The 72,089-nt window shown below is 39.3% G+C and overlaps 2 protein-coding genes across 3 annotated transcripts in view; both read left to right on the top strand.

Annotated features, from left to right (window-relative positions):
- Positions 1–6,385, top strand: part of LOC106875593 (putative elongator complex protein 1) — a 64,198-nt gene extending 57,813 nt beyond the window's left edge. The window contains exons 29-34 of the mRNA XM_014923810.3: positions 1–49; positions 1,724–1,838; positions 3,242–3,369; positions 4,334–4,479; positions 5,613–5,697; positions 6,225–6,385. The exon at positions 1–49 is cut by the window's left edge and continues 126 nt beyond it. Coding sequence (XP_014779296.1) covers positions 1–49; positions 1,724–1,838; positions 3,242–3,369; positions 4,334–4,479; positions 5,613–5,697; positions 6,225–6,310 — 609 coding nt within the window. The 3' untranslated portion in view covers positions 6,311–6,385. The remainder of the gene's footprint in view (positions 50–1,723; positions 1,839–3,241; positions 3,370–4,333; positions 4,480–5,612; positions 5,698–6,224) is intronic.
- A 9,582-nt stretch (positions 6,386–15,967) lies between these two features.
- LOC106883865 (carbohydrate sulfotransferase 9) lies at positions 15,968–71,289 on the top strand. Of its 2 annotated transcripts, none has more exons than XM_089349634.1 (4): positions 15,968–16,169; positions 65,451–65,482; positions 67,095–67,880; positions 70,922–71,289. In XM_089349634.1, the coding sequence occupies exons 1-4, from the start codon at positions 16,088–16,090 to the stop codon at positions 71,267–71,269; spliced, it is 1,248 nt and encodes a 415-aa protein (XP_089205760.1). In that variant the 5' UTR covers positions 15,968–16,087; the 3' UTR covers positions 71,270–71,289. The 2 variants fall into 2 exon arrangements, with proteins under 2 accessions (XP_089205760.1, XP_089205759.1); XM_089349633.1 differs by lacking the exon at positions 15,968–16,169 and adding an exon at positions 17,794–18,008.
- The last annotated feature ends 800 nt before the right edge of the window (positions 71,290–72,089 follow it).

Genomic DNA, 72,089 nt, shown 5'->3' with positions numbered 1-72,089 from the left:
TTAGTTTTGGTGAGAAAGGAAAAACAAAAGGCTAAACTTGATATATACGGTAAGGGTCCAAACAGTAATTATTAATGTTTAATCTTCTGTGTAACAAGTAGCAAGCTGGTAGAATCATTAGCACGTTGGACGAAATGCTTAGCAGCATTTCTTCCAGCTCTTTATGTTCCAAGGTCAAATCCCTGTTGAGATCAACTTTGACTTTCATCCTTTTGGGGTTAATTGAATAAAATATCAATCAAATACTGGAACTGATGGAATCAACTCAGCCATTTTCTTCAAAAGTTGCTGACCATGAATTTTGCCCAACAACCCCCAGGTTTTAATTTAAATTTCTTGAAGCAAGATATCAGGTAATTGCTAAGTTTGGTTAGATTCATCATCATCAACGCTTAACGTCCGCTTTCCATGCTAGCATGGGTTGGACGATTTGACTGAGGACTGGCAAGCCAGAAGGCTGCACCAGGGTTCAATCTGATCTGGCAAAGTTTCTACAGCTGGATGCCCTTCCTAATGCCAACCACTCCAAGAGTGTAGTGGGTGCTTTTTATGTGCCACCAGCACGAGGGCCAGTCAGGCAGTATTGGCATTAACTATGCTCGAATTGTACCTTTTACGTGCCAGTAGCATGGGAGCCAGTCAGGCAGTACTGGCATTGATCGATTCTGTAGGATTTGAACATAAACTGTCATCATCATCATTTTAACATCCACTTTCCTATGTTTGCATGGGTTAGATAGAATTCTTTAAGGCAGACTTTCTACCCCCAGATGCTTTTCTTGTCACCACACCTCGTTCTAAGCAAGGTAATAATTCTCCATGGCTAGACATGTTTCCAGGGACATCATCATGATGTAAAAGCAAAGAGAGAGACACACACACATGCATACATGGCAAACTTGTTTCTGTTTCTGTCTATCAGATCCACTCACAAGGCTTTGCTTAGCCTTGGGCTATTGCAGAAAACCCTTGCTTTGCTTGCCACACAGTAGGACTAAACCTGAAATCACATAGCCATGCTTGCTCTTTACAATTCATGCAAGAACCTTAATCCTACATTACCCCTGTTCAATATGCTGTTAGGATTTTCTGATTGGGCATCAATATAGCAGATTGTTTACCCATTGATACATGCTTCTGATTGAGAAAGCTTAAGCCACTGACTATATAATCCCTGATCTCTGTTGTTGTTGCTGCTTCACCCAAGGTCAATGCTAATTTTGACCAGTGACCTAGGAATCTCAAACAGTTGTCTATAGTTATGTATGTAAGGCTTCGACCAGGGATGTGCTGCCTGGGTAGGTAAGGTAGGCAGTGCCTACCTTGAATAAAATAGATCAATAGCAATATTTTCCTTCTATGGCAAAATATGCACCTAATTCAATAAAATTATGAAGGTTACACTGATTATTAATGCATAAAAAGCAAAATATTTTATTTTTTTGTAGATTAGGCAGGCATAATTCAACCCGCCTTTCAATCTCAGTATTAAAACTATGCATAATACTGCTGTAGTACACGTGCTGCGTACAATACTACAATACTGGTTTCTTTACATGCTATAAAGGCAGAAGTAAATCTGCCTTCAACTCAGTCACACGCCTGTGTTTCGCTTAGTTTTTGTGTTTTACTGTATAAATGTCACCAACTGCCTATGTTGAGTAATTACTGATAGTACGTGCCTGGCTTCTACTGATAAATATTTGTTTACTTTTGCTTTCAGAAGATGAAGGTTTAATAACCAATGCTGACTTATATTCTGAATCCAGCAGCATTGCTGGAGACAGTGTCGTTTCATCGACAAGTAACAGAACATCGTTGCTCAGTCGATCTACAGGGTATGTAATGTGTAATTTCATTCTACTAATTATTTTGTATTTGTCTTGCTCGTTATGTAATGTGTTGTGAGTTGGCAGAATCATTAGAACCTCAGAATGCCTCAAACTATTTGTTTCCACTCAATGTATTTGGAGTCCAAATTTTTCCAGAGTTAACTTTGCCTCTTGTTTTTTACATCATCATCATCATTTCAGCATCTATTTTCTGTGCTTGCATCAGTCAGAGGAAAATACATTGGGAAAGAGTTTCCTACAACCAGATTCACTTCCTGATGTTTGTTTCCAAATGGGGCAAGATATCATCATGTTTTATATATATATATATATATATATATATATACACACAAACTAGCTGCTGCTAACTACCTAGAACCCACAAGAGTGAAAAAGCAAGACAGAGACAGACAGAAAAAGGGAAATGTTCCTTGCATTTGAAAACTATGGAAATATTTTTAATAAGCATTTTATTTAATTTTTTCACAATTTAATTGTTTTTCATGCTTTACTCTAAGTTGAAAAAGTTGTAAAGACTGAAACCAGTACTAAAATGTTCTTCATGGTAAAATTATTTTAGCATTTTCTACTTTGTCTTATTTTCCTTATATATATATATATATATATATATATATATATAGAGAGAGAGAGAGAGAGAGAGAGAGATTTACGTAGGTGCAGGTGTTGTTGCTTCCCAACCACATGGTTCTGTGTTCAGTCTCACTGTCCACTGGGACCCACCAAGGCCTCTGTGATGGACTTGGTAGATAGAAACTGAAAAAAAACACATGTGATATCATTTTTCATTCATTCATCATTTAGCATCTGCTTTCCATGCTGGCATGGGTTAGAAAGTTTGACTGAATCTGTTAAGCTGGAGAGTTGTACCAAGTACCAGTTTGATTTGGTATGGTTTCTACTGCTGGATGCCCTTCCTGATGCCAACCACTCCGAGAGTGTAGTGGCTGTTTTTTATGTGCCACCAACATGAGTGCCAGTTATGTGACACTGGTTTTGGCCACAACTACAGTTTCACTTGGCTTAAGTTTTCTCATATGTGTGTGTATTTTCGTATGTACCCTTACTGTAACAGCATGTGATGATTGTAAATGAACATCACCATCATACAAGTGAGGGGGTTCATTTCCTGTTTTCTGTGGAAAACATATATGGCCATGGGGAAATATTACCTTTCTTGGAAACAGGTGGGGGTTGGTGACAGGAAAGGCATCTAGCCATAGAAAATCAACCTCAACTAATTCCATCTGACTCGTGTAAACATGAAAAAATGGATATTGAAGTTTTGATAATGACGAGAACATTGCCAACCCTAACCAGTCTGTCTCTGAACTAAATTCTTCTCAGAGACATCTTGTACTGTAATTGTTTTCCTTTCCTTTTAATTGTAGAAGATCCTCCAGAAATCGACGGAAACTGGAAAAGAAGAAATGGAGTCTAAAAGAAGGAAGCCTTTTCGAAGAATTTGCATTAGTTGATGAATTGAGTAAAATTATCAAACAAGTAGATACGCTGCGAGGTAAATCTTTACTTATTGTTTCCTTGAATGTGGAACTGATTCTTGTCATTACTCGACCAAATGCTGCTACCAAGTAGTGCAAGCAACAGTTCCAAGTATCTTTCATTGAGTTGACCTATAATTAAGGGTACTCTAGCAAAGACCAGGCTACCCTTTTTATATATCTAAGGCTTGGTTGTTTAATCTGTCCTTCCTTCCTTAAGACAGTAACATATGATTTAAAGCAATTTGGCTGCTACTTCTCCAAGGTCAAGCCATTATACACAGACAAGTTCCTTTGTTGACTCAGATTGAACTGGTATAGGGTAGCAGCAGCATAAAGATGTGCAGTTTTTAAGTACAGTTACGAGAAAGTGTCAAAAGCAATTTGGGGTAAGGAGGGAAGCTGGTTTAACCCTTTTGATATTAGCCCAGCTGAAACTGCCTCTGGCTCTGTAGTACAAATGTCTTGTTTTCATAAGTTCTGAATTAAAATCTTCCATCAAATCTTAGTCACAATTTATGTTCCTAACACTAGCTGAATGATAACTAAGTTATTTTACTAAATTCTTTGTTAGATTTAAAGTTAATTGAAAGAAACACACAGTATCTCAACAGAAATATGGTAACAAAAGGGTTAAAATATATGATAGAGAAACAGTTCTTAACCCTTTTGAGACTAACCTGGCTCTGGCTCTGAGTACAAATGTCTTGTTTTCATAAGTTTTGAATTAAAACCTTCCACCAGGTCTTAGTCACAATTTATGTTCCTAACACTAGCTTAATAATAACTAAGTTATTTTACTAAATTCTTTGTTACACTTAAAATCAATTGAAAGAAACACAAAGCATCTTAACAGAAATATGCTAAGTAGGTTATCACCAATTGAACGTTTCTCAGTCAGTTGACTTGTACACAATATCTTTATAGTCTATTGTATTTGAGAAAGATCATACATAACCTATTATATTTTACTTTCTGTAGCTGACACCCATTCTCTGCTGCTTGTGCTGGTTCAGTTTGACTTTGAAAGTAAAGCTGAACAACTGCAGGAATTTTATGACAATTTCCTGAAGCATATTGAGAAAAATCTACCAACTTTACGTAAACCAAGTGATGAGAAACAACAGGTAGTATAAAAGTTTTTTTTTTACATCAGTGGTCAAGTAGTTTGCTTTCCAACTACATGGTTTTGGGTTCATTCTTGCTGTGTTGCACCTCGAGCAAATACATTCTATTATATCCTTGGATTGAGCAAAAGTAACCAAAGCCCACAGAAGAGACCATCAATATAGGTATATCTGTACATGTGGGTGTGTTTGTGTCTCCTTGAATTGACATCACATGACAGTTGTAAATCAGCTTCACCATCATAGAAAATGGTGTTGTTAATTTTCAATCTTCTGTGTAAACATGTCTGGCTATGGAGAAATATTTCCTTGTTTTGGAAACAGATGAAGGTTGGCAACAGGAATGGCACCTGGCTGTAGAAAATCTGGCCTCAGTGAATTCTGTCTGATCCAGTCATCATCATCATCATCGTAGTTTAACCTCCGTTTTCCATGCTGGGATGGGTTGGATGGTTTGTCTGGGGATTGGCAAGGCAGAAGGCTGCACCAGGCTCCAATCTCATCTGGCAATGTTTCCACAGCTAGATGCCCTTCCTAACGCCAACCACTCCGAGAGTGTAGTGCGTGCTTTTTACATGCCACCGGCATGGGAGCCAGTCAGGCGGGCCTGGCATCGATCACGTTCGGATAGTGCTTTTTACGTGCCACCAGCACAGGAGTCAGTCAAGGGATACAGACATCGGCCACATTCAGATGGTGCTTTTTATGTGATGATAATGATGACGATGACAGTTATTTTTGGAAGTGAAAGATATATACATTTGATGGATATTTGTCCTCATCTTGTTTGTTGTTAACAATGTTTCGGCCTTCATCAGATGTCTTGGGGAAATTTCGCGCCTGGGTTCTCATTCGTAAGGTATTTTTCGTAGTCGTCGTCGCTGTTGTTGTTGTTGTTCAGATCACTGCCTGGAATTGAACTCGGAATCTTGGGGTTAGTAGCAACCCATACATGAATGAATGGTGCTTCTCGCGTGCCACCAGCACTGGTAACGGCCACAACTACAATTCCCATTTGATTTTGATAAATATATTATTTTTTTAAGATATTTAGACTGGTTGTTTAATTTTCTGATTTTGTTGGATCCATTCTGTTTCTGTCATTATAAAATATATACTTTGCTTTATTCCAGCTTTCATTGGGACCTGGTCTAACAGCCAATGTTATTGCTGCAGCTGTTCAACAGGGCCAAAACTTCAACAGCGATGCAGAACCTGGTAACTAATTTATTATATCATTAAGTATGTATGTGTGTGTAATTATACATCATTTTATAAGGAGCTAGGGATTATTTTGGCTTGTCTTGCATGAAGTAGATGAGGGTTCCATACATAGTCTGTTTTTGGCTTAGTTTCTACAGCTAAATGCCCTTCTTAAAGATAAATAAAATAATCACCTGACAAAGGACTAGAATCAATGTAATCAACCCTTTGAAACCAGTCAATAACCAATTAATATAATCAAAATTCTTTAGGTGGCAAGCTGGCAGAATCATTACTGCACCAGACAAAATGCTTACCAGCATTTCTTATTTTACATTCTAAGATCAAATTCCACCAATGTCGACTTTACCTTTCATCCTTTCGGGGTCAATAAAATAATAACCAGTTGAGCACTGGGATCAATGTAATTAACTTTCCCCATCCCATGAAATTGCTGGCCTTGTGTCAAATTTGAAACCAATGTAATCAAAATTGTTGAAACCATTGAAAGACTAAAAATAATGTTTCTTTTTTGTTTGCAGACCCTTCTCAAATGGTACCAAGTAGTCTCAACAGCAGTCTTAAATGGAAATTACATGTAATTAGTAATAATCAGCAGACACAATAATTTCACCAGGAGTAATTCAATAAACTTATCTGTCTATATATATATATATATATATATATATATATATATATATATATATATATACATATATATTAAAAGCTGTTTGTGTTCTATTTGTAATATGTTTATTAAGCCATCAACTTACGTCTGCCATGAGTCCTAGGCCTCATAAGGGAAGGGCTTGACTCAGTTCCCATGGGTTGGAAGGCTTGACAGGTGCTGGCAAGGCCAGGGGCTGCATCAGATTCTATAGTCTGTTTTGGCTTGGCTTGTACTGCAGGATGCTCCTTCTAATGCCACCCACTTTAAAGTGTGTACTGGGTGCTTTTTGTGTGTCACCAGCTATGTGATACCAGTGCTTTTTGCATGGCCCCAATCATTTTTGTGTATGAGGGGCTGAAAAGTTCCTGGCTTTGAGGGTATCACAAAAGGGTAGAGCTGTTGCCTTTACTACAGGGGAGGCAGGACAACTATTTAGAAGAGATGCAAAAAGTCAAGGTGGTGTACAATGTATCTTTCTTTTTTTTTTTTGCACATTTAATGCATGATGGCAGCTCCTACATTGGATTTTGGTAAAATTGAAGAATGGGCAACCGTGAAGTTCTTTTTCCAAGGCAAAGGATTGGTGAGATGAAGGAAGTTTTGAAATTGGCTACCCATCTAACTCCACAGTGAAAATTTGGATGTCAAGGTTTCAGACTGGTCATTTCAAGGTCACAGATGAACCATGGTCAGGACGGCCAATTTCCGCAACTGCAATTGCAGGAGAAATACATAGCTAAAGATAGACCTCTGTACTTTGGCTTTTGTTGACTTGGAGAAAGCCTTTGATAGGGTCCCCCCACCCTATCTGGTGGTCAATGTGGAAACTAGGGATAGGTGAGTGGTTGCTGAGAGCTGTACAAGCTATGTACAGAGATGCTGTCAGTAAGGTGAGGGTTGGCAACAAATACAGCAAAAAATTATGGGTTGACTCTTGTCTTTGTGAATTTGTGGAGAAGATATTAGAAAGATAATTTATTTTATAAAATTTTAGAGTGCATTGCAAACTTTCGTTCTTGAATTTTTAAACTAATTAATGTTTGTTTTAAGCAATGTTTGGCACTATCATGCTATTAGCTGTCAGAAGTGAAAGTGCTCACTGCTAGTGAAGTATCTGTCTGTCTGCCTGCCTGTTGCTGGCCTGTCGATTCTTTGGCTACTGACAGCTAATACCATGACTGGCCGGAGCGAGCTATATGTCTGTCTGTCTGTCTCTCTCTCTATCTATCTATCTATTACTCGAAAGTTATTGGAACAAATTTGACACCTATATCCATGCGTTTGAAAACACAGAGTATAAGGGTACTCGCGTCCGCGCTAGCTAGTCGTGAGTGGTCGATCCTATTATTTTTAAACTTCAAACTTCATTTGTTTTCTATTTTGATAAATTCTCTCTGTTGAAAACTATATTTTTATATTTTAAATAATTTGCAATTTCGGGAAATATGTTTTTATATTAAATTTGTGTTTTCTACTCACGACTAGCTAGCGCGGACGCGCGAACTTTCGAGTAATAGATAGATAGATAGAGAGAGAGAGAGAGACAGACAGACATATAGCTCGCTCCGGCCAGTCATGGTATTAGCTGTCAGTAGCCAAAAGAATCGACAGGCAGGCAGACAGAGAGACAAACAGATACTTCACTAGCAGTGAGCACTTTCACTTCTGACAGCTAATAGCATGATAGTGCCTTTAAAAGCTACGAGCAAACCAACTGTGGTGCAGTCGTTGTTGTTGCTGTTAAAGCTGCTGGCGTTGTTGCTGTTGTTGTTGTTGTCGTCGCTGCTGCTGGCGTTGCCGCCGGTGTTACTGTTGTTGATAGAATCGGGGCTGCTGGTGCTGTTGCTGGTGCTGGTGATAGTAGAGGATGTGGTGGTGGTGACGGTAGTGCTATCGCCACTGCCGGTTCTGCTGCTGTTGCCGTTATAGCCAGCGATGGAACTGGAACCATTGTCTCTGCTACTACAACTATAATAGCCAAAAAGCCTGGCATCGTGACATCGAGAGAAGCTATTGGTAAGGCTGGTGGTGATGTCGCTGCTGTTGGCGATGCCGCTGCTGTTGTTAGCAAATCTGTCATCCATGACAGCGGTGGTGGCAATGATGGCTGTGTTACCGGCTCTGTTCTCATGTCTACAGCCGTTATTGTTTCTGCCAGTGTTAAATGCATGTCGTGTTAGAAGCTCGGCTTGATATACGACCCCTTTGGTTTCGCAGCAGCCTCCTGCCGGACAACTGCTTCGAATCCTGCGTGAACAACCCACATCTTCCTGTGCTCTAGGGGCGCTAACTAGGATGCTCTTAATGTTCGCGGCGCAGCTAACGTTGTACCTGTCGAATATGGGACCGTACATATGGGAGCAAGTGAAATGCTTATCTATTAATTTAAGGAAAAGTCTACCTACAGGTGTTGTACTAATGGAGTGGGGGGAGGACAAATCAAATCGTATTTCTACGGCGCTGTTTTCTGCGGCTGTTGAGTTCCCTTATGTAGGAGATGCGGTCCCTAAACCCGCTGGCAATATTCATTTTTGATAAGGTTTTTCAAAAAAAACGAAACATGTAAATCAATTAAAACACCCAAAAAATGTTTTTAAAAAGTAGCATTTTCATTTTTATTCATCTTCAATATATATATATATTTTTCTCGTCTGGCCGTAAAGCCTTTTCTGTTTGTTTTGCTGTCCTGTTTTTTGTCCGCCACGACATTCCTCCATGGCAAGATTTAATTTGTGTATACAAATTTAATTTGCGGTCCATGGGAAGAGCTGTTTTAACGATGTGTCCTGCCTAGCTCTTCGAAACGCCGGTGTTAAAACGGAGGTAGCTGATGAAGTAGAATGTTCTCTATGTGGCTTGTGTGTTTTCTCGTCTCTGTTTTGTTTGCAATGTCCTGTACCCAGATATGCACCTATACATACAGGTGGATGTCGGTATGCACATACCTGTACGTATATATGCATATACTCATTTACTATTTGTTTATATATATATATGTGTGTATACATGTATATATATTCTTTGTATTATTACATTATTGAACGCACACGTCCTTTTTTGCAAGTAAGTCTACTATTATTCTGACGTGACTATCTTTCTATCTATCTGTCTATCTATCTATCTATCTTTCTATCTATTTATCTATCTGTCTTCCTCCATCTTTCTATCTATACCTCTGTCCTGGCCTCTACTTCACTGCTATACCCTTCTGTCCCTTCCTCCTTGTTCCACTTCCTCCCTCCACCATCCTCTCTATCTATTTATCTATCTGTCTTCCTCTATCTTCCTATCTACCCCTTTGTCCTGGCCTCTACTTCACTGCTTCTGTCCCTTCCTCCTTGTTCCACTTCCTCCCTCCACCATCCTCTCTGCTCTCGTGTGACCTGTGGTCAACTTTCTTTTCACTCCAGCCGCTGTGAAGGCAAGACGAACTACTAGCGTTCTACCTCAGATTTGCATTTGGTCATACGGCTTTTGAATGTTGTTTTCACTGTCCATTTTTTCCTGTCTTGGTTTGTGTTTGCCACCTTGGAATCCTCTGTGTAGTGGGTTGATCCACTACTCAGGAAGAGACTATTCTAGAGTACGTTCTGTCTTGTCTTCGAAACGTCTAGATAGAATAGAGACAGCTGATGAAGGGATATTCCAAGTGGCTTTCCGTTTTCCTATGTGTTCGTTCCGTTGTCTGTAGTTTATTGTTCTAACGTCCTGTACCCTGATATGCATGTATATACACATGTAGATGTAAGTATGTACATATATGTGTGTATACATGTATATATATTCTTTGTATTATATATATATATATATATATATATATATATATATATATATATATATATAACTAGCAGAGATACCCGGCGTTGCCCGTGTTACATGCAATTGAAGAATGAGACTTTTCTCTTACATTTTCTGTAAGAAACTGGAATACATATGATTCGAATTTCATAAAAATTGCAGCTGAGGGTTCTTTCCCTCTTTACACACCCTAAAAAATTCTAATCATGAGACATGTATCCCATACTATTGATCTTTATGCGCATATTCCAAAATTTCAGTCTTCTGGAACCTGTAAAAAGGATTTTGCTCCTGAAAAATGGAGCTCATGGAGCTCTAAAATGTAGGAATGAAGGCCCCTATTGGGGGTGGGGGTGTTAATGTCAACCAGAGAAGTTGAATTGTTGGGAATGTTTTTAACTTGGGTGTTATAGTATGCTTGTATATATGTGAGAGTATAGTCTCACTTTAATAGTTTCAGTATGAAATTGAAAGTATTAAAGTGAAAGTATTTGAAATTACAGTAGCGACATGTTACTGTTTCACTTTTGACAGGTAATACTGAAATAGTGGAATAGTTTCAGTGTTAAAGTGAAAGTATCTGACATTACAGTAGAGTGATGTTATTGTTTCACTTTTGATACGTAATACTGAAATAGTGGAGGAGATATGATATTACTGTGGGCTCGAACTATGCAAGAAGTTAAAAAAATTTTTGGCCTAAGACACTACATGGACCCTAAAAGGATTTTGCTCATGGAGCTGAAAAATGTGGGAGTTAAGGCCCCTATTGGGGGTGGGTGTATTAATGTCAACCAGAGAAGTTGAATTGTAGGGAATCTTTTTAACTTGTGTGTAATATGTATTGTCTGAATTTCTTTGAAATAGGAAATATATGTATGTTCACTGGGTTTGTAAAAGAGAGCAAAGCTACAGGAAAGCAAAAGACGAATGATCATGATAATCAGTCAGCTACTCTAGCCTAGTTGTTACTACTCCCCAATGTAGGATTCCTCACCATACAGGTGACAGGCACAGCTGTAAGATGCATTACGGATCTATAGCAATTGGAAGGGCATGACCCAATTGAAATAACAACGTGTGACGCTTGGAGTAAAGGGAAATGAAAGTGTCGCTTCTGGAGTTTGCAAATGACCACTATACCGATAGGTAACTGTGCAGAAAAAATTTATAATCGATAAATGTCTTAGAACAACCAGTCACTCATCTGGGAAGGCCTTGAAATCAATGTTATCAGCTGGGGACTATGTGTGTCACAGTGATAATAAAAAGACTCAAAGGAGGTGTGCAACGAAATAATTTTACTCAACACTTTGCAAGTGAATCAGTGGAGGCAAAGATGCGTCTCGTTTACTTGACAATTTATGCACCACATTGCAGAAATCACAATGTTAGTATACCTGAAAGGATAGTCTTACGCTGTTGTACCGTTGAATTACAAATAATGCTCATCTGTTATGTTCGGGTGACCCTATAGCTTCCAATGGTACAACTGTATTCGTCTTTGCTTAGGAAAAATGACTAAATTGTGGGTGTGAAGTCCCCATGAAGGGGTCTTTGTAACTTGTAAGAAGAAGAAATTTTAGAAACATTACTTTATTTGTGTGTAATATGTATGGTTAAAATTTCATCAACATCAAAAATATATAAATTTTCATGGGGTTATTGCCGTTATGCATAGAATATAATTTCCAAATTTCATAAAGATCTGTAAGAACGACCGTGCGAACTCATAAAAGGAAAAATGGTGACGAATGGAAAAACAGAGGACTCCTTTTATTTAAACGTGTCACACGGTCGTACACAAAATAATATATCAAATGATGATATACAAAATAATGTTATACTATGATAACATTAGTGAATTCGTAAATACCAGTAATGAAGAGACGATAGAAAAGACAACCGTATGAGATGAATAACAGAGATATTTATTATGGCGTTAAAGGTGTATGTGTATGTGAGAGTGTGAATGCGACATATAAGAACATAATCAAAGACAGGCCGTCATACAAAGAAAAGTATGTATGTGAGATATTACAGCAGATAGAAAGAGTCAGTAACTCGTGAGCATTTATACCAGTTCTTGAGTACACAATAGTATGAGTCTGTATGTGAAAGTAGTTGAGGCTGTGAGTGGCAGTGCTGATCACTAGTTGTGATGTTGTGGCATCGATGCCGGGCCGTGATTCTTGTTATACAGATGTTCGTCGCTGGCTGAAATTCTTGTCTGTTTATTTATCGTGGTGAAGCTAGTCACCTAACAGAATCGAAGAGAGAGATGTGCCGCGGTGGTTTAGTTTGGTGTACATAGTAAGTCGTGTAGACGCTGGTGGCGATTGATGCTGGTTAGTAGTAATCGTAGAATCGTGTTGGTCATGACGATGATGCTGGTTAGTAGTCGTAGACTCGTGTTGCTGATGTGGCGACGGCGGTGGTCATCGTTGTACGAAGCTGTTGATGTGTCGCTGGAACTGCTGCTGCTGTTGCTGCTGTCGTGTGGTACACGGAACAGATCTCAAAGAGAAACTGAACCGAGACAAATTTGCTGGGTATGAGTTGATCTATTTATAGCGAATTATCGGCTCCCGAATGCTTCAGAAAAATACTCTATCACGTGACCTTATTAGGGGCCGTGATTGATCAGTTTGCGTTCTGGCGGGAACGGTTCGAAGAAGATGCCGCTTCGAATAATGATCAGTCACGTGATGACAAGGAGATGGGTTCTCCGCTACGCTCGCGCTTGTTTATATTTAAATGAGAAGAATGGTGATAGCAGTTTTGTATCTAATGGCGATAGGTAGTTTCACTACAGATCCATTCAGTACTTTTGACGTAGTTTTGGATAAGAAAACAAATGACTAATGTGTGTGTTTGTGTGCATGTGTATGTGTGTGTATGATGGGTGTATATATGTATAGATATCTGTATGCATGTATATATATATATGTATATATGTGTACATATTACATGTACATCTATATATATACATCTACACATATGTATACATATACATGTATGCATATAGATCTATATCTATATATATATCTATACATATACGTGTACATATACATCTCTCTCTCTCTCTTTTTCTCTCTCTCTCTCTCACTCTCTCTCTCTCTCTCTCTCTCTCTCTCTTTCTCTCTCTCTCTATATATATATATATATAAATATATATATATATACCATTAAAGTAAAAGTATCTGTCATTACTGTATCGAAATGTGATTGTTTCAGTTAGTGGAATAGTTTCATTTTTAAAGTGAAAGTATTGACATGAGTGTTTTTGTTTCACTTTTGACACGTAATACTTAAATAGTGGAGGAGATATTATGTTGCTATGGACTCGAACTATGCAGGAAGTTTAAATTTTTTTTTTTACTAAAACACAATCGGGACCCTAAGAAGGCATGTGTAAAATTTGAATGAAATTGGTTGTGTAGTTCTCGAGTTTTAGGGATTCACACAGACAGACAGACAGACAGACACACATTCTCATTTTTATATATATAGATTACATATACATGTGTGTGTGTGTGTGTGTGTGTGCAGCTGTTGTTAGGGAATGATGTAATAATAATTTTTGATACTCTTTTACTTGTTTCAGTCATTTGACTGCGGCCATGCTGGAACACTGCCTTTAGTTGAACAAATCGACCCCAGGACTTATTCTTTGTAAGCCTAGTACTTATTCTATCGGTCTCTTTTTGCCGAACCGCTAAGTTACGGGGACGTAAACACACCAGCATCGGTTGTCAAGCGATGGTGGGGGACAAATACAAACACACATACATACATATATATATATACATATGTAGTGAAACTACCTATCGTCACTAGATACAAAACTACTATCGCCATTACATACAATCTTCTCATTTAAATATAAATAAATGCGAGCGTAGTAGAGAACCCATTCCTTGTCATCACGTGACTGATTATTATTCGAATCGGCAACTTCTTCGAACCTTTCCCGCCAGAACGCAAACTGACCAATCACGGCCCCTAATAAGGTCACGTGATAGATTAAAATTCTAAAGGCATTTGGAGCCCTCTTAACGCTATATATAGATCAACTCATACCCAATAATTTGTCTCGGTCCAGTTTCTCTTTGAGAACTGTTCCGTGTACCACACGACAGCAGCAGCAGCCAGCGACCACTTCAGCAGCTTCGTCCAGCCACGATGACCTCCGCCGTCGCCACATCAGCAACAAGAGTCTACTACTACTATCCAGCATCAGCATCAGCATCATGACCTACACGATTCTACGATTACTACTAACCAGCAACAATCTCCACCAGCGTCTACACGACCCTCTATGTACACCAAACCTCCGCGACACATCTCTCTGTTCGATTCTGTTAGGTGACTCAGCTTCACCACGGTAAATAAACAGACAAGAGTTCTTAAACAGACAAGAAATACTCAGCCAACGACGAACATCTGTATAACAAGAATCACGGCCCGGCATCGATGCCACGACCTCACAACTAGTGATCAGCACTGCCACACTCAGCCTCTCCTCACTTTCACATACAGAACTTTTCCTATAGTGTACTAAAGATCTGGTATAATTGTTCACGTGTTATTGACTCTCTTTTTCTCTGCTGTAATATTTCTCATACACACATGTATCACTCACATACACACTTTTCTTTGTATGACGGCCTGTCTTTGATTATGTTATTATATGTCGCATTCACACTCACACACAGACATACATCTTTAACGCTACAATAAATATCTCTGTTATTCATCTTATACGGTTGTGGTCTTTCATTACTGGTCATCTATGTTATCGTCGCATAACATATCATCTATATCATCATTTGATATATATATTTGTATGTTCGACCGTGTGACACGTTTAAATAAAAGGAGTCCTCTGTTTTTCCATTCGTCACCATTTCTCCTTTTATGAGTTCGCACGGTCGTCCCTTACACATATATACGACGGGCTTCTTTCAGTTTCCGTCTGCCAAATCCACTCACAAGGCTTTGGTCGGCCCGAGGCTAGGATCTATTTTAAAACGGGGGCGCCAGTATTTTCTTAACGAAACACTTTGAAACTTGGGACACTGGTAGAATGTGCCATATAAAACATCTTTTACTCTTAGTCTTCTTAACAAAAAAAAAAGGAATTCGTAAGTTATTCCATGTTAAAGTTGTCGTATTTCTGTAATTGCAACCAATCACTGACGTCCATTCAGCCGAATGTTATTCCCTGTGACATATTTCATCCGGTTTAATCGTAATTTATACGCATATATTGTTTATATAATAAATTACGCTGTGCGTATCTATGTGTGTAACAATTTTAGAGTTCGGATTCTCGAGTTAGGGTTAGGGTTACGGTTACGGTTACGGTTACGGTTAACAGTCTAGTTAGGGTTAGGGTTAGGGTTAGGGGATTAATACGATATACACCGTTACAGCGCTAACTGTTTTAAACTGGATAGACGTCAGTGATTAGTAGAAATTATCGAAATAAGACAATTTTTTACATGAAATAAATTCGAATACAAAAATATTTTTCTGTTCTATAACACAAAATAGATAAGTATACGAAGTTTGAAAGTCTTTCCGTACCAAAAACACTACATAAAACATAAATGAAAACTGGCGTCCCCGTTTTAAAATAGATCCCGAGGCTATAGTAGAAGGCACTTGCCCAAGGTGTCACGCAGTGGGACTGAACCCCGAACCATGTGGTTGGTAAGCAAGCTACTTATCACACAGCCACTCCTGCACCTACCCACACAGTTTAATTGTCTACAATCGGGCGTCGCCTAGCCAAGGGAGATAACCTACTTATAGGAAAGCCTTATATGACAACAGATATTTTTTTAGTCAAATATCATTATAGCATTCGCTGACAGCAGCTGTATTGCACATTATCAGTTGATAACTCCACAAATACGAAAGTTCTCAAGAATGCGTTCGTTAATTTGGAAAAGATCACTCAAAATTGTTTCCATTATTATACTACTCCTGGTCATTATTGTTTGGGAAAAAAGTAAGTAGAATTTTCTTCATGTTCCTTATTACAATACTATTCATTTCTGGTTTGCATTCTAAGAATAAATCAATCCACAACGGGTCCAGATGGAGTATATGTAATCTGAACCTTCCCACCCCACTTTTTTTTTTTTTTTACGGAATCCCACGATTCCGATTCTGAAAAACAATTTTCAAAAATCTCAAATTCAAAATTTCGATTCCCTACCCACCCACCCATTTCTTCATTTTAAAATATTTTCCGGAATTTATTTATTATTTTTTTTTTTTGAGAAATGCGTAAAAAAATACGGAGATTATGATTCTGAAAAAAAATTGTTTGAAAAATTCCCCCCCCCCCCCCCCCATCAAGCAGGCTATTTACATGCTAGAAATAACAGCCAAATCTCACAAAACTGCGATAACATAAAGCAAGAAATGTGTAATTAATCTACTCACCTTTCTGCAGAGATTTCTTTCAGAGTGTAAGGAACGACCGTGGGAACTCAAAAAGGAGAAATGGTGACGGATGGAAAAACAGAGGACTCCTTTTATTTAAACGTGTCACACGGTCGAACACAAAAATATATATATCAAAGATGATATACATGATATGTTATACTACGATAACATATGTGAATTCGTAAATACCAGTAATGAAGACTATAGAAGGCAACCGTATAAGATGAATAACAGTGATATTTATTATGGCGTTAAAGATGTATGTCTGTGTGTAAGTGTGTATGCGACATATATACCATTTTATACCAGTTCTTGTGTACACAATAGTATGAGTCTGTATGTGAAAGTTGTGGAGGCTGTGTGTGGCAGTGCTGATCACTAGTTGTGATGTTGTGGCATCGATGCCGGGCCGTGATTCTTGTTATACAGATGCTCGTCGCTGGCTGAGATTCTTGTCTGTTTATTTATCGTGGTGAAGCTGAGTCACCTAACAGAATCGAAGAGAGAGATGTGCCGCGGTGGTTTGGATTGGTGTACAAAGGCTGCTTGGTAGAAAAGGCTGCTTGGTAGTATTACCGGGTACTATAGTAAATACGGACAAATGGGCCAGCTATAGGAATCTACAACTGCTGGGTTACATACACAAAACAGTTACCCACTCAACAAATTTCGTCGACCCTGAAACTGGCGCTTGTACGAATCACATTGAGGCCTATTGGTCCCGAATTAAAAGACGGCTGAAGTATTTGACTGGATCATCGGGCGACATGAAATGGTCCCGCGTCGATGAGTCAATGTATCGAGAAAAGTATGGATTTACTGCGAAGAAAAACTTTGAGAATTTCTATACATTTCTCGAACACATTGCGGAAGAGAAACTGGTTATTTCTCCTAATACAATGTTTATACAAGTAGAGAAATTTGAAAAGACAACACGAAACAGGTTATTTCTCCAAATACAATGTTTATACACCCAAATTTTATAACATATATTTAAATTGTTGTCAGAAAAATGTTATAAAATTTGGGTGTATAAACATTGTATTTGGAGAAATAACCTTTTTCGTGTTGTCTTTTCAAATTTCTCTACTTGTATAAACATATAGGTGTGTGTGTGTGTGTGTGTGTGTGTGTGTAAAAAGAAAGAGTCGCCCATGCATGAAGATCGACTAGCCAAGGGAGATAACCTACTTATAGGAAAGCCTTATATGACAACAGATATTTTTTTAGTCAAATATCATTATAGCATTCGCTGACTGCAGCTGTATTGCGCATTATCAGTTGATAACTCCACAAATACGAAAGTTCTCAAGAATGCGTTCGTTAATTTGGAAAAGATCACTCAAAATTGTTTCCATTATTATACTACTCCTGGTCATTATTGTTTGGGTAAAAAGTAAGTAGAATTTTCTTCTTCTTCCTTATTACAATACTATTCATATCTGGTTTGCATTCTAAGAATAAATCAATCCACAACGTGACCACCACCTCATTTTATCCAGACTAAGAGGATTGATTATAAAGTTAACTTCATTGTGATTTGAAATTAAGCTATAAAATGCCTCATTATATGGCGCAGACAATTTTTTCATTATATATTTATTTAAAATGGTGAGTTGGCAGAATAGTTTTGACGCCAGACTTCGCAGTATTTCTTTCTTTTTTTATGTGAGTTCAAATCCCACCAAAATCAAGTTGGCTTTTCACCCCTTCGGGATCCATAAAATATACTAATCAGAAGTTTTGAATGGTACAACAATGCACTATAATACAAATAATGGGCTATATACCTGTTGTAATTTAGTCATCCATAGTCTAATAATATTTCGGAGTAAAATTCCTTCTTTAGATATTCTTAGATTATAGCAGCGACTCCATCTAAGAATACCTTAAGAAGGAATTTTATTCCGAAATATTATCAGACTATGGATGACTAAATTACAACAGGTGTGTAAGAACGACCGTGCGAACTCAGAAAGGGGAAATGGTGACGAATGGAAAAACAAGGACTCCTTTTATTTAAACGCGTCGCACGGTCGAACACACAAAATAATATATCAATGATGATATACAAATAATGTTATACTACGATAACATATGTGAATTCGTAAATACCAGTAATGAAGAGACGATAGAAAAGACAACCGTATAAAATGAATAACATAGATATTTATTGTAGCGTTAAAGATGTGTGTGTATGTGAGAGTGTGAATGCGACATATAAGAACATAATAAAAGACAGGCCGTCGTACAAAGAAAAGAGAGTGTGTGAGTGATACATGAATGTGTATGTGAGATATTACAGCAGATAGAAAGAGTCAGTAACACGTGAGCATTTATACCAGTTCTTGAGTACACAATTGGAAGAGTCTGTATGTGAAAGTTGAGGCTGTGTGTGGCAGTGCTGATCACTAGTTGTGATGTGGTGGCTTCCATGCCGGGCCGTGATTCTTGTTATACAGATGTTCGTCGCTGGCTCAAATCTCTTGTCTGTTTATTTATCGTGGTGAAGCTGAGTCACCTAACAGAATCGAAGAGAGAGATGTGCCGCGGTGGTTTAGTTTGGTGTACATAGTAAATCGTGTTGACTATGGTTGGAGATGTCGGTGGCGAAAAGGCTGCTTGGTAGTAGTCGTAGTCTCGTGTTGCTGATGTGGCGACGGCGGTGGTAATCGTTGGCTGGACGAAGCTGTTGAAGTGGTCGCTGGCTGATTGTTGCTGCTGCTGTCGTGTGGTACACGGAACAGATCTCAAAGAGAAACTGAACCGAGACAAATTTGCTGGGTATGAGTTGCTCTATTTAAAGCGTTCAGGGGGCTCCAAGACGGTAGTAGAAAAACACTATCACGTGACCTTATTAAGGGCTGTGATTGGTCAGTTTGCGTTCTGGCAGGAACGGTTCGAAGAAGTTGCCGCTTTCTCCGCTACGCCCGCGCTTGTTTATATTTAAATGAGAAGATTGTATGTAATGGCGATAGTAGTTTTGTATCTAATGGCGATAGGTAGTTTCACTACAGGTGTATATCCCATTGTATTATAGTGCATTGTTGGACCATTCAAAACTTTTTATTCTTTACAAACAATACGCAATGCTTCAAGTGAATACTCTCCTATATTAATCAAATGTTGTGTTCAACGTAATCTACAAGACCCCTCTTCTCAACAATACTAGCCCTGAACTCTAGAACGGACTAGCGAACATTGTAATTTCAGTTACTTTTATGCCACGGAAACCCGATAACCAACCTTATAAGTCCCTGGACACATACACACACACAAAAAAAAAGAAGAAAAAACACAGTTCCTGCCACTGCGTTTATTTTCAAAACATTTATTCTGATAGATGGCTTCTTATTATTTCAAAGAATGGTTTAAGATGTTATTCTTTGTGTTCGCTTTCTATCCCTTCCACATACTCACATACATATCTATGCAACGAAAACATTCCAGCACTGTTGAATTTATAATTTTTCGGTAATTTCTGATTGTGTCTGAGACTAAGAAGTGCTTTGTGAGAAAATTGTGTTCTTGAGTTTATTTTCAGATTATTTATTTCAATTTTATTAAGCACTTAAACGATTAATCTCATTCTCTCTCTCGAAAAAAGTGTTGGCTTTATGTCAAAATTTGTAAAAACTTTTTATTTTAGTTCTAAGTTTTGAGATCAAATTCCGCTGAGGTCGTCTTTGCCTTTCATCCTTTCAGGGTGGATAAAATGATTACTATTCGTGCCCTGAGGTCAATGTAATCGACTTACCCACGTCCCCAATTTCTGGCCTTGTACCAAAGTTTGAAAGGATTATTATCATTATTGTTTCCGGCTCTTTATGTTCTGAGTTCAAATATCGTCGAGGTCGACTTCGTCTTTCCTCCTTTCGGGGACGATTAAATTGGTACTAGTTGAGCACGGGTCGATGTAATCGACAGGCCTCCACACCCAAAATTTCAGGCCCTGTTCCTATATCAGAAAAAATTATCAAGTACATATGGACTACGCGGTTAAGAAGTTTGTTTTACAACCACATGGTTCCGGTTTCGATCGCTACATGCAGCATCTTGTACAATAGTCTTTTACTATGCTGAGACCCCCTTCGGTCATGACTGACCATGGGCTTGCACCTAGAAAGTTACCCTCCGAGGCACAAGTCCGAGCAAGCTTGTTTATGGAAGACCAGCAGTCGCCCATGCATACCGGTCTCCCCTCTCCACACCACTGATGTTATCCAAGGGAAAGGCAAAGACCGATACAGCTTGGTATCAGTGACGTCGCAACTCATTTCTACAGCTGAGTGAACTGGAGCAACGCGAAATAAAGTGTCTTGCTCAAGAACACAACATGCAGCCCGGTCCGGGATTCGAACTCACAACCTCGCGATCGTAAGCTCGACGCTCTAACCACGCCTTCACTAGTCTTTTACTATAGACTTAGATTAACTAATGATTTGTGGATAGAGAATGGTTAATAGAAATATATAGAATCCGTGTGTGTGTCTGATTTTTGATGTGCATCAGAGAATATCTAATCATGGGTTAAAGAAAGCAAGTGACATGTGAATTTTTACATTGAGCTATTTGCGGTATTTGTTCTGCATTAAATGACTGATACTCTCTTATAGCTCATAAACTATCAGAAATCAGCCCATTGGGAATGTGTAACCAAAGATAGCTATTCTTCACAAACAAGCTTTGCTTTTTATAAGGATAAAGATAAGATACACACACACACACACACACATGTATACACACGCACACACACACACACACATGTATACACACACACACACACACACACACACACACACACACACACACACATACTAACCAACCAAAACTGCAAAGATAATCTGAAACTCGACTGACGAAAGAAAACTCCGAATGACCCGTCCTTGATTTTTTCTTGTCCCTTTTTGTATCATCTAACTGTCTGGATGTCTTGTCGCCTGTTGCGTTCTTGTCTCATATTTTATATTCTTATATATATATATATATATATATATATATATATATATATATATATATATATATATCGGTACCATTTTCCTCTTTCTCCGTTCTTCCATTCTCCGAACTTTCCATCTTTCCGACGAAGGGCTACGCCCGAAACGTCATACACTCTCTCTTTCCTTTCCTGAGCGTCCAATAATACTATCCATATCACGTCCTCACTTTGTTGTTTTTTTGTTTTTTTGTTATTGTTTTTTTGAACTATATAACGTACGCTCACACGGACCCTGGCCTTTCAACTGGATTTGATGTACCCAACTGCCGGAATCTCTTGTTACCTTGGATTACTGTTCCCGTTGGATTTGCCTTTCCTGAACCTTGATTGAACATCAGCAAAATTTGTCCGTGACTCTTACACTTTTTTCCACTTTTTTCGACTTGTTTCACCTTTATCTGTTCTCCTTCTACCTTTCTCGTCCTTCCCTTGTCTCGCCACTAATAACACCCACACCGACATTCACATCCTCTCACCATGCCTGACCTTCACTCCTTCATCCAACATCTTCAGTCCCTTCTTCGCCGTTTTCTTTCTTTTTTTTCCCCACAATGCTTGTAACCCACAAAAAACCTCTCTTACTTGCTCTTCAAAAAGACCCGCCACACGAGCCATCTCAACTTTCTCAGCCGCTGTCTCCGCCATCACGTCATACCCCGTGGCTTCCGCTTGAAATTCCACGCTCCCCCCTATTCCTCCCCCTTCATCGAGCCCACCCTTGCCCGCACCTCCCGCCTCATCATCCGTGCCACCATCCGTTCCACCCGTTCCCTCCTCCACTCCGTTGACCACCAACTCTGCCAAGCTTACCTCCTCCTCTCCTCCCTCTGCCCTCAACCCTTCACCCAACCTATCCTCCGCTTCCTCCTTAATCTCAATCACCAACTCCACAATTTCCTCACACACACAAAAAATAAAAACTCCACCACCTCCTCAACCCCCACCCTTCCGCACCCCTGACACCCTCCCCTTCAGCTCCCCCTCCCGAATTCATGCCCCCCTCCACCACCCATTCCACACACTCACACTCCTCCCACCCGGACATCCTAACCCCCACGCCATCACCTCCCCACACCTCCAACAACCCAACCCCATCCCACCCCTTCTCCCCCTCCTCCTCCCCCACCTCTACACCTCCTCCTCCCGACCCTACTCACCCTACCACCCCGCTTCCTCACACGGTTGTGACTATACCACCCAATCTCCCCCTGTCCGCCGCTGAGTGCTCGCTCCTTGGTAGGGGGCCTCCGCTTCACGCCTCTCACGCCCCACTGTGACGAATTCGGGACTCGCACTGATGTCAGCCAGTTCCTGCGCCGCATCAAACTGTGCGCGTTCTTCCATACGTCAACACAGCGTCCCGACAATCGGGACTACTTCTCGGACCTGGGACGCCGCCCATCCAACTGGACGCCGCCTCCAGGCCAATTCAGTAGCCTAGACTTGTTCGTGGATGACTGCAAGGCGTTGGCCGAGCGTTTCGACTTTAAAAAAAGACCCCTCCGGGCCAATCTCACCCGGGCCGAATCGGTCGCCCTCCGCAATCTCCGCCGCCGTGACGACATCGTCATCAAGCCGGCGGACAAAGGTGGAACAGTGGTGGTGTGGCGCGCGGGCCTTTACAAGGGGGAAGCGTTCAGCCAGCTTCACAATCCCCTCTTCTAACGCTTCCTCCCCTCCGACCCCACCCCCTCCTACCAACGGCTTGTGTCCTCCACAATCCATGACCTCATCTCCTCCTCTGCTCTCCCCGCTACCGCCACCAACCTCATCGTCCGCACACCCCGCACCTCCTCCATCTACTTCCTTCCCAAGATCCACAAGCCTAACAACCCTGGCCGCCCCATTGTCTCTGCTTGCAATTGCCCCACCGAACTCATTTCAAAATACCTCGACCATATCCTATCCCCGTTAGTTGCTACCCTCCCATCCCACATACACGACACCAACCACGCCCTTCGCCTCTTCAATTCCTTTTCTTTCCCTCCCGGCCCCTCACACCTCCTCTTCACCCTGGACATCAAATCCCTATACACCGTGATTCCACACAACGATGGTCTCTCAGCCCTCCAATACTTCCTTGACCGCCGCCCTGACCCCACACCTAGCACCCCTACCCTGCTTCGTCTGGCAGAACTCGTCCTCACCCTCAACTGCTTCACGTTCGCCGGAGATACCTACCAACAGGAATCTGGGGTCGCGATGGGGACGAGAATGGGGCCCAATTACGCCAACCTCTTTGTTGGTTACATTAAGGCCCAAGTATTCTCCCAATTCTCCGGTCCGACCCCGGAACTATACGGTCGCTACATAGATGACTGTATAGGAGCCACCTCCCTCTCCCGCGAACAGCTCTGCCTTTTCATCTCCTTCCTCTCTAACTTCCACCCTGCTCTTGACTTTACTTCTACCATCTCTGACACCTCTGTCAACTTCCTCGACATCTCTCTTTCCATCAACCCCGCCCTCCAACTCTCTAACTACATCGGCCTTCTTCAAACCCACTGACTCCCACCTCTACCTCAACTTCTCCTCCTCCCATCCATTCCACATCAAACGAGCCATCCCCTACTCCCAGTTCCTCCGCCTCCGACGTTTGTGCAGCCTGGACCAGGATTTCGAGACCCAGTCCCAGTATCTTGCTCGTCTGTTCATGCATCGAGGATACCCCTCCCACCTTGTCCAATCCGCCCTCGCCCGCGCTCGTCGAATCGACCGCACCACCACACCAATCCTCCCCCACACCAATCCCCTAACCGTACCCCCTTCCCACTCCGTTTCCACCCTGCCACCCTGCCACCCTACCCCTTCGTCGGAGGATCCTACGGGCCTTCCGTCGCCTCCAGCTCGATCCGACTACCCACCCCTTTTCCCCAACCCGCCCCTATCCGCTTTCAAACGCGCCCGCAACCTACGCGATCTACTGGTCCGCAGTACCTTCTCCTCTTCCTCCCCACCCCCACCCGGCTCCTTCCCGTGCTCCAGATCCCGCTGTCACACCTGCCCCTTCATCACCAACACTACCTCTGTCACCGGATCGAACCTACAAACACTTCACATTCCACACAGTTTCACCTGCACCTCCTCCAACCTTATTTACTGCATCAAATGCACCCTATGCAACCAACTCTACGTGGGGCAGACGGGCCGCCGGCTGGCCGACCGTTTCACCGAACACCTAAGGGACGTTCGGCTAGGTTCGGACTCCCCCGTCGGCCGTCACTTCCAACTGTCCAACCACTCTCCCTCTAACATCTCCGTTTTTGGCCTCGCCCTGCACCATGGGTCCACTCCCTCGCGACTCCACTTGGAGCAACGCTACATTTTCAACCTTAATTCTTCTTTCCCCTTCGGACTCAACGCAGCCCTCTCTTCTTTATGACTCTCCCCTTTACGTCCCTGCAACACTTTTGGATCTTTTTTAAAACGGGGGCCACATTTTTCATTAATGTTTTACGTAGTGTTTTTGGTACCGAAAGACTTTCAAACTTCGTATACTTATCTATTTTGTGTTATAGAACAGAAAAATATTTTTGTATTCGAATTTATTTCATGTAAAAAATTGTCTTATTTCGATAATTTCAACCAATTACTGACGTCCATTCAGCCGATATACATTAAGTGCCGACTACATAAACAAACGATTCTTCGTTTTATTTGCTTTTTTCATTTTAAATTTGCTTTAACCCTAACCCTAACCCTAACTCTAACCCTAACCCTAACCCTAACCCTAGGGTTAGGGTTAGGGTTAGAGTTAGGGTTAGGGTTAGGGTTAATTGTTTCAGAATCGTTTGTTTATGTAGTCGGCGCTTAATGTATATCGGCTGAATGGACGTCAGTGATTGGTTGAAATTACAGAAATACGACAACTTTAACATGGAATAATTTATGGATTTCTTTTTTTTTTAAGAAGACTAAGAGAAAAAGATGTTTTATATGACACATTCTACCAGTGTTCCAAGTTTCAAAGTGTTTCGTTAATGAAAAATGTGGCCCCCGTTTTAAAAAAGATCCACACTTGTCTTTATTTTTTATTTTATTTTTTATTTTTTATTTTTATTTTTTTACCCCCCCCCTCGTCCCCTTTACATTATATCCATTATTCTCTTGTTATTACACTCACTACTTTTTTCCACTTTTTATCTCACCCCTACCTACACGCACACATACCCACACACAAAAAATACACGCACCCATACACACACATGTAAGCACACCTACCCCCAACACACCACACACACACAACACATATGCATGCACTCACACGCTCAGACTCGCCCACACACTTATACAAACGCACATACACACGCCCACTTGCGCATACACACACACGCTAACAATCACGCAAACATACACACACACACACACCCAAGCATACACACCCTTGCACACATAACCCACATATACCCCCATTCACAGATACCTCCCACACACCTTACATATATACCGCCCACATACATGACAAACATACAAACGCGCCCTCACACACACATAGCCGAACGCACATATATACACACACACACCCATATATACGCGCACGCCTACATACACAGCCGCATACACATGCACACACATACACACAGGAGTGCACACACAAAATAACACACATGCCTGGCACACATACGCACGCACACACATAAACACACACATACACACCCCTCACATACATAAAACCACACACACACACACATACACAACACACATACACATATACACACATGGACACACGCACACACACCTCTCACATACACAATACTCACTCACATACATAACACACACGCACGCACGAAAACATACACAATATACACATACACGCACGCACAAAAAATATACACACACGCGCACACGGAAACACACATACAGACACACATAAACACACACACACCCGTACCTAACACTCCCAATCCCACATACACACGCACATCCACACACATACACACACACGCACACACCCACATACACACACACACACTTCTCACCAACACACACACTCACACAGACACGCATACAATCACACACACATGGGCATAAACAACACACGCATATACAATAGTAAACGCACGCACACACGTACACAGCAACGCACATACACACAACATACACATACACACAAACACACACGCACGCACAGAAAACATACACATACACAAACGCGCACATACAAAATACACACACACACGTACACGTACCCAACACCTACAACCCCACACAAACACGAACACACACACACTCAAATAACCACCTGTTGACCTTCTACCTACACTGTCTATAGCGTCCACTAACCAGTCCTGCTACTAATTTCTTCCACTACGTCATACACACACACACACACACAAACACACTAACAGATAAACCACCAAACCATGCACACACACACACACACACATACATACGCACACACACATACATACGCACACACACGTTCTGTTATCACACACACACTCGCAGACTTCCGCACACGCACAGATATTCATCTCCCTTTTTCACTCTCCTGTCTTAGAAAGAACTTTTCCCCCACCACCTCCTCTCCCGGTCTTTTCATAATGTAACCTCGTGGGCATCGGTACCATTTTCCTCTTTCTCCGTTCTTCCATTCTCCGAACTTTCCATCTTTCCGACGAAGGGCTACGCCCGAAACGTCATACACTCTCTCTTTCCTTTCCTGAGCGTCCAATAATACTATCCATATCACGTCCTCACTTTGTTGTTTTTTTGTTTTTTTGTTATTGTGTTTTTGAACTACATACATATATATATATATATATAGGTTACTAGCAGTATAACCCGACCTTGTCCGAGTGTGACTTATTACGCTATCTACGATAAGTCTTGCTAGGTGAAAATCAACTAAAAAAGAAAGTCTTACAACGAAAAAAGCCTTATGATCTAAATATGTTCATAATTCAAAGGACGATGAAATTAATAGGAAAAGTCTGAAGGCTGTTTTGCGAAACATTATTAAGCGTACGTAAATTTCATCCGTCTAATTGGCTATAGAAATGCTTGTGCAAAACAACTTTTTGCGCTGCCCTGATTATACATAGGAGAGTAATCTCTTTTCGTAGGAGCTAGGACGGCAATTTGTGATGAAGCAATTGCTGGCGATCTGTTGCTAAACAGTTTTGCCAGAATTCTATCAGATTGGGCAGAGGATGTTGATGCACCATTTTGCATTATGTTCAAAGTAGCTTCTGGAATGTGGTGAATTGCTGCAGTCTGTTGCTGTCATTTTAAACCGGTTGCTTTCTTTCCCCAGCAAACTCTCTTCTTTGGAGGTATAATCTATCTATATCTTAAACAGAACAACAAAAGTTATAATAGATGGCAGGGTCGGTACTTTTCACATATCTGTAATTTTTCAGATTAACACCCGCACGATTACCCAACCCTAATCCTAAACCTAATCCTAACACTAACCCTAACATTAACCCTAACCCTAAAACCCTAACCCTGACCCTAAAACCGTAACACTAATCCTAGCCCTAACCGTAACCCTAAACCCTAACCCTGACCCTAAAACCGTAACCGTAACACTAATCCTAACCCTAACCGTAACCCTAAACCCTGACCCTGACCCTAAAACCGTAACCGTAACACTAATCCTAACCCTAACCGTAACCCTAAACCCTAACCCTGACCCTAAAACCGTAACCGTAACACTAATCCTAACCCTAAAACCGTAACACTAATCCTAGCCCTAACCGTAACCCTAAACCCTAACTCTGACCCTAAAACCGTAACCGTAACACTAATCCTAGCCCTAACCGTAACCCTAAACCCTAACCCTGACCCTAAAACCGTAACCGTAACACTAATCCTAGCCCTAACCGTAACCCTAAACCCTAACCCTGACCCTAAAACCATAACCGTAACACTAATCCTAGCCCTAACCGTAACCCTAAACCTAACCCTGACCCTAAAACCGTAACCGTAACACTAATCCTAGCCCTAACCGTAACCCTAAACCCTAACTCTGACCCTAAAACCGTAACCGTAACACTAATCCTAACCCTAACCGTAACCCTAAACCCTAACCCTGACCCTAAAACCGTAACCGTAACACTAATCCTAGCCCTAACCGTAACCCTAAACCCTAACCCTGACCCTAAAACCGTAACCGTAACACTAATCCTAACCCTAAAACCGTAACACTAATCCTAACCCTAACCGTAACCCTAAACCCTAACCCTGACCCTAAAACCGTAACCGTAACACTAATCCTAACCCTAAAACCGTAACACTAATCCTAACCCTAACCGTAACCCTAAACCCTAACCCTGACCCTAAAACCGTAACCGTAACACTAATCCTAGCCCTAACCGTAACCCTAAACCCTAACCCTGACCCTAAAACCGTAACCGTAACACTAATCCTAACCCTAAAACCGTAACACTAATCCTAACCCTAACCGTAGCCCTAAACCCTAACCCTGACCCTAAAACCGTAACCGTAACACTAATCCTAACCCTAACCGTAACCCTAAACCCTAACCCTGACCCTAAAACCGTAACCGTAACACTAATCCTAACCCTAAAACCGTAACACTAATCCTAACCCTAACCCTAACCCTAAACCCTAACCCTGACCCTAAAACCGTAACCGTAACACTGATCCTAACCCTAACCGTAACCCTAAACCCTAACCCTGACCCTAAAACCGTAACCGTAACACTAATCCTAACCCTAACCGTAACCGTAACCCTAAACCCTAACCCCTAACCCTGACCCTAAAACCCTAACCCTAAGACCCTAGTGAAAATCGTGGTATATTTACAAAACATTGACGAACATTAGTTATATTTTACTGAATGATTGTGTACTTGCACGTGTATGCGTTTGAGAGAGCGAGAGAGGAAGAGGTAGAGAGAGGGGGAGAAAGGAATAGAGGTTGTTAAAAGTTTTCTTATGACGGCTTCTCTTTACTGCCTATTATTTCATTAGAAATCTACGGATGCACATACGCACATAATAGAGAAAAATGAAACAAATATGGACGACTTGTTCCGAAACACCACCGAGTGGGGAACACTTCTCAAAAATAACCTGCAGTTGTTTCCTTCAAAATTCTTACATGCTCGAAATGTACATACATCAAAGTATATTTGTAGAAAATTTCACAGAAAATATTCATTTTCCTGGAAGTTAAGAAGAATTTAAGTGGAATTTCCGAAAATTGTCCCCCACCCCCTCCCAAAACACTTTCACCGAAATTTTTTATGTATTCGAATCAACATAATAAATAATATATGCATAGAAAATTTCATTAAAAAATATTCATTTTTCTGAAAGTTATGACCTTCCAAAGTCGGTGGGTACAACTCTGTAGTTATGTCACATTGACGAACGTGAATGATTGTGTTTACTTGCACATGTATGCGTTCGAGAGAGCGAGAGAGGAAGAGATGAAGAGGGGGAGATAGAGAACGGGAGCAATGTGTATGTTGTTGTCACAGATTACGTATGTGTGGTTGTGTGTGTTTTTACGTATCAATGTTATGAAAAATAGCTAAAGAATACTGAGAAGAAAGTTTAATCTATGACGTTGTATGTATCACTTTCTCTCTCTGTTGAGCGCGTGTGTAAGAACGCTGTTCCAGGTAGAAGGGAAGAAATATAAAAGTTGCTAGAAACAACAGCCAAATCTCCCTTAAATCACACAAAGTAAACGGAATTTAAAAAATCTAATTACTGCACTGGAAAGTTCAGATCGAGAAAATTCCATTGATGTAAAAATTTTAACGAAAAAGTGGAAAATATGGATTTCTATAAACTTTTAAAAAGGCTTCACACAGACACACAACTTCAGCTTTATATATTAAGAAGATGAGCGGTAATGGTGTCAATTAAACCCAGAGGTTTCAGGTAATGCTGAGTTAGTACTGTAGATAGACCATAGTTAAACTCTAGGTTCGGTGATTATGCGACTAAGGGTCCAACGTAGGTCATATATCAGCGTGTGAATATAAGGATTTACTTTTCATAATGAGATAAAAAAAAAACCAAGGCTGTGTATATTTTTGAACATTTATAAATAGAACATTTATAAATGTTCTAAAATATACACACAAATACACTCCCCCCACACACATCCACACCTGCATCTACGTACACACATATATATACACATACATTTGCACATACCCCCCACACATGCACACACATTCTCATACATACACATGTCTCCATGTGTATACACACATAAACAGAGAGAGAGAGAGAGAGAGAGAGAGAGAGAGAGAGAGAGAGAGAGAGAGAGAGAAGTCAGACCATCTGATGTTAAATAAGGCAGCTTCGAATGAACGGCTGCTACAAAACTTCTCATACTCCTATTTATGGATGTCCATTGATTCTGGCAGTAATCACATAAAAAGCGAGTTAGGTAAACTCGCAGTGTGACATTTGTAATCTCGCTGCACTTATTACCGGCGTGTGTACGTCACAACAGACTGTTTGGAATCGAAGAAGCTAACACTGACTGTAGTTACTTTTGTGTTTGTGTGTTATGGTGTAGAGACATTGACTTTGAACGAAACTCTGATAAGCTGAAGACCTTTCAAATGAGTATATATATCTCTTCATCTTTTTACGTGTATCAGTCACCGGACTGCGACTATGCTGGGACGCTGCCTTGAAGCGTTTAGTCGAATAAACCAATACTACTAGTGTTTTGTGTCTGGAGTTAGTCATTTTCTTTTAGTGCCTTTCAATTTAACACACTCACCGATAAAATTTCCACTCATTTACTTATTTATTTTTCTAAATTTTCCGTTGCGTCTTGTAACCTTTTCAAGGCGAAAATTTTAGGAAAATAAACAAGTAAATGAATGGAAATTTTACCGGTGAGTGTGTTAAATTATAAGGCACTAAAAGAGAATGACTCTCCCCAGACACAAAAGAATATGCTTCAACATACCAGCTCACATAAAGAATCTTGCAAACCAAATCCAATACTACTACTATTTTTAAAAGTCTGTACTTATTAAAGTCTGTCTCTAAGTTGCGAGGATGTAAACAAACCAAAACCGATTGTCAAGAGGTATATGGTCACACACACACACACACACACACACACACACATAACAGTTTCCGCTTACCAAATCCTCTAAGGTATTGATTGATCCAGGACTTGACTAAAAGATATTTTGCCCAATATGTCACGCAGTGAAAGGCGGCGAGCTGGCAGAGTTGTTGGCACGCCGGGCGAAATGCTTAGCGGTATTTCGTCTGTCTTTACGTTCTGAGTTCAAATTCCGCCGAGGTCGATAAATTAAGTACGAGTTGCATACTGGAGTCGATCTAATCGACTGACCCTCTCCTCCAAAATTTCGGGCCTTGTGCCTAGAGTAGAAAAGAATGTGCCACGCAGTGAGACTGAACTCGAAACTACGTGGTTGTAAAGCGCGCTTCTTGGTTTCACAGCCATGCCTTATAGAAGAATGTTAAGAATAGCTTGGACAAAACATAAACTAATTTTTTAAAAAAGTGCTACGACATGAAAACAAGATATGACAGCTGCAAGGAGAGACGGCTGCCTCGGCCATTTCTCATCTAGCACTCAGTTTCAGCTGAATAAACTAGAACAATGTGAAGTCAAGAGTCTTGCTCAACGATACAACATGTAGGGTTAAGTGAGTTGCACAAAGATTCATAAGCTGAAGTGGGGTGTGATGTCATCTGGGTATGAAACTCTATCCTTTTTTCTCACGCATACTCTATCTAGGATCACATTTCCTAATGTCTATCAATATCGTTTCTAAGTAGAATGTAATCTGAAGTATTGTCGGCACTCCGTTGCTTACGACGTCAAGGGTTCCAGTTGATCTGATCAACGGAACAGCCTGCTCGTGAAATTAACGTGCAAGTGGCTGAGCACTCCACAGACACATGTACCCTTAACGTAGTTCGAATTACAGGCACAACAGAAACAGGAAGTAGGAGTGAGAGAAAGTTGTGGTGAAAGAGTACAGCAGGGTTCGCCACCATCCCCTGCCGAAGCCTCGTGGAGCTTTAGGTGTTTTCGCTCAATAAACACTCACAACGCCTGGTCTGGGAATCGAAACCGCGATCCTATAACCGCGAATCTACGGCCCTAACCACTGGGCCATTGCGCCTCCACAATCTGAAGTATATTTAACTGCCTACAAGATATCTCATTGTTAATGATACTATATCATACGTCTAGGTAAACTTTACCTGAGCTAACCAGACTATAGGTAAAGGTATGACTGTTTGATTCAATCCTACCATGCGACACCTTGACTAGGTGTCTCGTACCATAGCTCAGGGTGCTCGGCTCAATATCATATTGTCGTATGTTCAATTCTTAGATCAGCTGGCACATTGTGTCCTTAAGCAAAGACTTCGTTTCACATTGTCCCAGTTTGCTCATCTGTAAATGAGTATCGGCCAAGTGTTGATGGTGCAACCCTCTCTACGTCTGTCGCACACAAAATGTGCCACAGGGTCAACGAGTTGGAGAGTCAAGACAGACTCTTGAAGCCCTAAAAGAATTAATGAAAGCATAATACATCTAAGCAAACCATATTCATTGGTGACTGTTGTATTTCCCTCGGAAGACTCGTAGAGATAACACAACGAGTTGTACAATTTAATTATTACATTTATTATTCAATTACATACAAAGAACGCACTCACCCAATGTTCGTTATGAATAAACAAAAGTCATGTCCGCCATATATATCTCAATGACATTTTACTACGACAGTCCCACAAGACAACAACAATGAAACAATGAACTTAGACGAACCACATGACACACGGAACGTCAGACGACTTACATACCTAACAGTCCATATAACACCTCCCCACTGAAATTGATGCTACACAAGAAGTATCAACAGCAAAGTCTCTCTTGGGTTTTACGGGTTCTCTTGGATCGTCTTGGGTTGTCTGGTCCATACTCTGGAACGGGTAACATGGTCTTGGGTCTGGTTTGTCTTTGAGTTAGTGGCACAGTTTCCGAGATCTCCATCAGGTGATCTATTGCAAATTCAAATACAGTGTTTTCTGCATCACCAGGTTCATTGTCTTCCTTAGACTGTTTGCCTTGAGCAATGTGTGCTGGCGATGGCAGCAGAGAATCAATCCTTGTTCGTATCTGCCGGTGATTCAAAAGTTCACTCGGAAAGAATCCACAGGATGTCGGTGTTCTCCGGTACTGCATCAAGAATTCTTGAAGTGCTCGTGTCGGCGGAAGAGAAGACTTCCTCAGAGCTTGTTTGAAGGTCTGCACCAAACGTTCCGCTGCTCCGTTGGTAGCTGGGTGGTAAGGTGCACCTGTCAGGTGTGTGATCTCGCGTTCTTTGCACCAGCTCTGGAACTCCTCAGACGTAAAAGTTGGTGCGTTATCGGTGACCAGTGTGTGAGGAAATCCGAAGTGCGCAAAGTCTTCCTCAAGCAGATTTAAAGTTGCTTTGAAGGACGTGGAGGAAGTAGGATGAATGCATGGGTACTTGGAATAAGCATCTGTGATCACCAGCCAATCTCTACCCATAAAATTTATTGTGTGGTCTAGGTGTAAGCGACTCCACGGCTTTTCTGGTAACATCCATGGGTGAACTGGAGGCTTAGATGGCTGCCTTTGATGTTCGTTACACGAATCACATCGTCGACTGGCTATCTCTATAGCAGCATCGATACCAGGCCAATAAACAACAGTTCTTGCTAGTTGTTTCATGCGTTCCATGCCAAAGTGTCCGAGATGCAGAAGATTGAGGATCTTTGGCTGCAAGCTATGTGGAATCACAACTCTAGATCCATGTATAAGGCATCCATGACAGATACTAAGTGAGTTTGATAACTTCCGGAACTTGTTGACTTCGTCATTGATCTCCATGTTCTTTGGTGGCCAGCCTTCATGGACGTAGCGCATCACTGTAGATATCACTGGATCTTTTCCTGACTCTTGACGGAGGAGATTAGCATCCACAGGTTGGACTTGAATACTAAGAGCTTTGATGGCACACACCATGTCTATGTCTTCACCATTTTCCTTTCTGTCAAAGTCGTTATCATCACCGAATGGCAAGCGACTGAGGGCATCAGCATTGCCATGATCTGCTGATTTTCGATATTCAATGGTGTAGTCAAACTGGTTCAGCCACAGGGCCCATCGTGCTAGTCTGTTAGCAGCGAGAAGTGGCGTCCTTTTCCTCGGACTGAATAGTGATGTCAGTGGCTTGTGGTCAGTCACGAGTACGAATTTACGACCGTACAAATACTGGTAAAACTTCTGCAAGCCAAATATGATAGCTAGGGCTTCCTTTTGAATTTGACTGTAGTTACGCTGTGCAGAAGTAAGAGTCTTGGACATATTGGATATTGGGCGCTCGCTTCCATCAGGATAGCGGTGAAACAGGACTGCTCCAATACCAACGTTTGATGCGTCACAAGCCAGTCCCAAAGTTTTGTTTGGATCGAAGTGTATCAGAACTTGACTTGATGAAAGTACATTTTTCAAGTGATCAAAAGCTGACTGTTCCTCATCTCCCCACTTCCAAATAGTTGACTTTTTTGTAAGGCAATAGAGTGGCTCTGCGATACTGGCTAGGTTTGGGATAAACTTTCCATAAAACTGAACTGAACCTAGGAAAGATTTCAAGCTTGATTCGTTCGTTGGAGATGGCATCTTTAAGACTGCTTGACCTTGGATCCCTTCGTGATCCCTTCAGCCGACAAAATGTGTCCAAGGTATTCTACACTGGGTAGTGCAAACTGGCACTTTTCACGGCGACATCTGAGTCCATTGTCGCTTAGACGTGTGAGCAGACACTTTAGGTTGTTTAAGTGACTGTTTGCATCTTTCCCACTGACGAGCATGTCATCCTGGAAGACGGCCACTCCAGGTAGATCATGGGTCAGGTTTTTCATGATCTCCTGAAAGTAACCAGGTGCTGACTTGATTCCGAAAGGGAGTCGTTGTTGCAGGAGTACTCCACGGTGAGTGCTGAGTGCGAGTCTGCGTTGACTCTCTGGAGCCAGCTTGATCTGATTATAGGCATCAGCAAGGTCTATCTTTGTATATCCGAATCCACCTCCGAATTTCTGCATCAGTTCAGCAGGGAGTGGCATTGGATGACGGTGATCAGCAAGCTGGTCATTAATTCCCACAGAGTAGTCACCACAAATCCGTAGTTTGGGCTTCAGGTTGCTTGAAGTGTGTGCTTTACGAATCGGTACCACTGGCGTTCCGTATTCGTTGAACTGGACTGGCTTCCAGATTCCCTTGGCGATGCCTTCTTCGTAACCTTTGGCCACGTCATCACGAAGAGCAAATGGGACCGGACGTGCCTTGTGAAAGACTGGTGTTGCGTCCGATTTGAACTTCACTTCCAGTTCAAAGTTCTTGAGACATCCCAATTCTTGCTTGAAAAGATCTGGAAATTCATCACACATGTTGTGACAATCTTGCTGCAGGGAAACATAGGGCTCACTTGAGGTCTTTGGGTATATCCCTTCTGCACCTTCCCTTTTAGCTTGGCTGTCTATGCTTTTCAAACCTAGAGCAGTGTCTACGGAAATTCCCAGAGTCTGGATAGCATTACGACCCAGCAAATTAAGATCAGAGATCTTGGTGACTATGTAAGGTATAAGATCCTGCTTACCAGTTGTCGGATCCTTGGTTTGGCCCATGAAAGTTCCTAGAACAGGCAGGTTGTGCTTGCTGGCAGATTCATAGCGATGCTTGACATCTTGCAGCTTTGGTCTTCCAAGTTGTTTCCAAACTGACAAGGAAACAAAATTGCCTGTAGTAGCAGTGTCCAATTCCATTGTGAACAGTCTGTTCTGGATTGTTACTGGCACAATTAAACTGTGAGTGTCTCGGGAAACTTCACCTAGGATCGCCTTGACTAGCTCAGCTTTTGTGATTCTTTTCACGGGAGTTTGTGAATGGCCATTGCGTTGCTGATGTTGTTTTTTCCTACACACCGCTTGCAAATGACCCTTTTTGTCACAAAAATGACATTTGGTTTCCCTGAAAGGACAGTCTGTTGCTTTGTGGGCCTTTCCACATCGGTAGCATTTCTCCTGGTTTGTGGAATAAGACTGCTGATGGCTCTTTTGAAGACTCTTATTCCTGTTCTGCTGGACCTTGTACACTTGCTTGGTTTTGGAACCGTAAACGGTTTCTTTTGCAACCTTTGCTGCGTCTTCAGTCTCGATGGCAACCTGGACAGCACGGGCAAAATCTAGTTCTGAGTCTTTTATCTTAAAAAGCGCCTTCAGAACCGCTTCATTGTTAACCGAACATATGAATCTCAGTCTCAGAGCTTCATCCTGTGGGTTGGTGATCGCTGGAAAATCACAGGTAGCTGCATCCTGGCGTATACGTGCTGCCAGCTCCTGGAGAGTTTCGCCTGGCTTCCGCTGCATATCACTCCAAAACTTGAAACGCTCTCTCACAATCAAAAGTTTAGGGTCGAACTGTTCCTTCATGAAGTCAACGATTTCGTCCATTATCAAGTTGTTGATATCTTTAGGCGGATTTTGTTGGGTAGCCAGATTAGCAAGTTGCTTGTAAACAGTAGCGGTCTGATTGGTCAGGAACACTTGTGCCATGCGTTTTTCAGGTACAGCATTAGCAGCCACAAACGTACGGAATCTTGACCAGTAATCAGGCCATAGTTCTGTCGCTGAATCAAATGCAGCAAATGGTGGAATCGACACTGTTGTTGAAGCAGCTGAAAAATAGCCACTAGAATCGCCTTCAACTTGTCGAGCACCAAACAGTTTTAACAGAGCGTCCATATCTCTCTGATGTTGTTGCATTTGCTTGTCCATTTGTTCCCTAAACAATTTAATAAGTTCTACTGTCTGTTTTTCAGCCATTGTTATTACGATGAATAATTTTACGGTAAAGTAAGCATGTATCCTATCGGCGACGCCAATAAACTCTGTTGTATTTCCCTCGGAAGACTCGTAGAGATAACACAACGAGTTGTACAATTTAATTATTACATTTATTATTGTGACTTTGCGACTGTCTAGTCTTGGGTTGACCAATAACTTGTAAGTGAAATCTAGCAGTAGGAAACAGTGGAAGCTTGTTGGCCGATACTCATTTACAGATGAGCAAACTGGGGCAATGTGAAACGAAGTCTTTGCTTAAGGACACAATGTGCCAGCCGATCTAAGAATTGAACATACGACAATATGATATTGAGCCGAGTACCCTGAGCTATAGACTTAATCTAGCTCAATCCAGTTTAATGTCAGCAGCAGCAGCGGCAGCGGCGGCGGCGGTAGCAGCGGCAGCACTACCAGCTGTTTATCAGAAATTCTATGTCCTAAATAATGTCCTTGGCCACCTTGAGCGATGAACATTCTATTGTACTGCAAACATTTTAAGCAAGATTTCCAATGAAGATAATTCCCTCTCTCTCCCTCAAAGATAGTACCTGTATCTCATTAAGCAATATTTCAGACGGTCTAATACGTTTCAATTTCATTGCTATCGGTTGAAGGTTTATTAGTTTCAATAGATTAATCTTATCTCAAGACTAGTAGAACACTATTGACTAACAGCAATTTGTATCAAACGCACGCGCGCGTGTGTATGAGAAATTGCAGCAATAAACCTCTATTCTGAATTTACATAACGGATTTTCAAAGCTGGTGAAGCACAAGCTATTTTTCTGTTCTTAACAACCAACGTGTAATTCTCTCCCTTTAATTTCTCCTTCCTCTGTCACACGCCTACTTTCGCTGCCCTCTCGATCACTCACTCTCTCACTTTTCACCTCTTGCCCTTGCTCTCTCTCTCCCTCCTGCTCCGACGCTCTCTTGTCTGTTCATCCTCTCTAGATTGTGTAGAGCTTCCTCTATCTTTTATCTGTTTCAGCCATTAGGTGCAGGGGCATCTCCTTGAAGAATCTTTTGTCGAATGAATCGACCCCAGTACTTTTATATACTTATTTATTTATTTTTTTTTTTGTTAAGCCTGGTACTTATTCTAGCGGGCTCTTTTGCCGAACCGTTATGGGGACGTAAGTACACCAATACCGGTTGTCAAGCGATGGCGGGGTACAAACACAGATACAAAGACACACACTCACATGCACGCATACATACATACATACATACATACATACATACATACATACATACATACATACAAATATCAGGCTGAGTAAAAAGTAAGCAACGTTTTGAAACATAAAATTCTTCTCAATATATTTCAACAATGCGGAAATTTTATTCATCAAAATAAGTACCATTACAATCAACCCATTTTTGCCAACGAGTTACAAGTTTGCTTATTCGATTTGATTTTTGAACTCCTTCTCTCGCAGGAAACCATCAAGGTGCTTGAAAAAGTGGTACTCGGTTGGAGAAAGGTCTGAGGAATAAGCTGGGTGGGGAAGAACTCCGTGGCCAAGTTCCTTCAACTTCTGGAGTGTCATTAGTGAAACGTGTGGTCGAGTATTGTCATGAAGAATGATTGGCCCTTTTCTGTTGACCAGTCTGGGACGGAGGAATAACAGTTTTTCGTTCATTTTGGTAATTTCATGGCAATATGTTTCTGCAGTAATGGTTTTTCCGTGTTTTAAGAAGTTATAGTGGATAAGTGCAGCGGTACACCGCCAAACAGTCACCGTAACCTTCTTTTTGAAGAGTTCGGGCTTAGGGAAGGGTTTCGGTGCTTCATTTTGGTCCAACCACTGTGAAGAACGTATTTTTTATTATTGTCAGAATCCACTTTTCGTCACAAGTTACAATACGGTCGAGAAATGGATCGGTCTGGCTACGGAGAAGAAGCGACGAGCAAATTTCATATCTGCTTATTTCCTGATTTTCATTCGAATAGTGTGGTACCCATTTGTCAAGCTTTTTTGATTTTCTGAACGTATGCAAATGGTTTTCTGACTAACTTGAAGTTCTTTTGTCAGTTCTCGAGTGGTTTTACGTGGTTCCTTCTTAATGACGGTTTTTAATTGACCGTCATCGATGACAGATTGGCGTCCACTCCGCTCAAGATCTTCAAGGCTCAAGTCTCCATTGCGAAATCGTTTAAACCATTTTCGAGCTGACCACTCACTGGTCATTTCCACACCAAACGTTTCGTTGATATCGTGAACAGTTTCAGCTGCTTTACGTCCTTTTTTGAAGTTGAATAGAAAAATTGCTCGAATACTGCGCTTTGACAGTTCCATTTCAGATGATTGTAACAACGGTGAAGAAAATATCAATGTTAATTTATTGATGCATTTGGGCAAGTCTATGTCTATATTATCAGACAGTTTTTTTTTAAATGCTTGAAAGAAATTCAAAGCTCTGCAAAAATCCAGTAAAAAATTCTTCATGGTTCAAAACATTGCTTACTTTGTACTCAACCTGATATACTGTTCATTGTTCTGCTATAGGAAACAGCAACAAAAAGTATTTAAATATGTGCTACTAATAGTTTCATGCTGTGGAATTATATATATTATCATCAGGTCGATCTTGAGTGCTACTGGTAACATGTAACCCAGTACAATCTGTTGCATGGTCGAGTCATCGGCGACTAAACTGGCAACCCCACCAAACTTGTTGGTGAGAAGGGTGATTGCTTTTCTATATCTTATTTGTATTCTTGAATTTAATATCCTTTTACATTTTTTATGTGCGTATGTATGTATGTACGTACGTACGCACGTATGTATGTATGTATGTATGTATGTATGTATGTATGCATGTATGTATGTATGCATGTATGCATGTATGTATGTATGTATGTATGTATGTATGTATGTATGTATGGGGCAGATCAGTGGCCGTGGTGAGGGCAACCCATCTCGGAGAAGGAAAACTCTGACAGTTGTGGTTTCTGACAGTTCCCTTAGCTAAAGTGCACTATCAGCATCTACTTATTCGTAGGGCAGTCTGGGTTCTGTAGGTTTTAAGCAACTAGACTAAGAGAAGGCCACTCTGATCTCGAATATGCAATCGATTTAGCATCGGACGCGTGACATACCACACACCAGTGCAGGTAAATGTTTTTCTGATAGAAAGAGTGTGCATTCTGCTGTATAAGTAATGACCACTGTAAATAAATCGTGTGCAGGTTGTTCAGTAGAGTACAATCAGCAAATACTACCAACATGTTTTGTGTCCCCTAACCCTATGACGATGAAGGAATAGCGACGGGAACAGGTGAAGGATGTCACTGGAAGTTCTTAGCTTGAACTTCGCACATAGGTGGTGAAAGGTAGATGGCCACTTTACACAACTGCGAGTAATTGTGTATTGAAACGTAACTCCCTGTTCTAAAAATATTCATTTATTAGTTGTAATTTTTTTCTCAAATTATTTATGTTTGTTTTTTGCAGTATAAGAATTTATTCTTTAATTGTATTTCTTGTATTGCTCATGTCATTCACAAATGACTAAATGCCCACTTCCCGAGGGGATGGATGGGTCATTGTTGTCTGCATGAGTGGCCAGCCAGAAGTCCCAACTTAATACCTTGTGACTCCCCTCTTCGGGGTTGGTTAAAGGAACAAGTCTACTGTACCAAACCAAAGGCTTTGGAAGAACTTGAAGGGCGAATATTCGAAGTTATGTCTTCCATCCCACAAGAGTTTCTGGTGAAATCAGTTGACACAGTTTCTGGGTGACTCAAGAAGCTAGTGGCGACATCTGGAGCCCATATCGAATTTTAAATAAAACCCCATACTAAAAGGTTTCCTTTCATATCCACTTTTTTGTAAAAATTACAATCAATAAATAATTTTTAAGTATTTAAAAACAGGTTGTTACTTTTCAATTTCTGTGTGTATATGTATATGTATATAATCCGAATTTTATAGTATTAAGTATCCATCACAGCTGGTCTCTACTATAAAATTCAGATAATATACCCACTCTACTGACAGTTATGTGTGTGTGTGTATATGTATATATACCGTTGACTGAACACTATTCAATTTTTTTTCTCCGTGTTTTTCTCCTTGTCTCCGTATTCTTTCTGTTGAAGAGCGTAGCTCGAAACGTCAAAGACTTTCCGTATTCCCGAGCGTCATACTAATATATACTTTTGTTATTTACACCACCTGTCCTCGTCTGTTGTTATTTTTTGTATATTCTCCCATATATATATATATATATATATATATATATATATATATATATATATATATATATATATATATATATATATATCATCATAAATATACAGGGATTAGCATTGAGTTGCTTCTCCAACATACTGAAAATTTAGAAATAGCAGTCAAAGAACTACTGATTCTAAACTACAAATTTTTCTCAATCAGTAGTTCTTTGACTGCTATTTCTAAATTTTCAGTATGTTGGAGAAGCAACTCAATGCTAATCCCTGTATATTTATGATGATAAATGGTTTTACCGATAAAGGTTTTTTCATACTGAACTACTTGGCAAAATTGTTAATTATTAATTCTATTATTAATTGACGATTCCCTGCCCTTATTCTTGTATATATATATATATATATATATATATATATATATATATATATATATATATACATACACGCTAGTTGAGTAGCCTGTCGATGCTGGGAAATTTTTGCAATAGAATGGAATGCCTTTATTTCAATTTATTTATTTCATGTCAGGCAGTGTGTTCCCCGATGCATAGGCATCTTGATCAGGACGGGTTTCTGCATTATTTTGGGGGAATTTATAATATCTTGAGAAAAGAAGTTTTTTCTTTCCCCCCCCCCCCCCATTCAGTGTATATAATGTAAAGATTTTTCTTATTTCCAACTCTTGAACATCTAACGTAAAGCAGACTGTGAGTGAAGCAAGGCTCTTCAAGGTGTAAAACCGATATGTTTGCCCTTGTGATTTTTTGATGGTCGTGGCAAAACTAAGACTCGCTGGAAATTGAAGCCGTTTGAATTGAAATGGGTCGTCGTCTCTTGAGTTTGTGCGACGAAGGCTCTGTGCACTTATCATCTAATCGATGTATATCCGATGCTCGGGTGTCTTCCGAGATCGTGCAACAGAGGTTCGCGTTCGCATAACACAAAGTCTATTTCTTCTATGTTCGAGTGTCTCCTGAGCTCCCTGCTGATACTTTGTGAGTGTATTTCGGATCTAGTTAGTTTCATTCGCAAAATGAGCCCCCTGTAATTTTGCTCAAGTTGTTTTCGATTTTGGTGTATCGCTGCAACTCTGAATTCTGATTACGATCAACTAATTACTTTATCTCGTAAATTAAAGAATCTGATGTCATTTGCAATTAAAGTTGGAAAATTTTAGCCAATCAACAAACAGCGAAGCATTAACAGCTTGTTACCATGACAACCGCACGTCGTGCTGTGTTTCACTTCACCCACACGTTGTGTTGCTTCTTCACACCACGAGATTTACTTCACCCGCGTGTTTTGTTTCAATAAGAATTTGTATTTATCAATTAGAATTTTATTATAGATATTTTTCCTCAATTGTCTTAATATTTTACATATTTTTCATATATATAGCAAAAGTTGTTTGCGATGTTTATACTGTTTCTTAACATTATGAAGGTGAATGGAATATGTGAACTTAGTACACAACCGCACATCTACACTCCAAGCACAGTACTAACAAAGCATCGGTGATTCATCGACTCACTATTGCCAAGCTTCAGGGACTCATTGACTCATATAGCTGGATTTATGATTTCCCTAGATTAATTCTATTCATAAACATTTAAATTAGGAGTATTTCTTAAACCGTTAACTTCACATTTCAACAGTTTAACTGAAATTTAGCCCACGTAACAGGAACTGAGAGGGATATCGTAGAACAGAGAAACTGTGGGTGATACAAATAATCTGACATTACATTATTTACATTTGACGGATATTTGACCTCATCTTGTTTGTTGTTAACACAACGTTTCGGCTGATGTACACTTCAGGCTTCATCAGGTGTCTTGGGGAAATTTCGAACCTGCGTGAGACATGAACATACATAGAATGAGAGAGTGTGGTTTATACATACACACGCGTGTGTGTGTATGTATGTATGTGTGTGTGTGTGTGTGTGTGTGTGTGTGTGTGTGTGTGTGTGTGTGTGTGTGTATTCTTTTATTCTTTTATTTCTTTCAGTCATTTGACTGCGGCCATGCTGGAGCACCGTCGAGCAAATTGACGCCAGGACTTATTCTTTGTAAGCCTCGTACTTATTCCATCGGTCTCTTTTGCCGAACCGCTAAGTTACGGAGACGTAAACATACCAGCATCGGTAGCCAAGAGATGTTGGAGGACAAACACGGACACACAAATACACACACACACACACACACACACAAACATACATGCATGCATACATACATACATACATATATATATATATATATATATATATATATATATATATATATATATATATATATATATATATATATATATACACGACGGCCTTCTTTCAGTTTCCGTCTACTAAATCCACTCACAAGGCTTTGATCGACCCGAGGCTATAGTAGAAGGCATTGTCCAAGGTGCCATATACATATATATATATATATACATATATATACATAGAGAGAGAAAGAGAGAGAGAGAGAGAGAGAGAGAGAGAGAGAGAGAGAGAGAGAGAAAGAGAGAGAGAGAGTTAGAGAGAGCATGTTATATTCATTTACTATATGAGTAACGCTTTCCTCTTTTGATTTGAATGACCTACTTTGGGAATCTACTTCGCTTTTGGCTATCTTGGCTTCTATCCGATTAGTCCTTAATACTTGATCTTGTGCTGCTACTAACAAACTGTCTGCCTCCCTTTTCAGCCTTCCTTTCTGCAACCATGTCTTACTACTACTGTTTGCTGCACCTATCGTTGAGAACCTACCATGCAAAGCCATCTCCTTCCAGTCAGATAACTTTTATCCTATTTTTTCTGGTTTTCAACATCGTTTGGTTTTTTGGGTTTCCCTATGTCTTGCGGTAATTCTAGCTGCTCTTAATAAACTTTCTTCACTATTACCTACACAGGAGTCTATATCTACTCTAGTTAACTCCACACAGTCTTCTGCTGATATTAGCCATCTTCCACCTTCCTATTTATATTTCTGAGCTTATCAAATTCTTTTGTCGAGATATTATGATCACAGAGTATGCTCATGTCAATCAATATACAAACTTTATTGTTTTGGTCTTTCACAACAATATCTGGTTTATTAACTTTGATGGTCCGGTCTGTACATACTGGAAAGTCCCAAAGAATTATTACATTTTCTCCCTCAGTTACAGCCTCAGGATGGTGCTTGTACCATTTGTTATCAGTTTTGATTTTATACTGCTAACGTATTATCCAGTGTAGATATTGACCAACTCTTTCATATCTTGATTTATACTCTACAGATGCTAAAACCTTACACCCTGATATTAGGTGGTCTTCTGTTTCAATTTCATTATTGCAGTATCGACACTTTCAGTCTCCTCCATTTTTCATCACGTTGGCTTGGTAGTTCCGGGTCAATAAGCTCTGATTTTAGCCCTAAGCTCTGTAGTCACTCATGGGTGTAATTCTGGCCTACCTCAGCTTGTTTGCAACGGATCACATATTTGCCATGCAGAAGTTTATTATTATTATTATTATTATTATTATTATTATTATTATTATTATTATTATTATTATTATTATTATTATTATTATTCAGTAGTTTTATTTTTATAACGTGCTTTCACTTCACTACCGAGCGCAGCTCTGTGCGCCTTGGGTATGTGCTGTGGTTTGCTGTGGTGCTCTTATGTTTACTGTATTGAAAGTGTTTTGCGTAGAATGTGTGCAGTACCCAGTAGTGCAATTTTCTGTATGTTATATATATTTGTAAGTCCTGCTATTTTTGTTATGTATTTGTCTGAATATTTTTTTATTTTACCTAAGGCACCTACTATGATAGGAATTGTTTCTGTTTTTAGATTCCACATTCGAGTTATCTCTATTTCCAGGTCTTTGTATTTTGAAAGTTTTTCCATTTCTTTTAGAGAAACATTGTCATCTGCTGGTATTGATACATCACTTAGAAAGCATTTTTTTTCTTCATGATCTTTGACAACTATATCTGGTCTATTTGCCTTAATTTCTCTATCTGTGTGTATTGGCATATCCCAGAGTATGGTTGCTTTCTCGTTTTCTGTGACCTTTTCTGGCGTGTGTTTATACCATCTTTTTTCTGTTGTTATTCCATAATGTTGGCATAGCTTCCAGTGTATATAGGTCCCAGCTCTGTCGTGTCTGTGAATATATTCCTTCTTAGCCAGGACTGGGCAGCCAGAGATAATATGATTTATTGTTTCTTGTCGATCTCCACATATTCTACAGTTACTTGTTATATTTCTTTTCATTATGTGTTTTTGGTAATTTCTGGTGGGGAGGCTTTGGTCTTGTGCAGCAATTAAAAATCCTTCAGTCTCTGCTTTGAGTCCTGAGCTTCTCAGCCATTGCTGGGATTTTTCTCTGTCTATTTCTTTCGTATTTAGTTTAGCCCAGTATTTACCATGTAGGGGCTTTTCTTGCCATCGTTTTATCATGGTCCGTTGCTGTTCTAGTTTTAGTTTGGATTTCATTTGTTTTATAGCTTTTGTTGTTTCTTCTTCTTCTTCTTCGTATTTGTTAGCTAGATTGATTTCTTGTTTGTATTTGTCAGCTTCCTTAAATACTGAAAACAGTTTTTTGTTTTGCTCGTGTTTTGTGGCTATTTGTATTAGTTTCCCTTGCTTCTGGAGTAGGTATTTTTGCAGTCCTATGGTGGTTATTTTATAATAGTTTTCTAGCTGTATAAGACCCCTGCCACCTTCTGTGCGTTGTATATATAGCCTTTCTATGTCAGATTTTGGGTGGTGCATCCTATATCCTGTCATTATTTTTCTTGTTTTCCTGTCTATTTTACATAGTTCGTTTAGTGTCCAGTTAAGGATGTTGTAGCTGTAGCTTATAACTGGGACAGCTAAAGTGTTGATACCCATTATCTTGTTTTTAGCATTGACCTCTGTTTTTAGTATTGATCTAACTCGTCTATAGTACTCTTTCTTTATTTTTTCTTTCATTTGTGTATGTTGTATCCTATCTAGTTCATTGACTCCTAAATACTTATATGGTTGGCTTTCGTCTAGTTCTCTTATTTCATTGGCTTTATCTAGTGTTATATTGCTACTTTTAACTAATTTTCCTCTTTTCAGGGTTGCTTTGGCACATTTTTCTAATCCGAATTTCATTTCTATTTCCTTGGTAAAGCCGTGTACTGTCTGTAGTAGTGTTTCTAGCTCTTTGTCGTTTTTTGCATATAATTTTAGGTCATCCATATATAGAAGGTGGCTGACTGTTTTTCCGTAGCATTTGTAACCGCATCCAGTTCTGTTTAGCAATTCTGTTAAAGGTGTGAGTGCCAGGCAGAACAGGAGTGGAGAGAGCGTGTCTCCCTGGAATATTCCTCTTCTAATGGGGATGGCTTTCGTTTTCACAAGTCCCTCTTTTGTTTGGAGCTGTAGCACTGTCTGCCATTTGTTCATTGAGTGCTCTATGTATTTTATGATAATTGGTGCCACCTTGTTTATGGCTAGTGTTTCCAGAATCCACGTGTGGGGAACACTGTCGAAAGCCTTTTGGTAGTCCACCCAGGCCATACTGAGGCCTTTCTTCTTTCTGCGGCTGTCTTCAGTTATGGCTTTATTGATCAATAATTGATCTTTACAGCCGTATGAGCCCTTGCAGCATCCCTTCTGCTCTTCTGGAAACAGGTTGTTATTTTCCAGGTGTTTACTCAATCTCTGCGATATTATTGCAGTAAAGGCTTTGTAGATCGTAGGGAGACAGGTTATAGGTCTATAGTTTTGTGGTTTCTCCGTTTCCGTGGATTTGGGGATTAAGATGGTTTTCCCTTTTGTGAGCCATTCAGGCATTGTCTCTGGATCTGCTATTATGTTGTTAAAGTTTTCTGCCAGCTTTTTATGCATTGCTGGCAGGTGTTTTAACCAGAAATTGGGGATCTTGTCGTGTCCAGGTGCCTTCCAGTTGCTTAGTCTTTGCAGTGTCTGGGTGACCTCTTCAGTTGTTATAGGGGCCCAGAGTTGCTCAGGTGCTAAGTTCGTTGTTTTAATGGTCCTTTTTGGGGGTTGTTGCTTCACCGACCATATTTGTTTCCAGAATTTCTCTAGTTCTTCTGCTGTTGGTGCTGAAGTAATGTCTATTTTATTTTTACCCAGTTCTTGGTAGAGTTTTTTGGGGTTGGATTTGAACTGTTTGTTTTGTTCAAAGAAACGTTGGCGTTTCTCATACCGGCGGATCCTCTGCGCTTTGACAGTTCCATTTCAGATGATTGTAACAACGGTGAAGAAAATATCAATGTTAATTTATTGATGCATTTGGGCAAGTCTATGTCTATATTATCAGACAGTTTTTTTTTTAAATGCTTGAAAGAAATTCAAAGCTCTGCAAAAATCCAGTAAAAAATTCTTCATGGTTCAAAACATTGCTTACTTTGTACTCAACCTGATATACTGTTCATTGTTCTGCTATAGGAAACAGCAACAAAAAGTATTTAAATATGTGCTACTAATAGTTTCATGCTGTGGAATTATATATATTATCATCAGGTCGATCTTGAGTGCTACTGGTAACATGTAACCCAGTACAATCTGTTGCATGGTCGAGTCATCGGCGACTAAACTGGCAACCCCACCAAACTTGTTGGTGAGAAGGGTGATTGCTTTTCTATATCTTATTTGTATTCTTGAATTTAATATCCTTTTACATTTTTTATGTGCGTATGTATGTATGTACGTACGTACGCACGTATGTATGTATGTATGTATGTATGTATGCATGTATGTATGTATGCATGTATGCATGTATGTATGTATGTATGTATGTATGTATGGGGCAGATCAGTGGCCGTGGTGAGGGCAACCCATCTCGGAGAAGGAAAACTCTGACAGTTGTGGTTTCTGACAGTTCCCTTAGCTAAAGTGCACTATCAGCATCTACTTATTCGTAGGGCAGTCTGGGCTCTGTAGCTTTTAAGCAACTAGACTAAGAGAAGGCCACTCTGATCTCGAATATGCAATCGATTTAGCATCGGACGCGTGACATACCACACACCAGTGCAGGTAAATGTTTTTCTGATAGAAAGAGTGTGCATTCTGCTGTATAAGTAATGACCACTGTAAATAAATCGTGTGCAGGTTGTTCAGTAAAGTACAATCAGCAAATACTACCAACATGTTTTGTGTCCCCTAACCCTATGACGATGAAGGAATAGCGACGGGAACAGGTGAAGGATGTCACTGGAAGTTCTTAGCTTGAACTTCGCACATAGGTGGTGAAAGGTAGATGGCCACTTTACACAACTGCGAGTAATTGTGTATTGAAACGTAACTCCCTGTTCTAAAAATATTCATTTATTAGTTGTAATTTTTTTCTCAAATTATTTATGTTTGTTTTTTGCAGTATAAGAATTTATTCTTTAATTGTATTTCTTGTATTGCTCATGTCATTCACAAATGACTAAATGCCCACTTCCCGAGGGGATGGATGGGTCATTGTTGTCTGCATGAGTGGCCAGCCAGAAGTCCCAACTTAATACCTTGTGACTCCCCTCTTCGGGGTTGGTTAAAGGAACAAGTCTACTGTACCAAACCAAAGGCTTTGGAAGAACTTGAAGGGCGAATATTCGAAGTTATGTCTTCCATCCCACAAGAGTTTCTGGTGAAATCAGTTGACACAGTTTCTGGGTGACTCAAGAAGCTAGTGGCGACATCTGGAGCCCATATCGAATTTTAAATAAAACCCCATACTAAAAGGTTTCCTTTCATATCCACTTTTTTGTAAAAATTACAATCAATAAATAATTTTTAAGTATTTAAAAACAGGTTGTTACTTTTCAATTTCTGTGTGTATATGTATATATATATAATCCGAATTTTATAGTATTAAGTATCCATCACAGCTGGTCTCTACTATAAAATTCAGATAATATACCCACTCTACTGACAGTTATGTGTGTGTGTGTATATGTATATATATATATATATATATATATATATCATCATAAATATACAGGGATTAGCATTGAGTTGCTTCTCCAACATACTGAAAATTTAGAAATAGCAGTCAAAGAACTACTGATTCTAAACTACAAATTTTTCTCAATCAGTAGTTCTTTGACTGCTATTTCTAAATTTTCAGTATGTTGGAGAAGCAACTCAATGCTAATCCCTGTATATTTATGATGATAAATGGTTTTACCGATAAAGGTTTTTTCATACTGAACTACTTGGCAAAATTGTTAATTATTAATTCTATTATTAATTGACGATTCCCTGCCCTTATTCTTGTATATATATATATATATATATATATATATATATATATATATATATATATATATATATATATATATATATATACATACACGCTAGTTGAGTAGCCCGTCGATGCTGGGAAATTTTTGCAATAGAATGGAATGCCTTTATTTCAATTTATTTATTTCATGTCAGGCAGTGTGTTCCCCGATGCATAGGCATCTTGATCAGGACGGGTTTCTGCATTATTTTGGGGGAATTTATAATATCTTGAGAAAAGAAGTTTTTTCTTTCCCCCCCCCCCCCCCCATTCAGTGTATATAATGTAAAGATTTTTCTTATTTCCAACTCTTGAACATCTAACGTAAAGCAGACTGTGAGTGAAGCAAGGCTCTTCAAGGTGTAAAACCGATATGTTTGCCCTTGTGATTTTTTGATGGTCGTGGCAAAACTAAGACTCGCTGGAAATTGAAGCCGTTTGAATTGAAATGGGTCGTCGTCTCTTGAGTTTGTGCGACGAAGGCTCTGTGCACTTATCATCTAATCGATGTATATCCGATGCTCGGGTGTCTTCCGAGATCGTGCAACAGAGGTTCGCGTTCGCATAACACAAAGTCTATTTCTTCTATGTTCGAGTGTCTCCTGAGCTCCCTGCTGATACTTTGTGAGTGTATTTCGGATCTAGTTAGTTTCATTCGCAAAATGAGCCCCCTGTAATTTTGCTCAAGTTGTTTTCGATTTTGGTGTATCGCTGCAACTCTGAATTCTGATTACGATCAACTAATTACTTTATCTCGTAAATTAAAGAATCTGATGTCATTTGCAATTAAAGTTGGAAAATTTTAGCCAATCAACAAACAGCGAAGCATTAACAGCTTGTTACCATGACAACCGCACGTCGTGCTGTGTTTCACTTCACCCACACGTTGTGTTGCTTCTTCACACCACGAGATTTACTTCACCCGCGTGTTTTGTTTCAATAAGAATTTGTATTTATCAATTAGAATTTTATTATAGATATTTTTCCTCAATTGTCTTAATATTTTACATATTTTTCATATATATAGCAAAAGTTGTTTGCGATGTTTATACTGTTTCTTAACATTATGAAGGTGAATGGAATATGTGAACTTAGTACACAACCGCACATCTACACTCCAAGCACAGTACTAACAAAGCATCGGTGATTCATCGACTCACTATTGCCAAGCTTCAGGGACTCATTGACTCATATAGCTGGATTTATGATTTCCCTAGATTAATTCTATTCATAAACATTTAAATTAGGAGTATTTCTTAAACCGTTAACTTCACATTTCAACAGTTTAACTGAAATTTAGCCCACGTAACAGGAACTGAGAGGGATATCGTAGAACAGAGAAACTGTGGGTGATACAAATAATCTGACATTACATTATTTACATTTGACGGATATTTGACCTCATCTTGTTTGTTGTTAACACAACGTTTCGGCTGATGTACACTTCAGGCTTCATCAGGTGTCTTGGGGAAATTTCGAACCTGCGTGAGACATGAACATACATAGAATGAGAGAGTGTGGTTTATACATACACACGCGTGTGTGTGTATGTATGTATGTGTGTGTGTGTGTGTGTGTGTGTGTGTGTGTGTGTGTGTGTGTGTGTGTGTGTATTCTTTTATTCTTTTATTTCTTTCAGTCATTTGACTGCGGCCATGCTGGAGCACCGTCGAGCAAATTGACGCCAGGACTTATTCTTTGTAAGCCTCGTACTTATTCCATCGGTCTCTTTTGCCGAACCGCTAAGTTACGGAGACGTAAACATACCAGCATCGGTAGCCAAGAGATGTTGGAGGACAAACACGGACACACAAATACACACACACACACACACACACACAAACATACATGCATGCATACATACATACATACATATATATATATATATATATATATATATATATATATATATATATATATATGTATGTATGTATATACGTATATATATATATATATATATATATATATATATATATATATATATATATATATATATATATATATATATACACGACGGCCTTCTTTCAGTTTCCGTCTACTAAATCCACTCACAAGGCTTTGATCGACCCGAGGCTATAGTAGAAGGCATTGTCCAAGGTGCCATATACATATATATATATATATATACATATATATACATAGAGAGAGAAAGAGAGAGAGAGAGAGAGAGAGAGAGAGAGAGAGCATGTTATATTCATTTACTATATGAGTAACGCTTTCCTCTTTTGATTTGAATGACCTACTTTGGGAATCTACTTCGCTTTTGGCTATCTTGGCTTCTATCCGATTAGTCCTTAATACTTGATCTTGTGCTGCTACTAACAAACTGTCTGCCTCCCTTTTCAGCCTTCCTTTCTGCAACCATGTCTTACTACTACTGTTTGCTGCACCTATCGTTGAGAACCTACCATGCAAAGCCATCTCCTTCCAGTCAGATAACTTTTATCCTATTTTTTCTGGTTTTCAACATCGTTTGGTTTTTTGGGTTTCCCTATGTCTTGCGGTAATTCTAGCTGCTCTTAATAAACTTTCTTCACTATTACCTACACAGGAGTCTATATCTACTCTAGTTAACTCCACACAGTCTTCTGCTGATATTAGCCATCTTCCACCTTCCTATTTATATTTCTGAGCTTATCAAATTCTTTTGTCGAGATATTATGATCACAGAGTATGCTCATGTCAATCAATATACAAACTTTATTGTTTTGGTCTTTCACAACAATATCTGGTTTATTAACTTTGATGGTCCGGTCTGTACATACTGGAAAGTCCCAAAGAATTATTACATTTTCTCCCTCAGTTACAGCCTCAGGATGGTGCTTGTACCATTTGTTATCAGTTTTGATTTTATACTGCTAACGTATTATCCAGTGTAGATATTGACCAACTCTTTCATATCTTGATTTATACTCTACAGATGCTAAAACCTTACACCCTGATATTAGGTGGTCTTCTGTTTCAATTTCATTATTGCAGTATCGACACTTTCAGTCTCCTCCATTTTTCATCACGTTGGCTTGGTAGTTCCGGGTCAATAAGCTCTGATTTTAGCCCTAAGCTCTGTAGTCACTCATGGGTGTAATTCTGGCCTACCTCAGCTTGTTTGCAACGGATCACATATTTGCCATGCAGAAGTTTATTATTATTATTATTATTATTATTATTATTATTATTATTATTATTATTATTATTATTATTATTATTATTATTATTATTCAGTAGTTTTATTTTTATAACGTGCTTTCACTTCACTACCGAGCGCAGCTCTGTGCGCCTTGGGTATGTGCTGTGGTTTGCTGTGGTGCTCTTATGTTTACTGTATTGAAAGTGTTTTGCGTAGAATGTGTGCAGTACCCAGTAGTGCAATTTTCTGTATGTTATATATATTTGTAAGTCCTGCTATTTTTGTTATGTATTTGTCTGAATATTTTTTTATTTTACCTAAGGCACCTACTATGATAGGAATTGTTTCTGTTTTTAGATTCCACATTCGAGTTATCTCTATTTCCAGGTCTTTGTATTTTGAAAGTTTTTCCATTTCTTTTAGAGAAACATTGTCATCTGCTGGTATTGATACATCACTTAGAAAGCATTTTTTTTCTTCATGATCTTTGACAACTATATCTGGTCTATTTGCCTTAATTTCTCTATCTGTGTGTATTGGCATATCCCAGAGTATGGTTGCTTTCTCGTTTTCTGTGACCTTTTCTGGCGTGTGTTTATACCATCTTTTTTCTGTTGTTATTCCATAATGTTGGCATAGCTTCCAGTGTATATAGGTCCCAGCTCTGTCGTGTCTGTGAATATATTCCTTCTTAGCCAGGACTGGGCAGCCAGAGATAATATGATTTATTGTTTCTTGTCGATCTCCACATATTCTACAGTTACTTGTTATATTTCTTTTCATTATGTGTTTTTGGTAATTTCTGGTGGGGAGGCTTTGGTCTTGTGCAGCAATTAAAAATCCTTCAGTCTCTGCTTTGAGTCCTGAGCTTCTCAGCCATTGCTGGGATTTTTCTCTGTCTATTTCTTTCGTATTTAGTTTAGCCCAGTATTTACCATGTAGGGGCTTTTCTTGCCATCGTTTTATCATGGTCCGTTGCTGTTCTAGTTTTAGTTTGGATTTCATTTGTTTTATAGCTTTTGTTGTTTCTTCTTCTTCTTCTTCGTATTTGTTAGCTAGATTGATTTCTTGTTTGTATTTGTCAGCTTCCTTAAATACTGAAAACAGTTTTTTGTTTTGCTCGTGTTTTGTGGCTATTTGTATTAGTTTCCCTTGCTTCTGGAGTAGGTATTTTTGCAGTCCTATGGTGGTTATTTTATAATAGTTTTCTAGCTGTATAAGACCCCTGCCACCTTCTGTGCGTTGTATATATAGCCTTTCTATGTCAGATTTTGGGTGGTGCATCCTATATCCTGTCATTATTTTTCTTGTTTTCCTGTCTATTTTACATAGTTCGTTTAGTGTCCAGTTAAGGATGTTGTAGCTGTAGCTTATAACTGGGACAGCTAAAGTGTTGATACCCATTATCTTGTTTTTAGCATTGACCTCTGTTTTTAGTATTGATCTAACTCGTCTATAGTACTCTTTCTTTATTTTTTCTTTCATTTGTGTATGTTGTATCCTATCTAGTTCATTGACTCCTAAATACTTATATGGTTGGCTTTCGTCTAGTTCTCTTATTTCATTGGCTTTATCTAGTGTTATATTGCTACTTTTAACTAATTTTCCTCTTTTCAGGGTTGCTTTGGCACATTTTTCTAATCCGAATTTCATTTCTATTTCCTTGGTAAAGCCGTGTACTGTCTGTAGTAGTGTTTCTAGCTCTTTGTCGTTTTTTGCATATAATTTTAGGTCATCCATATATAGAAGGTGGCTGACTGTTTTTCCGTAGCATTTGTAACCGCATCCAGTTCTGTTTAGCAATTCTGTTAAAGGTGTGAGTGCCAGGCAGAACAGGAGTGGAGAGAGCGTGTCTCCCTGGAATATTCCTCTTCTAATGGGGATGGCTTTCGTTTTCACAAGTCCCTCTTTTGTTTGGAGCTGTAGCACTGTCTGCCATTTGTTCATTGAGTGCTCTATGTATTTTATGATAATTGGTGCCACCTTGTTTATGGCTAGTGTTTCCAGAATCCACGTGTGGGGAACACTGTCGAAAGCCTTTTGGTAGTCCACCCAGGCCATACTGAGGCCTTTCTTCTTTCTGCGGCTGTCTTCAGTTATGGCTTTATTGATCAATAATTGATCTTTACAGCCGTATGAGCCCTTGCAGCATCCCTTCTGCTCTTCTGGAAACAGGTTGTTATTTTCCAGGTGTTTACTCAATCTCTGCGATATTATTGCAGTAAAGGCTTTGTAGATCGTAGGGAGACAGGTTATAGGTCTATAGTTTTGTGGTTTCTCCGTTTCCGTGGATTTGGGGATTAAGATGGTTTTCCCTTTTGTGAGCCATTCAGGCATTGTCTCTGGATCTGCTATTATGTTGTTAAAGTTTTCTGCCAGCTTTTTATGCATTGCTGGCAGGTGTTTTAACCAGAAATTGGGGATCTTGTCGTGTCCAGGTGCCTTCCAGTTGCTTAGTCTTTGCAGTGTCTGGGTGACCTCTTCAGTTGTTATAGGGGCCCAGAGTTGCTCAGGTGCTAAGTTCGTTGTTTTAATGGTCCTTTTTGGGGGTTGTTGCTTCACCGACCATATTTGTTTCCAGAATTTCTCTAGTTCTTCTGCTGTTGGTGCTGAAGTAATGTCTATTTTATTTTTACCCAGTTCTTGGTAGAGTTTTTTGGGGTTGGATTTGAACTGTTTGTTTTGTTCAAAGAAACGTTGGCGTTTCTCATACCGGCGGATCCTCTGTGCTTTGGCAAGGATGTCATTATTATTATTATTATTATTATTATTATTATTATTATTATTATTATTATTATTATTATTATTATTATTATTATTATTTTACTTTTAATCTGCGTCTTTGTTACAGTCACTTCCTGAGACACACCCAGCGTCCTGAGGCGAGTGAAGGATGAGAGATGTTATAGTATGGCTGAAAGGTTTGGGAGGGGAAGTAGTGAAATATCTTCATGTAATACAACACAAACATTTAAATGGATAGGGTTTTTTTAGGATGTGGGCATTACTTGTCAGCACAATCTTTTGGATTTCTCTGAGATATGGTTCTCCTGGGATCTTATCTAGATGTTTCTGACATCACTTTTTTAAAATCATAAATAGGGCACCTACAAAGACAGGAACAATTCTCGTTTTAAGATGCCACATCTTTTGTATTTAAATTTCCAGGTCTTTATTATTATTATTATTATTATTATTGTTCAGTAGTTTAATTTTTATAACGTGCTTTCACTTCACTACCGAGCGCAGCTCTGTGCGCCTTGGGTATGTGCTGTGGATTGCTGTGGTGCTCTTATGTTTACTATATTGAAAGTGTTTTGCGTAGAATGTGTGCAGTACCCAGTAGTGCAATTTTCTGTATGTTATATATATTTGTAAGTCCTGGTGTTTTTGTTGTGTATTTGTCTGAATATTTTTTAATTATACCTAAGGCACCTACTATGATAGGAATTGTTTCTGTTTTTAGATTCCACATTCGAGTTATCTCTATTTCCAGGTCTTTGTATTTTGAAAGTTTTTCCATTTCTTTTAGAGAAACATTGTCATCTGCTGGTATTGATACATCAATTAAAAAGCATTTTTTTTCTTCATGATCTTTGACAACTATATCTGGTCTATTTGTCTTAATTTCTCTATCTGTGTGTATTGGCACCTTAATTTCTCTATCTGTGTGTATTGGCACCTTAATTTCTCTATCTGCGTGTATTGGCATTATTATTATTATTATTATTATTATTGTTCAGTAGTTTTATTTTTATAACGTGCTTTCACTTCACTACCGAGCGCAGCTCTGTGCGCCTTGGGTATGTGCTGTGGTTTGCTGTGGTGCTCTTATGTTTACTGTATTGAAAGTGTTTTGCGTAGAATGTGTGCAGTACCTAGTAGTGCAATTTTCTGTATGTTATATATATTTGTAAGTCCTGGTGTTTTTGTTATGTATTTGTCTGAATATTTTTTTATTATACCTACTATGATAGGAATTGTTTCTGTTTTTAGATTCCACATTCGAGTTATCTCTATTTCCAGGTCTTTGTATTTTGAAAGTTTTTCCATTTCTTTTAGAGAAACGTTGTCATCTGCTGGTATTGATACATCAATTAGAAAGCATTTTTTTTCTTCATGATCTTTGACAACTATATCTGGTCTATTTGCCTTAATTTCTCTATCTGTGTGTATTGGCATATCCCAGAGTATGGTTGCCTTCTCGTTTTCTGTGACCTTTTCTGGCGTGTGTTTATACCATCTTTTTTCTGTTGTTATTCCATAGTGCTGGCATAGCTTCCAGTGTATATAGGTCCCAGCTCTGTCGTGTCTGTGAATATATTCCTTCTTAGCCAGGACTGGGCAGCCAGAGATAATATGATTTATTGTTTCTTGTCCATCTCCACATATTCTACAGTTACTTTTGGTAATTTCTGGTGGGGAGGCTCTGGTCTTGTGCAGCAATTAAAAATCCTTCAGTCTCTGCTTTGAGTCCTGAGCTTCTCAGCCATTGCTGGGATTTTTCTCTGTTAAGGATGTTATAGCTGTAGCTTATAACTGGGACAGCTAAAGTGTTGATACCCATTATCTTGTTTTTAGCATTGAGCTCTGTTTTTATTATTAATCTAACTCGTCTATAGTACTCTTTCTTTATTTTTTCTTTCATTTGTGTATGTTGTATCCTATCTAGTTCATTGACTCCTAAATACTTATATGGTTGGCTTTCGTCTAGTTCTCTTATTTCATTGGCTTTATCTAGTGTTATATTGCTACTTTTAACTAATTTTCCTCTTTTCAGAGTTGCTTTGGCACATTTTTCTAATCCGAATTTCATATCTATTTCCTTGGTAAAGCCGTGTACTGTCTGTAGTAGTGTTTCTAGCTCTTTGTCGTTTTTTGCATATAATTTTAGGTCATCCATATATAGAAGGTGGCTGACTGTTTTTCCGTAGCATTTGTAACCGCATCCAGTTCTATTTAGCAATTCTGTTAAAGGTGTGAGTGCCAGGCAGAACAGGAGTGGAGAGAGCGTGTCTCCCTGGAATATTCCTCTTCTAATGGGGATGGCTTTCGTTTTCACAAGTCCCTCTTTTGTTTGGAGCTGTAGCACTGTCTGCCATTTGTTCATTGAGTGCTCTATGTATTTTATGATAATTGGTACCACCTTGTTTATGGCTAGTGTTTCCAGAATCCACGTGTGGTTTATTATTATTATTATTATTATTATTATTATTATTATTATTATTATTATTATTATTATTATTATTATTATTATTATTCATATACACAGAACGGTGGAAAAGAAAAATTCCTAACATCGTTCTACAACAAGTAACCTTAGATGCCAAGAACCCTCCTAAGTATCCTAGCTGTCCCTAATAACAACACTGTTTTCTGGAGCTGTACTAAACTGGGTTTTATGCTTGTTTCCTCTATCCATCTGTTCAAATCTTTAGGAATAGTTCCCAATGCACCTATAACTACTGGGATACATTTTACCTGCATTTTCATAGTCTCTGTAATTCAATGGCTAGGTCCTGGTATTTTGATATTTTTTCTATACCTCTCATATTGATTTTTTTCATCATTTGGGATTGTAAAGTCAATTATCTGGCACTTTCTATTCTCTTTATTATTATTATTATTATTGTTGTTGTTGTTGTTTTCCTTCTCAGAGCGCTCAGTCTTGTTTGCTCTGGTTGATTCTGTGAGAATGGACAGCAGCCTGCTGTCAGTTGTCTCACAGTGTCTCTTTCCGCACATAATAAGCTTTGATACTTGGTTTCTAATTATCGCGGAAGATATTCAGCATCCAAGTACCAATCTCAAAATCCTAACCCTAACCCCAGCAGAGCAGTTCTGGGGGGGGGGGCTTACTCTGCTCTCATGTCAATTTCGATTTCTTTGACATATTTCTCGAACTTGGTTGTAAGAGCTCCGAGTGACACTACAACTACAAGAATGACAGACACTCTCCACAAAGTCTACATTGCTGCAATTTCGTCTTTTAGTAGTCATTACTTTTCAATCTTTTTTAGTTCTTTGTCACTTATGCGTGCATCCCCAGGTATTGCAATATCAATAATCTTGGTTTCCTTTTTCCCTTTATCTACCACAACAATATCTGGTCTCCAAGCATCGATTACGGAGTCACATTGGATTGTTAAATCCCACAGTATGTTATTTTCCTTGTCTTTAGTGACGCCTTCTGGTTCATGTTCGTACCATTTCTGTGCTCTGTTCAGAACATACTTTTCACATAGTCTCTAGTGGACAAACTTAGCCACGTTATCGTGCCTCCTTTTGTGAGGTTGTTTCGTTTCTGCTACCACACATCCTATAAATGGGCGATTCGCTGCTGTTATCTATTTGGAACTTAATGAAATTAGTTCTCAGAGCTTGCTCCTGGGTGCTGCATATCAATATCTCATGCCATCCTTTCAGATCACTTTTTCTTAGCGATCTCCAAGTGTTGGTCTTGTCATTTCCTTCAATTTCTCAGAGTTATTGCCCATGCAGTGATTTAATTTTCCAATTGTTTATTCTTTCTTCTTCATCTTGCTTCTTAAATGTTTCTGGATGCATCATGCTTTCGGTAGGTATTGTATTTTGTAAAATTGTTTGTCTGGGTTTGCTTTTTCTCTTTATTTTCTTCTTTCTTTTCTTTTCTGTTTTAATCTCGATCAAATCAATTTATATCATTTCCTTAAAATCACTGATAAAATATTTCTTTGTCCTTTTAACATTGTGCCGGTGCCATAAATTGGTAATGATTACTTGATATAACAACATAAAGGGTCGTTATTAGTCTATTTGAGTTGGATAACCAATAAATTAGCGCAACACGCAACATAGAGGAGGAAGAATGTAACAGCTGACGTCTGCATTTTGCTTGTTTGGTAAGTTTAACAGCAAAAGATCTGAAATCATCACCACCACCACCATCACAATCACTACCATAGTCATCATCATCACCAGCACCAATATCACAGCCATCACCATCATCATCACTGAAACCAGTTATACATTGGGGAGAACCATCTATGTAATAAACTATACTTTCACCTAACAGTTATGGTGAAGGTGCGTGGCTTACTGGTTAGAATACTCAGCTTACACTGGTAAGGTCATAAGTTCGATTCCCAGTGGCACATTCTGTCCTTGAGCAAGACACTTTATTTCCCATTGCTCCAGTTCACTCAGCTGGCAAAAATGAGTTGTACCTGTAATTCAAAAGGCCAGCCTTGTCATATTCTTGTCATGTTGAATCTCCCTGAGAACTACATTGTTTTGTTGTTGTTATTTGTTCCTTCTCAAGCCGTGCCTGGTTCATAAGGGCCGGTTTCCCAGTTTCATTGGCGTATATATTCTCCACTTGGACGGGACACCGGTCCGTCGCAGGTGAGCTGCTAAATACAGGAGGAAAGAGTGAGAGAAAGTTGTGGCAAAAGAGTCAGCAGAAGTTCACCATTACCTTCTGCCGGAGCCGCGTGGAGCTTAGGTGGTTCGCTCATAAACACACACATCGCCCGCTCTGAGATTCGAACTTGCGATCCCTCGACCGCAAATCCACTTCTCTAACCACTAAGCTATGTACCTCCCCGAGGACTACATTAAGGGTACACGTGTCTGTGGAGTACTCAGCCACTTGCACATTAATTTCGCAAGCAGGTTGTTCCGTTGATCGGATCAACTGGAACGCTTATCGTCGTAACTGACGAAGTGCCAATTCACCTAACAGTTATTAGTTTCCAATAGACCCCAGCTGTTATCTTTATGACTAATAAAAAAAGAATTATTGTCCTGAGCAGTGACTCAGCGTCCTCTGTCATTAAATGGCATTTTACAGACGCTGTTCCCTATACTTTCAAAAAACAAATATCCCCCAAAACAGCAGTTTATGTTACTCAAACAGAAGTCAGTTTTGTACTGCGTCTATTTATCGATATTATCTTATACTCTCATGTCCAACATGTGTCTCCGGTTTCCTTTTAGATAATTGCACAGATTAGAACCATTTTTTAATAGGCATAGGCCTGACTGTATAATTAAGAGGTTAGCTTTGAAATTACATGATTTCAGGTTCAGCCCTACTGCATGGCAGCTTCAGCAAATGTTTTCAACTGCAGGTCCAGACCAATCAATGCCTTGTGAGAAAATTAGACAAAAAAATTTGGACGTCAATCACACGACTGAAGTGTTTAAGAGCATGAAACAAATATTGCTGTGGTTTTTCTTTTCTTTCTCTTTTTTTTTTGCTGAGAATATCAAGAATTACACAGCAGACCAATCAGTTTAGTTCACCGGTAGTGAACAGCTGACACTGTAGTACATCTCCAGCGTTAGAAGCTGTGCAAAGGCAATAACAAAAATAGTAATAATAATAATGGAAAAGCAAGGCCTTCTGGAGAGCGATCTGGGACCAATCTGTAGAGCATAATGATGAAGCGTAATGGCTTCCTAATGCACGTATAACTACTGGGATACATTTTACCTGCACTTACCTCTGTAATTCAATGGCTAGGTCATAGTACTTTGCTATTTCTTCTATACCTCTCATTTTGACTTTCTCATCATTTGGGACCGTAAAGACTATCATCTGGCCCTTTCTATTCACTTTATCTACTTCTACTAAATCAGGTCTTCTAGTTTCTATTACTCTGTTCATCTGAATGTTAAAATACCACAACATTTTATATTTCTTATTTTCTAGTACTTGCTTCATGTTCATACCATTTATCAGTGTGGTCAAATTCTAGCTTTCTACATAACCTCTAGTGGATTTCTCTCTCTAGGTTGTCATGTCTTTTCTGTGCCAGCATGCTACATTCATTTACTATATGGGTAACACTTTTTCTTTTGCTTTGCATAACCTACATTGAGAATCTACGTGGTTTTTGTCTATCTTGACTTTTATCCAATTAGTCCTTAATACTTGATCTTGAGCCGCTACTAACAAACTGTCTGCCTCCTTTTTCAGCCTTCCTTTCTGCAACCATGTCTCATTACTACTATTTGCTGCGACTAACTTCGGGAATCTACCATGCAAAGCCATCTACTGTCAGTCAGATAACTTTTGTTCTTTTTTCTGACTTTTAACTTGTTTTTTTTTTTTACCCTATGTCTTGCTGTGATTCTAGCTGCTCTTAATAAACTTTCTTCACTATTACCTACACAGGAGGTTATATCTGCTCTAGCTAACTCCGAGTAGTATTCTATTAATATTAACCCTCTTCCACCTTCCTTTCTAAGTAAGTATAATCTTGTTAATCCTGCTCTTGAGTGAAGTCCTCCATTTATATTGAATTCATTCCTACTTCTTCTGTTTAACTTTGCTAAATCAGATTTTGTCCAATCTACAAAAGCTACAAAATATTTAATACTGCCCAAGTATTTACAGCCTTCTCTAGATTCGGACCATCTAGACTTGACTTCATTAGCGTCCTCACCATTCTGGTGTACTCTTTCCCATTTTTCATATTCATTTCTATACTTAGTACTCTGTCAGATTTAAATACTCCTCGATACTTATATCTCTCTCCTTCTTTCTGTGATTTTAATGTCTAGTCATCTGATAATTGGATGGCTTCGTTGTTGACTACCTGTCCCCTTCTCAAGAAAAAAATCGCACACTTATCTATGCCAAGTTCCATGTCTATGTCTTTGCTGAAGATTCTTACAGTCTGTATTAAGGAATCTATCTATTTTTCATTCTTACTAAAAAGCTTCAGATCATCCATGTAGAGCAAATGGTTAATTTTTCCCTTACTATTTCTGAACTAGGAGTAGGGGTAGGAAGCTGTAAGAATATATGGGAAAACACGAATGAGGGGGAATGGGTGAGGTGAGAGAAGGTAGGCAACAACTGGAAAGACCTGGGTAAAGGGTGGATGTAAGGAATGGTGGATAAGGGGTAGGGGATAATCAGTATTTATATATACAGAAAGACAGACAGATAGATAGATAGATAGATAGATAGATAGATAGATAGATAGATAGATAGATAGACAGACAGACAGATAGATAGATAGATAGATAGATAGATAGATAGATAGATAGATAGATAGATAGATAGATAGAACAGGGTATTTTCAGTTTCCTTCAACTAGATCCTCCAACAAGGCTGGCCCAGGGCTATAGTAAAAGATACTTGCCCAAGATGTCACACATTGGAAAAGGACCGAGATGAAAAAGTTGGAAAGCAAGTTCACTGGGCTAAATATTCTCAAACTCTTTCACATGATATACTAATAGCATTGGCTATTTGATTTATGGTTAATTATCTGCCATCTAACACCATATGGTGAAAACAATCGATGTTTTCGTTGGTAGTGGCAGCTGCAGGACATCCAGATCATGGGTCATCTTCAAGACTCTGCCTTTCCCTCCTAAATTCAGCTGCCCACTTTTGCACTGGTCATAAAGCTGGAGCATCATCCCTTAATATAGCAACCACATCAGCATGAATGTTGTTTGGGATCAAACAGTTTTCTGTGGGAATTGATAATACCTCGATGCCAAGCTTTGTCCATTTTGAAGAGAAGTCACAACCAGTAGCTTTTGAAGTCTTCTTTGAATAGTCAGATGTCAGTTTACCTGGAAAGAAACAATGCAGTTAATAATAAGAAGAGTAAGGCGGCGAGCTGGCAGAAGTGTTAGCATGCCAGGCAAAATGCTTAACGGTATTCCGTCTGTTTTTATGTTCTGAGTTCAAATTCCACTCAGGTCGACTTTACTTTTCATCCTTTTGGGGTCGATAAATTAAGTACCAGTTGCATACTGAGGTAGATCTAATCGACTGGCCCCCTCCCCCAAAATTTCGTGCCTTGTGCTTAGAGTAGAAAATAATAATAAGAAGAAGAGCTGAAATTAATGCAATCAAGATTTTACAGCCTCAAAAATGGAAAATTTGACCTCAAAGACGCACTTCGTTCTGGCCGTCCAGTTGAGTTCGATGAAGAGTGATTAAACCAACTTTTGTACGAAAATTCTCGTCAAACTGGCAGAGTAAATGGAATGCTCCCACACTGCTATAGAGAAGCATCTTCACTCGATGGGAAAGGTTCAAAAGTATGGAGCATGGGTTCCGCATGCTTTAAGTGACAACAACAAAAATCAACGAGCCACAATCTCCGCTGGTTTGCTTGCTCGTCACCGCTCAACTCATGGACACAAGCAACGATTTCTTTACCGTGTAGCAAACTCATAAGAGGCGGAGAGAGAACGTAAGTTCGTTTGCCCGAACATGAGAAATTATTGATTTCTCATTGGTTAAAAATTACTGCCCATATACGAATTATGAACTTCGTTGAAGAAATCTTTCACGGGGTTACGGTTCTATGATTCGTGTATGAGTAGTTATAAAAACCCTGATTTTCGGCAAAATCTCCAGTGATCGTTGAATCTTACTCAAGTCTACGATACTCACCCTTTTGAGTATAGGCTAATATATATGCCATGTTCAATACTCAAATCCGACAATATTGAATTGTTGTGAAACCTTATTAGTTAGAATGAGAAACGAGTTAATAATAAATTTAAGTCGTAAATTCTCTACGACGAAATGCTTTGTTTCTAAATTTCTATAAATGTAAAAATATGTATATAATAAATTAATGTAGAAACTTAATTCCTTTTACTTCTCGTTTCTTTCAACTTGTTGAATTCATTTCTGTATATTAATGAAACTGTATTTGTTTATGTGTAACGGTCAAAAAAATATAATCTAAATCTTCAACATACATGTACGTATGAACTCACGTTCAGCGTCTTGGTATGTATACATCATAACATTTACGCAGCCTAAACTAAACTAAGAGTTATGCTTAGTGATAAATACTTATAATTAAGTTATAAGTAACGAAATTATCATTATAGCTTTTAATTAAATAAACAATAATATTTGTTATAACTTTGCTAGATCAGATTGGAGCCTAGTGCAACCTTCTGGCATACCAGCCCTCAGTCAAACCATCCAACCCATGCCAGCATGGAAAGCAGACGTTAGATGACGACGACGACGATGATGATGATGATGATGATGATGATGATGTAAAGTCTTGGCTCCAGACACAACCTACTGACTTCTACAGATGAGGTCTTCACAGCTGCATAAAACAATGGGAGAAGTGTGTTACCAGTGGTGGTGGCTGTGTAGAGAAGGACTAATAATAATGCCAAGTTTCATCCATCCCAGTCCTTGGGAAGTGGGTCAGGAGAAATCTTTAATGAACACCCCTCGTGCAATGGAGTTTTTTTTCAGTTTCTGTCTACCAAATCCATTCATAAGACTTTGGTACCCCAGGTCTATAATAGAAGACACTTACCCAAAGTGCCTTGCAGTGAAGCTGAACCTGAAACTACATGCTTTGAAAGCAAATTTCTTATCACAAATCTTAAATCTTCTCTCCTTCTATTACAGGCCTAAGTATTGTGAAAGAACATGAATTACAAGTAAGTATTTTTTATTCTTTTACTTGTTTCAGTCATTAGACTGCGGCCATGCTGGGGCACCGCCTTGAAGAATTTTTAGTCAAATAAATCAACCCCAGTACTTGATTTTCGTTTTGTTTTTTGTTAAGCCTCATACTTATTCTATTGGTCTCTTTTGCTGAACTGCTAGGTTACAGTGGTGAGAGACAAACACTGACACAAAGACACACACACACACACACACACACACACACACAAAGGGATTCTTACAGTTTCCACCAACAAAATTCACTTACAAGGCTTTGATCAGCCCAAGTCTACAGTAGAAGACACTTGCTCAAGGTGCCACACAGTGAAACTGAACCCAGAACCATGTGCTTAGGATGCAAGCCTCTTACCACACAGCCACATCTGCATTTGTGTATGTTTATTTATTATGTCTTCTAAATAACTTTTTAGAAAGCCAAACAGTTAGATAATTGGATTTTGTTATAAGAATATTAAACTAAGCAATTTGTTTTATCAACCACCCAAAAGAATGAAAGCCAAAGCATAGTTTGATGAGATTTGAAAAACTGATAAATAATTATTTATCAGTTTTTCAAAATATCAACTAGTTGTGGCTGATGCCAATGCTGCCTGAGTGCTCCCTCCCCCCGTGCAGGTGGCGCATAAAAAGCACTATCTGAACGCGGTTGATGCCGGCCCCCTCGCCCCGATTAGCTCCTGTGCCAGAGGCACGTAAAAAGCACCATCCGAACATGGTCGATGCCAGCCCCCTCTGTCCCCTGTTCCAGTGGAACGTAAAAAATACCCACTACACTCTCGGGGTGGTTAGTGTTAGGAAGGGCATCCAACTGTAGAAACACTGCAAGATCAGACTGGAGCCTGGTGCAGCCTTTTGGCTTGCCAGCCCTCAGTCAAACCATCGAACCCATGCCAGCATAGAAAACGGACGTTAAACGATGATGATGATGATGATGATGATGATGATGATGGTGAATAGATAATAGATATTTATAATAATGTAAATAATGGTAATGCTAATAGCTGTGATAATCTATATCAGAGTTTCTCGACCGTTTTTTATCTATGAACCCCTTGGATTGCTGTTTTATTCTGGTGGACCCCCTGAGCCATTTGGTGTTTAAAAACTAATTTTATAGAAACTTCTTTCAAAATTCCTATTTTGTTTTCCACGCATTAAAATGTGTAGGTTGAATTATCTAAAATGTGATAGAAATCTAGCTGTTTCTTGCAATACACACCAATATACACATCATCATCATCATCATCATCATCGTCGTCGTTTAACGTCCGCTTTCCATGCTAGCATGGGTTGGACGAGATTGATGTAAGTGAAATTACATCAATGAGATGTTGCAATATAAATGGATTGGCATCTTAAGTAAAGTGTTGTCACGTCAACCGAAAACATGAAACCTTGTCATAAACTAAATATGCCAAATAGTTTATTTCTCGAGCTCAGGATTTCTTTAGATTTTTAATTGTAAGTAACTAATGTAATACCGTCTGTGTATAACAATTGTCTGACATGTACAATATGTGTATAAGATGTATATGATTGTACTTCTTTGAAATATCATTACTAGTATTATATTTTTGCTTTAAGGCCACTGAATTACGTGACAGCAGAGATCTTTATCACCTACAAAATGAGAGGAAAAAGGCCCTGCAAGAAGCATGTAAGAATACTTCATTGACTCACAATTACAATGATGCAATCAAGTTAATGCAAGTAAACCATAAAGATCAAATTTTATACTGTGGCATAGCCAAAGTTGGTTGCACATTCTTAAAACGTTTGCTGCATGTCTTAAACAGTGAAAAACTCTATAAATCTCCATTTGATATCACTCCAAACAATATACATATGATGCACTCTACCCTGATTGGAAACCTTAAAGAACCTAATAAATCACTTGTTGAAATCAATTACAAAACATTTTTATTTGTACGAAATCCTTACAAGAGACTCTTTTCTGGTTATGTTGATAAAATATTTACACCACAGATGTCATTTTTATCTCACTATGGAATTTACATCATTAAGAAATTCAGAAAGAATCCTTCAGAAAAGAGTTTAAGATGTGGCCATGATGTCACTTTTGCTGAGTTTATTTCTTATGTTATAGATTCTTGCAAAACTAGAACTATGACAAACACACACTTTACTCCTATGTATCTTCATTGTGCACCTTGTCAAATACATTATGATATGATTGGACATTTAGAAACATTACAGAATGATTTGCAGTTTCTAATCAAACCTGAAAGACTGGAAGCAGTGTTACCAGAGAATTTTCAAATGAGTTCCCTAAGAGATGAAATTTTTGATGCCGCAGATATAGCATTTAGGAATCTGAAGTCTAATCAAAATTGTTTTTCACCTTATGAGGTAATTAACTATCTACAATATTCACTTTGTCTTATGTTATAAATATTAAATTAGCTGGAATATCTGTATGTATGACTGGAGTAAGCTGTACAATTCTAATGCAGAATCAATGGTACTACTTAAATAAAGAGGTCCTGATGCATCTACATAACGATATAAAGAGGAAGTAACCCTAACCCTAAAACTAACCCTAATGAGTGAGCATTATTCGGGACCTCTGTATTTAAGTAGTGCTGAATCAATCAATGGTTTTACATTTACATGAAATCAAGTTTTCTGTTGTATTGTTGTATTGATTTTTTTGTTTTGTTCAATAAAAACATAGATTCGTATGATTAATTGTGATGCATCTGATCTTAGGATGCTGCTATGTCTATTTAATTATTGGGCTGTCAGATAAATTCGTTTGCTTTTGTAGTGAAACCTTTCTCTCGGCCATTCAATCACAAATGATAATGAAGCTGCTAACATCTAGCCTTCGGCTACCTTGGACCCTTCTGTCCATCATCCTGGTTGGTTCTTATTTTTGCGCGGCAATTGTTCCCATGTTCTGCTTGCTAAGGGGGCATTACGTCCAATCGTGATTTCAGCTAAAGTCACGCGAGATAGAGTTTTTCTGGGTTTCCGGTGAGCCCTTTTTCGCCTATAAATAAGCCCGATCCAACGACGGCAATCGTCTTCGATTTCAGATCTCTCACAGGTCTGGTCGTTGACCACACATATACAGAACACAGCTACAGCCAGTTCCAGTGCCGACGTCTTCACCACCAATGTACTGTCTACCATTGTCGTCGCCAGCAACACCAACATCAACAAGCGCGGTTTTATCTCGACCCTGTTTGAGTGGATGTTTCCACTCACGAATAATAGTCAGAACTATCCAGCTAGAATATACTATACCAGGTAACACAGGTCGCAGCATTCGACGCTCAACACACATAGTGTGATACTACAGCTCTGCTCCTTGACCACAACTTCCTGCGTATGAACATTCTATCTCCTTGTGTAATTTTAATACGAACTGGTTTTTCTCTATCTCAGTGTTTGAGACTTTTTACTGTCTATGTTTCAGACACTCTTTCTATGTTCTGTGTTTCCTCTCATTCACACGCACACTTGTACTCTCACATATTGTACACACATTATTGTTTATACGACTGTTCGTCACTTCACATTGTTGTATACATTCTCTTGTATATAAAGGCCTGACTTATCTACTGTGTTAATTTTATATGTCGCATGCACGCGCACACAGACACAAACAGTTTCACTTTGTTAATAAATTTATTCTCATTATATATCTAACGGTTGAGTTAGTCCTAAGTTCTTTTACTGGCACCATGGTTCGTATCTCTCACGATGAGCCTTCTAATCATATATATCTTTATTTTGTGTTCGACCGTGCGACATGGTAAAAAGGAGCCTTTCCCGTCTACGTCGCCATCTCCTTTGGTTTGCACGGTCGAAGTATTACAATTTTATATTATTTATTTTAATCCTTATTTTTCATCTATACTTTTAACAAATCAGTCAAAAATATATATTTTCCTTCATTGTTCATCACTACTTACCAATGTTCTGCTAACTCAATGGTAGAAATCACTGGATCTTTACACGAAAAATTCATTAAACCACAGTTTCAGCTCTACATCACTATTGAACAAAATGCCTCACACACAGTTGTAAAGTGACTGAAAGAGGAAATAATCCGAAGGGGCTATATCAGAATAATACTGGGTGTGTGATAGAATATCCTAACCAAGCTCTTCAATAGCATTTTTTGTCAAGTTCATAACAGGGGGGGCAAGAGTTGTGTTGAGGTAGCAAGCCATATCAGTGGTTGGATTGTTTCAGCTCGATTGCCTTGTGCTGGTGCATTTGCTGAAGTTAAGGCTCTGCATTGACAGTGTGGTTGTTTTCAAACATTTTGTAATGGATTAGCCCTTCTCAAGCCCATCAAATGCAGATTATCGTCTTGCATGGATGCCTCATCAAAGCTCAGCTATTCTCATCACTGGTAACAAAGCAGTAAAGAAATCTCTATATTCACAATAGCCTGGTGTTGAGCAATCCCACTGGCAGTGACAGAAGAGTGCTGGGGTTTGTCTCTTTCCTTCAAAGTGTGTGGCACCCATACCCTGAGGTTTTGGACTTTATCCATCGAGTGAAGATGACAGGTGATGGTATCATGGGATCATCCCTTCTGCTGGGCCAGCTCTTTAATGGATTGGCACGGATCCTCATAGATATGTTAGTTCAATTGATCCTCATTGAACTGAATGGATCAACTGGAACACAAGTCTGTGAGGTCTAATTTTCCCTCATTGGAGCCATCATCATCATGGCTTGGGTTGGACGGTTTGACTGGGGACTGGCAAGCCAGGAGGCCACTATAGGCTCCAATCTGATCTGGCAGTGTTTCTACAGCTGGATACCCTTCCTAATGCCAACCATTCCGAGAGTGTAGTGGATGCTTTTTACATGCCACTGGCATGAGAGCCGGTCAGGCGGCACTGGCATCGACCATGTTTGGATGGTGCTTTTTACGTGCTAACAGTACAAGAGCCAGTCGGGGCAGGGAGGCTGGCACAGGGCAGGGAGGCTAGCACGGGGCAAGGAGGCTGGCACAGAGCAGGGAGGCTGGTATGGGGTGGGGAGGCTGGCATGGGGGCGGATGGCACTGAGCGGGGAGGCTGGCAGAATGTTAAAACCATTTCTGTACAGTTCTTTCCATAACAGTACCTTCTCTGTACACAGCACAAATGTTTCAAGCAGCTTTGGCAGTTTTGGGACCTTGACTGAAAATGAAGAAAACAAGGTGTTGGCACTCTACTTGGCACTTCATTATCATATGTCTAAAACAATAAGATAAACAAATTGTAGATGCAAAATAGAGCTTATAAAAACCCCTAAGACAATACAATAAAGATATTTTTTTTGTGTTAATTCAAATGTCATTGGACAAACTTATCTGACAACCCAATAAATTATTCATTATAATCTCAATATTATCTGTAATGTTTTTCTTTCAATATCAACAGATTTTGGAACGCATATGGCGCCGTTTACAAATACGTGGTATATTGAATCAAAAGTTCAGTCTTCCATTAACCCCTGAAAAGGCTCAAACTATAAAGCAAGATGATTTTTATAAGATGTTAAACACATATCTAGAGAAATCTCAGATGGATCCAAGCACTTTTAACAACAGACGTGAAGCTATCAATGAAGCTTTTGGCACAGTGCCTTTACATATATTGGAAAAACTGCAGTCACACATGGAAATAGATTGTAAACTCTTTGGATATGACACTCAACCAGATTTTGTATTTAAAGCAAAAAATTACGTGAACAAAAAGTTTAAGTATTTTAATGAAACAAGCAATTAAATTTTATTTATAATACCGAAGACATGTTTTTGTTTATTTATTTATGTATATTAAATTACAGTATTTTATATTCTAAGATAGAGCAAATCTAGTTTTATCAACTGTATGTTGTATCACATCAGATTGTGTGAAAGATGTGTGTGAAAGTGGATACTGTTGGCCAAAGATACATAATGAAAACTGACACGGAGTTAGACAAAATCAGCTACCATAACACAAGAGGTAAAATACCTCTCAAATGTTTTGATAACAGATTTTATTAAGAAAGGGTTATACATGTTAGCATATATACAATATCAAATCTCCACTGGTTACAAGAATATTATGTAGGGACAACTTAACTGCTCATGCTTGGACAGAATTTGAACTCACAATGTAAAGAGAGACAAAATGTTGCCAAGCAATTTGCCTCACATGCTAATTTTTTCTGCCAGTCAATCACTTTACAGTATTTTTAATATTTATGACTAAGACACTGAATGTTCCAACCAACACCCCACAAAGAAACTTTTCCTGGATACAAATGAATGAGGTCTCAATGTGATCGTTGTACATGCGGAGGGTACTTAGTGTTGTGAATTATAGCCAATATATGATTTTCACCATTTGTTGAGTAGAATGGCTATAAATTACATCGAATGTAATATTGGCGACACAGAATCTAGGGGAAGGGTATTGGGTTGTGGTTAGAAATTAGAGATTATAGATTTATGTAAACCAGTTTAAAGTATGCAAATACACGATGAACTTGGTGATGACACATCATCCTAAGCTCTGATTTACTAGTTAGTAAGTTCTCCTTATGCTTTAATATTTCGTC

The sequence above is a fragment of the Octopus bimaculoides genome, chromosome 3 (genome assembly GCF_046866305.1).
Source record: "Octopus bimaculoides isolate indiv1 chromosome 3, ASM4686630v1, whole genome shotgun sequence".
Lineage (NCBI taxonomy): Eukaryota > Metazoa > Mollusca > Cephalopoda > Octopoda > Octopodidae > Octopus > Octopus bimaculoides.
The sequence above is the reverse complement of the archived record's forward strand: the minus strand, read 5'-3'. Positions and strand labels throughout refer to the sequence as shown.

Coding starts and splice junctions, on each gene's coding strand:
- LOC106883865 (XM_089349634.1), top strand. CDS start 16,088: ATGCGTTCGTTAATTTGGAAAAGATCACTCAAAATTGTTTCCATTATT. Junction 16,170..65,450: donor CATTATTGTTTGGGAAAAAA/GTAAGTAGAATT, acceptor CTTCTATTACAG/GCCTAAGTATTGTGAAAGAA. Junction 65,483..67,094: donor TGAAAGAACATGAATTACAA/GTAAGTATTTTT, acceptor TTTTGCTTTAAG/GCCACTGAATTACGTGACAG.